General features: G+C 44.9%; 3 protein-coding genes and 1 long non-coding RNA gene across 7 annotated transcripts; 3 read left to right on the top strand and 1 right to left on the bottom strand.

Moving 5' to 3' along the window:
* Positions 1-1,693: 1,693 nt before the first annotated feature.
* LOC115404462 (uncharacterized) lies at positions 1,694-15,100 on the bottom strand. The gene is made up of 3 exons (XR_003933353.1): positions 15,007-15,100; positions 6,838-6,845; positions 1,694-1,705 (listed from the first exon to the last, which is right to left on the bottom strand). It is a non-coding gene; the product is annotated as an uncharacterized LOC115404462 (long non-coding RNA).
* Positions 15,101-17,417: 2,317 nt separating this feature from the next.
* LOC115404438 (peroxisome proliferator-activated receptor alpha-like) lies at positions 17,418-31,436 on the top strand. 4 transcript variants are annotated; one of them, XM_030113773.1, is made up of 8 exons: positions 17,418-17,587; positions 26,787-26,948; positions 27,020-27,177; positions 28,831-28,969; positions 29,522-29,721; positions 29,803-30,069; positions 30,140-30,383; positions 30,462-31,436. In XM_030113773.1, exons 1-8 carry the CDS (start codon positions 17,533-17,535, stop codon positions 30,704-30,706), a joined length of 1,470 nt encoding a protein of 489 aa, XP_029969633.1. In that variant the 5' UTR covers positions 17,418-17,532; the 3' UTR covers positions 30,707-31,436. The 4 variants fall into 4 exon arrangements, with proteins under 4 accessions (XP_029969633.1, XP_029969630.1, XP_029969631.1 ...); XM_030113770.1 differs by lacking the exon at positions 17,418-17,587 and adding an exon at positions 24,542-24,752 and having other exon boundaries at positions 26,744-26,948; positions 30,462-30,706; XM_030113771.1 differs by lacking the exon at positions 17,418-17,587 and adding an exon at positions 25,332-25,351 and having other exon boundaries at positions 26,744-26,948; positions 30,462-30,706.
* An 872-nt stretch (positions 31,437-32,308) lies between these two features.
* On the top strand, positions 32,309-34,906 carry LOC115404455 (cysteine-rich DPF motif domain-containing protein 1-like). Its single transcript, XM_030113794.1, is given in 4 exon segments — positions 32,309-32,463; positions 32,655-32,766; positions 33,190-33,219; positions 33,221-34,906. Coding segments are annotated over 4 exon segments (360 nt in total). The 5' UTR covers positions 32,309-32,350; the 3' UTR covers positions 33,326-34,906.
* Positions 34,907-36,047: 1,141 nt separating this feature from the next.
* On the top strand, positions 36,048-37,771 carry LOC115404450 (cyclin-dependent kinase inhibitor 1B-like). Its single transcript, XM_030113789.1, has 3 exons — positions 36,048-36,557; positions 36,930-37,085; positions 37,265-37,771. Exons 1-2 carry the CDS (start codon positions 36,185-36,187, stop codon positions 37,067-37,069), a joined length of 513 nt encoding a protein of 170 aa, XP_029969649.1. The 5' UTR covers positions 36,048-36,184; the 3' UTR covers positions 37,070-37,085; positions 37,265-37,771.
* Positions 37,772-70,830: the final 33,059 nt, after the last annotated feature.

Below are 70,830 nucleotides of genomic sequence, written 5' to 3' on the forward strand. Positions count from 1 at the left end.
ATTTCAACAAGCTTACTTACTGTGGATTAAAAAAAAATTTTGAACTAAGTAAATTTTTAAGCATCTCTTATTGTGAAACATGGACTTGAGGCAGTTTTCTAAAAACTACTGTCAATCATCTGAACATTGCAGCCTTGTTTTTTCTGATGAAATGCCTTGTGCAGATAACCACGGCTAACTCCGAATTTATTTGAAGCCATTAAGTGTAAAACAAAGCGCAGAAGTCAGAGGCCAGTGAGTCATGGTGTCATTTATGAAAGCAGATACAGTGTGTTTTAAGAGGTGTTAATTATGTGATGTGAGAGGACTGCAGCCAATTATGGAAGGGGAAAAAAAAAAAACAACCCTTTTTGTTAAGTGAGTTTGCAGACATTGACAGCGGATTGGACTGAGTAGGTGGACACTGTACGTTTGAGTGTTTGGTCCGCCTCCCACCACATCCTATCTTTGCAAAGAAACCCTTCATTTGATAATTCCAGTTGGAGGTCCGGTAGGCAGCCTCCCCTCAGTTCAGGTGTTGTCCAGATGTGCTCGGGAGACTCATCCCCAGGCTCCTGCTGATCTCTCCTCAGAGACACGAGACGGAACAAGAAAGCTCTTGAGTCCCTGCTGCCTTTCTTGAAAAGGTTTCTTCCTTCAGTACCACATGGAGATTTGTCAGAGTCTCAAATTTACTGTCAGACATTGAATTATCTCTGTCTCCGTCACTTAGAATGTCTTTGAAAGTAAAATCAGATGATCTGAATAAGATTTTCAACACAATAAATGTATATCACAGGCTCGATATTCACATGCACACCAGGCTCCAGCAGTAGTTATAGTGGAGGTTGTAAAGCCTCAAGTATAGTCCTCAGAGATGTTTCATTCCAAGCCTCCCACAGCGCTCTGGCTTCACTCATTTTTAGCAATGCTGTCTCGTTTACTTGTAAGGATATTTTGTTTTCGTAACCCAGTTAACCCAGTTGTGAGTTGACTCATGGAAATCTCGTATCTCAGTTTTGAAAAGCTGAGACAGTGATTATGGAAATCCTCCGTCGGATTGTCTGGCTCCTTTCCATTTCGGTGACTTGTAAACACCGCCGTCATACTTGAATTTTTGACATGCACGTGAAACCACTGAATAGACCTAACTATGTTTATTCTGTGCTTTCACTAATGAGGGTGTTTGTCTCCGCCGTATCAGGAATAATCAATTGATTAGCTGCAGTGTGATGTTGTTATTCGCATTATTTATTCTCTTCATTTCTAATGTGTTCCTCTGGATGTCGTCTCTCGCTCCTTCGTACTTCCTCTCCATCCTCATCACTTACTCCGTACCCAAACGACAGAATCAAAAAGCAGAATATGATATTAGTGGCAGCTACTCAGTGAGTATCACTGCAAAAAGCCAATGCTAATTAGACTGTGTGTGCATATCAGGCGTGACTGGTGTCATACTTGATAACGGCAAGAGTTCAGGTCCACTAGCATCTAATTACAAGTCATTGCATAAAATGTAATTATGGGGTAAAGTTCAGGGCAGTGCAACAGTGCTTGCGATTTACTAGAGGCCGAATTACACGAGAGGTGTAAGGTAACTTTATCTCAAGCGTGTCTGTGTTCATGAAGGAGAAGTAATGAGAGTGGATGATTGCTCTCCACCAGACAACCAGAATGAACTCTGCAATGGCCAAAAGGCTCCTTCTCTCTCTCGCCCTCTCTCTCTCTTCCCCTCTCAGACTGGGGGCAGTCCAGCCTCCACAGAGCGCTCAGCCTCTGCTGCATTGTGGCCCGGGGCCTCATTTGAATGGGCCTTTAGTATTTTGTGTGAACAAGTCAGCGCCATTTGCATTTGTTCCAGTCACAAAGGTTTAACAGGTCAATAGGGACTCCCTGGCAGAAAACTAACACGCTAGGCTAACTTTTTTTTTTTTTTTTCTCCCCCTCACTCCCTCCCTCACGTCTCCTCCATCGCTGTGGTTGTCAGGCACCCCAGCCGGCCTGTCCTGGTTGTATTTAACTTAAGCATGTGGTGCCTATATGTGCGTGTGTGTGTGTGTGTGTGAGCGCGAGTGTGTATGCATGTGTGTTTAATTGGTGATAGAAGGGTGAGAGAATAGAGACGAACACTCACCAGGCTGTAAGTGACAAAAACTTTAATTAACATGCAACTCATTTGAGTGACAGAGGGGGTTTGTTTTGTGCGTTTGAAAGAAGAAGAAGAAGAAAAAAAAAAGAACACAGACTTTCTTTCCACCACACACACTCAATCTATCGCGAAGTTTAGCATCCAGAGTGTTTACACTCTTAGTAAAAATTCTAACATGGTGTGGGGGCTAATTGCACCTCACCAGCCTCACTGCACACTTCACAAGTGTGATGGCAGCAGAAATGACCATTGTGCCATTTATAAAGGGAAAAAGTATCACTTTGTTCGACTGGCTTTCAGTTGTTTTCCTCTCCTCTCTGAGAACTTGACTCACGGCAGAAGAACTCCTTCTTTCTGTCTGTCGAAACAAACAAAACTTTGTGGGCTTGTCAGACTCCCAATGGAAAGTAATGGAGGCTGTTAGCTTAAATATGTTGAGCCTGTTAACATGTAATTTTTCAATTCAGTGACTTCCAGCTTAGAAATATCTTTAAAGCAGATGTCTGTTTCTAATGCTTGTTATTATTCATATAAAGCTCCCAGTGTGTCACATTAAAATATTTTCACATGTCTCAGTAAATTGCTTGCTAATTTGTACGGTGGTCCTTTTTACTAAACCATTAAACCCAGTATTGGTCCCAGTGTTGTAAAGCTGTTGTTCCTGAGCCAGTGGGCCTTTTTGAAGGGGAATATTTAGAGAGTGAAGAGAATCGTCTCATTAAAGATTTATTGTGATTTTTGGATGGATAGCTAAATTGACTTTTTTTATGGTGCTATTTTCAACTGAGCATAGCCTCTGTCGCTCATGTGGCTCACTTGAGGCTTTCGGCGTCCAAAATCAACAGAACAGTGAATGATCTTTTTCTACCGGCGACACGATTATTTGAAAAACCTAAAAAGAAACATAATCTTAAAGCAAGTAGCGGGCTTAGCTCTTTACATATTTGATAAAGTCTCGTTGAGTGACGATCAGTGTTTGATGCAGGTTTCAGTTGCAGTCTACAAACTTGCAGATTTCATGACTGAGTGAATCATAATGCCTTGCTCAAGGTCAAACATGGGTATCACTCCCATAGTGTGGCGTTTCTTTTGTAATTCAGCATTATCGATGCATGCTGCTACATCAGTATCACACTCCTTTCTGTTCAAAATGTGTTTACATCATAGGTACAATATGCAAAGCAACTGAATGCTCTGCTCATGTGTACAAAATTGGACTTTTCTTATCCGAAGTAGAGGGCAAATTAGTTGTTTTCTTGTCCCAGGCATTAATTAGTTTAATCACTGTATACAAGAACGTGCACTGGATAAGGAACTTCCCTCAGTGAGTTGATGCACAAAGCATAAATATTGCAGTGAATACCGACATGCACAGGCGCCGTGTATACAGTAGGATATAAAACTATGTACACATCAGGCACAACTGTACTCCTGATTAAAACACGCCCCAGTTGTATTTACACCAGACCTTTCCGAGTAGTCTGGGAGATTATTGTGCAGGGATGTTTGACAGACAGCAGAGGAGAGCAAAGTCAAATATTTCGTGGCAGACCCGAGCGGGAGCCGTGCTCTCAGTGCTCCTGTCATGCCGATCTCAGCCCGCATGAGTGCAGAGCTGTGCTCCGCCGCGCTGTATTCTGTTGCGATTGTTTGTGTTGAGCTGTGTGACCCACTATTTGGACCGCCGTCCCATTATCTCCCGAAACCCGCCGCAACCGGGTCCCAAGCAAAGAAAAGCAAAGTGAGAGCCCAGCGTCAGGTGCTACAAGCTTCGAGCTAGGCCTGCAGCCAGGCCCGGAGAGCCAGACCTGGCAGCTCCGAGGCTGCGACGTGTGAAACGCTGCACACAAAGGAACTCCCTCCATCTGTATGCACCCTACATAGGCAGGCTTTTGTTGCAGCCGACAGGCACATGACTGCTAGCATCTTAACCCCTGAGAGCCAGCGTCTCTTTCCCCCTCTCAGTCGACCGAACGCTGCAATAGACACCAGTGAGTCATTACTTTCTGCACAAAAACAACAATGGATTTACAGCATTGTCGAGCGTCGATATTTTATTGCACTTTTCATCCCTCAAGTCCTTTTTGAATTAGCATTGTATGTATGAAAGTCTGAATATGACTTAAGAACTAAATTTACATGGAGTTATGACCGATGGCCAGACAGGGTGATGTTCATGCAGAAAGTTTCCAGATTGAAAGTAAAGTTAGAAAATGTGTAAAGACAATCAGTCAAGGTCGATAATGAGGTCAAAGAGATGAAAACAAAACGAAACAAAATAGACATGAATTGTAGATTAAAATATGTACATGTATATTGTCTGTCTTTCTGCAGGAATTTACTGAATAAATGCAGATAACATTAGAAAGACAATTTTTACATTCAGTTTAATATTTCTTTTTTGTGTGTTTAGTGTAATGCCAGCTTCCCCTTATTTGTCCGAACATTTTGCATCAAGTTCTGGGAGCACTTCAGAAATTAGACTGCCGATTCCCACTGGGAGACCTCTCAGTAAAATCCAATTAAAGATAAATCACCAGCATCAAGACTCAGCGACAGCAGCAGTGAGGAGATCCTCCGACCTATTAGCATTCTTAATTTTTCAATTTGAACATGTTCTATGGTCGTCCTTGAGTTAGCGTTGAGCATCACACACACACACACACACACACACACACACACACTCATGCATACCCTTGTTCTCAGTCTGGGGAAGGTTTTCTCGTTAAACCTCAGTAAACCAGCTATAAAAATAATTAAACAAATTGTCTAAATTCAGGACCTGGTGAATACCTGCCGCTGGTCACACGTAGAAAGACTCGTGTGCCTCCCGTTACCTCGTGTAACCCAGACAGCTCCAGACGTGTGTGAGTGTGTGTGTGTGTGTGTGTGTGTCCATGTGTCCTTGTGCATGTGCGAGGCCTGCAGCATGTGTGTTCAAACTCGTGCTCAATATGAAATCCAACAAGCACTCTTTTCTCCGATGCGTTCCTGAACCGTTAGTCAGCTGAACTGGATGTGGGCGACTGAACATGCTGCCATTCAGTCAAGTGTCGGATTCTTTTTATTTTTTTATTTATTTTTTTTTTTTAAACTGAGGAGATGTGGAGCGAATCAGGGACAAGTCAGAGAGTTAAAATAAATCATGGCTGCACATCAGTCCCCCCCCCTCCCACTTAACCGCCGCCGCCGCCATCTTCCTCGTATTAAACGTGGGCGTAGCGTCCCGAAGGGGGCCCGGGTGTGTAGGGTTCCTATCTGGGCCAAGCTAGGCCACACAGGCCCCATCCGGGCTGCAGTGGTTCTGTGACGTGGCACTAAACCGGGGCCAACAGCAGGTCCGAGTGCTTAAGAGGTGGTTCGTCTCCCCGAGAAACACCAGAGACCTGCACGCAAGCCGGCGTCCGATAAAAGCTGCAAAAGTAATAATTTATTCATGCGACGGACCCCAAAATGTGAGCAGTGAGTATCCTTGAAGGATGAGGGGTGTTTGTGTGTGTCGAGGCGAGCGGGGAATTTCATGCGTCGAAGGGGAAAAGCAGCCGAAAAGTGTGACTTTTATTCATATATTTAATCGGCCAGACAGAAACGACACAAATGATTTAACCTTGAGGGCGCTCGACTTTGAATTTAGGGCGTTTTGTTTCTGTCTCGTTACATTCGCAGATGCTCAGAGTGAAAACATTTTAAACAGCCTTGAATGAGACTAATTTTGAAAAGGCTATATTAGTTCTGCTGTAAATTTACATCAAAGAAACTTGGAAAAAAGTTTTGGAGTTCTCTTTTTTTTAAGTTTTTCTTCTTCTTTTTTTTTTTTTTTTTTTTTTTGCCAGGGGTCAGAGTGACATTTCTTCTTTCCCGGAATAAAAATCTCTCATTACATCTCGAAGATGGGCGATGTATTTTGGTAGTTAAATTAGAAGCCAAACTTTCCTAATGAACCAGACAGTTGCAAAATGACCTAGAGAGGGGAGTTTCATGGTTAACTGAAAGTAGGACGATCATTCTCCCAAAGCACTGCCCTTACTTTAATGAAGAAGAGCTGCAGAAAGGACAAGCTGTGACGCTGTCAAAGTGCTGCTTGTTTAGGATTTACTGTCCGTTTGGCTGTTTTAGACGCTGCTTTAGGCCGCTCGTCTCGAGCCGAGTCGCGCTCTGATCGATTTCGTCTCTGCTCTTTTCCAACCTTTGCTCTCCTTGCTGCCGAGTAGGCTCCCTGCACACAGGCGCCGGGTTTTCAGAGGTGAGTGGCTTAATGATTGTCAAATAAATACATTTGAGTCAAAGTGCTCAGTCACTGACCCTGAAAAGTGTGAACTGTCTTCAGAAAACCCGTCACAACAGTTTTGTCTTTTTTCTTTTTAGTTGTTCTTGTTTCTGACCTTGTGTTGTTTCTTTTTGTTGCTTTACCCCTTTTAGCACTTCCATAAATTAAGTTTGTCAAATATCTTAATAACTTTAGAATAAAAAGCAGAATTTGCTATTTTTCCGACAAGACTTAAATAATTAAACACATGCTGTCAGATCCAAGTGTTTTTGATTGATGTGTCAGTGAAAAAGTGAATTTTCTGCAACATTCAAAGTGTAAAAAAGGTCTTAAATTCATCAATAGCCATTATTTAAACAGCTTATTCCCTCAGCTTCATTCATAAAGTTGTTTTTGTCTGGATAGCAATTTTACATTTGAGAAGTATTTCTGACACATTCACACACTGTCCTCTTTGATTTTTTATTGCTCAAGATAGAAACTTGTAGTTTATTTAAAAAAAAAAACAGCTGAAACTATACTTTAGGTTCTGTAGTCATTTTAGATATTTAGAAAATATATTTTAAATAATGTGTGTGTGTGTGTGTGTGTTTTTTTAAACGAGTTGTATGTGATAATCCGGTGTTCAAAAACCCTTCATCACCGTTGCAACTTTGGTATTTCACCCTCAAGTTAAAAAAAAAAAAAAAAAAAAAGAGAAGAGAGAGAGGAAGAGAATCTATTTTGAAAGTCGGTGCAGCAGGATACAGGAAATTCAAATTACAATTACATGGTGCTTAAAATATGTTTCTTTTTTGAAGGTGTAGTTTTGGTGGAGGAAAGGGGAAAAGCAATTTGTTTTTTCTCAGTAGGTAAAATATCTGGAAGTCAAGTCACAGTGATTTCCTTTAAAAAAAAATATAGATTTTAAATGAAACTACTTTTTTAATTTTCTTTTATTTATTATATGCATATCATTTAACAATATTCATTTGAGCAGATCATTATTTCACCGAACTGAATTCTGTTTGAAATGATTTCAGGATTCACTGAAGAGTATTTTTTTTTTCATACATATATGCATCGTTACTGAGGATGATGTGCATGTATATTTACTTTTTAGTTTTTATGCATCTTTTGCTTCTTCAATAAATATCACAGGGGTAAAAGAAGGATGAACTCCTACAGCACTTCATTTTTTCTCATCCTGGCAGGAAGTATCTGAAGATATGTGCACAACAATTGAAATACATCATTTGAAACAAAACGAATTAAAAAGATTCTCTACGATGTGAACTCATTTCAAATTATTCAACAATTTCCCACGTCTGTTCTTCATCCTTGAGAGTGAGCGCAGGGTTAACCTTTGTATCTTTGTATCTGTTGGAGCCAAAGAGACTGGAGGAATTTAGATGTTCAGCTCGCACACTGTAGCCTCACTGCGCCTCTCTGTTCCAGCATTTCAAACTTTTTTTTTTTTATTTATACGAGTGTGATCGAATGTTGCACGAGGCGCAGCGTTTTTATGGGGATTTGCCCCGTTTTAACCAGAGTGTGAGTGGCTGCATCACTCGGGCCACCATCTTGTCTCCTCCTGTCCTCCATTTTGTGATTTTGTCTCTTCGATGTTGCTCACCTGCCTTCATCGAAATTCCATCGACCCGTCTCTGGCTTCTGCTCTCGAGCCATATAAATAAATTTGACTGCATTTACTTCTTTTTTTTTTGGTTATATTTTATTTATCCGCATTGATCGCCCAGCTTCGTTTCATTTCTGATATCTAACTTGTTTGAAAAGTCTTTCTTTTTAACGACTCGCCGTCCTCAAAAGCTGAAGTGTCCTTCCTCCTGCTTAAAGTGTAAAAACAGAGAAAACAGTTCCTATTTGACAGGGTGTTTATCTCTTCAAACAATTTGTCCATACAATCAGCAGCACTCAAGTTCAAGGATCCATGCGGCATCAGCTTTTACAGCTCCGCAGCGCAAGTGACTGTGACCCGTGGCCCCATAATGGCCGCCTGGGGTCACGGAGGTTAATAGAGACTGATGTATGAGGCCCCCGAGTGACATCCCAAAGGGGATGGCCCCTTAATCCTTATTAGGCCTCTGTGTTAGTGATCCTTACCTTTCAAAGCAAACAGCACGCTCTCTTTGCCGTGGGGCCCCAGCCTGCCCCCGGCGTTACACTTCTGACCCCGGGGTCGTGGCCTTTGTTCACAACCCTTCAGAGGCTGACCTTAGGGGTCACGGCTGTAATGGAGAAGTTGTTGAGGCGCGTGCTGCCGAGGGGCCCCTCAGTAGACCACCTTGTAGAGGGATCCGGCCCCGCCGCACTGGTCACCGAAGAGCGGAGGAAGTGCGTGTGTGTGTGTGTGTGTGTGTGTGTGTGTGTGTGTGTGTGTGTGTGTGTGTGTGTGTGTGTGTGTGTGTGTGTGTGTGTGTGTGTGTGTGTGTGTGTGTGTGTGTGTGGTGGTCACAGTGGGAATGTACAGATAAAGCTGTAACTTCCGTGCTTTAAATACAACGTGGGTAAATCCTGTGTGAGAACTGAGCGTTCAGGAGAAGGTCTTCAGTTCCCAAAGAGACCCACATTCTGACATTTTAAACACAGTCGGTCTGGAGGAGCGCTCATTCATCTCTCTGTTCCCTTCACAGAATTTTATTCATCACCAAATCTAAACCACGCATATAGTACAGAAAAACCTCCCATAAATGTTTAGCATGGCTTTTTATTTATCGGTTGATTTTCTGATTTTTATTCAGATGAGACGCTCTTAATTGCACTGCAGCTCATATTGTAATATGTCCACTTTCTTTAGATACATTATATTATGTGTCGGTAAATGTCATGGCTGTGTGTGTGTGTGTGTGTGCTGTAAAGTCTTATCTTTGTGTGTTTGTGTGGTTTAGTCGATTGTGCGGATGAGATGATGAGATCATGGAGACAGTTAAAATACTAAAAGTCTGATAAGCGCGTTGTATGATTAACTTCAGTGTGAGTTATAACTCGTGTTGCCTGTCAGATATTCACAGATACGTTGTCACCATGAACTGTGCATCACTGGAAGATTTGCATGGATGTTTAATGTTAAAAGATCTTTCCGATTTCAAATCAAACAGATCTTCAAACTGATGTTCATGTCACACCAGAATCACATTTTTCACAATTACAATAAATACTGCGAAGACAAAAAACAGCCTGGTATTAACCTGTAGATGAAGAGGACCGATAGTATATATGGAAAATTGCGTTTATAGATATATGACGATGCCATAAATGAGGCTGTTCATATTGGAGTTTCTTCAATGGCAGCATTACGCAGGCCGCTCCTGCAGGGGCGAGGCCGCGCAGAGGGCTACAGTGTCAGAAGTTGGCAGCTGAGCCAAAACCAGAGCCGTATCCTCAGATGAACTCTCCACGACGTACGGTGCAACAGGCTCTGCCAAGTTTTTTGAATTCCTGCCACATGTTAGATGGTAAACAACTGACTTGCAGAAACAGTGTCTCTGCCGGCTGATGAGGAACAAGTGGACACTTCAATTTGTGGCTGAAACATGCATTTGTTTACGTGATTGTTTATTGTACAATCAGCCTGCACTTGTAGTGAAATTTGCACTTGCAGCGCTCGCAATTGGTTCAAAGACGTGGCGAGATGTGACGTCACAGGGTTCAGCCCGGTAACCGTTTGGTCCCCGACCCGTTTCTCTCATCAGGAAACCCGAGTAACTTTTTATCTCGATAAACTGCCTTGAAATCGTCGCTCGCCTCTCCTCTAACCTCGGTGGTAATCGCGTATTCTTCCTCCCGTGCCCCGTTTTTTTTTTTTGGGTTTTTTTTTTTTTTTTTTGTGCATCGTGTGTTTCTGATACGTGCATGGTGCAGCAGGAAGCACAACACAGAGAAACAGAGTTTTATTGTCGTCTGTGGAAAGCTGAGGAGAGTTCTGCGAGACAAGTGCACCCATTCGCTGTCTCTCCCTCTTTTCTCTCTTTCTCCAAGTCCGTCCTGTGAGGTAGAAACGCACACAGCAGTGTAACGCCTTTTCTTCCAGCCTCCTCGACTGAGAGCAGCGAGGCAGGAGACACTGCAGCTAACCAAGCGGCCATGTTCGTTTTGCTGCTCACTAGCTCGTACTTGCTGTTTTCCTTACCTACTTCTCCCCAGTTGAAGAACGTGTGTATGAAAAAGTAAAGATGAGGACGTTTGTCCACCTCTCATTTGCTCAGCTGCGTGTGAATCCTCTTCAGCCGATATGCGCAAGAAAAGACAGATGTAAAATCGAGTCTAGCTAGCTGCACTCCTCGATGAGAAATCCGACGTTTTGTTGGATAATTTCCCCTTTTCTCCCTCTCTTTTGTACGGCTGCTACTTTGGGGAGAGACGAGGGGGGAAAATTTGCCAGTGTTGAGTTCTGAGTTTCTTTTGGGAAAGAGAAGACTGAAGGGGAGGGGAATGGCGTCCAAAAGAGAGGAAGTTGTCTTTTTTTTTTTTTTCTTTGCCATGGGGGAATCTGTTGAAAACAGCGACGAGGCATTGCAACATTCTGGCCACAGAGAAAACAGAGAAAAGTTTTTGGGTAGGGAAGTTGGGTGGAAACCAGACGGGTGTGAATAACCTTCAGCGTGCTGATGCAGAGGTTAGTAGGTGTGCATGAGACAGCCAGAGAGACAGGGAGATAAAGAGAGACAGCAGGGGTGGTATCTGGCAGAGGAAAACATAAAAAAGATCCTTCTCATGCAGGCTTAAATTAACTCTCAGCGCAGGGCTGTTTATTACTGTAGGCTTTAACTGTGCTACTGACAGGACAAGAAAGGGTGCAAGACAGAAAAGGCTGGACACAGAACAGGAGGCGGAGGGGGAAGGAGGGTGCGGGACATGAGCGGAGTCATCGGCAGAGTCCATTTTATCGTTCGGTTCCTGCCCGAGATTCTCCTCTTATTCGCTCACCGGACCGCCGCTGCTGCAGCAGTTTTGCAGCAGGGTGAAGGTGGCCCAGTCATGGCACATAGCGCCTGCACTGCGGTAAATATTACACGATTTTACAGCATGGTTTACTGTTGCAATCATGGCGGGTCAGTCGCACCCAGGTGCTTATCTGGTTTTCATTGCGTGCCAAAGCGGACCGTTTAGCTGTTCGACTTCGCAACATGTCTGCCGTGAGGCAAAAGGAAGCTCCAATCCAAACAGTATTCATCACCAACCGTACCTGGCGTTCTTTTTTTTTTTTTTTTTTTTGGCCTGTAGTTAGAGGAGCGCCATTGCTTCCTCGCCACCTGGAAGTTTTGTGTTAGAGGACATGTGGGTCAAAGAAAAATGGCTGTTCTCAAACTCAAAGCAGCAGCAGCAGCTTCTGGAAAAAAAGGGCTACATTGTTAATCTTTTGCTCGAATCTCAGAATGAGGTGTTGCAAGTTGTCCCAGAATCCTGTAATCATTCGCGAATGTGTGTTTGCTACGACTCTCCTCTTCAGAAAAAGTGCCCCGTGCCCCCCCCACCTCAAACTCTCTACCGCCACCTTGGCTCCCTCCCCACCCTGCCCCGTGCATGCGCACGTTGCACCGGTGCCAGTGATGAAAACGCGTAGTGCACACGCACTCCCACACGTCGCTGTTTCATCATCAGCTGAGCTCGCTCTCCTCCACTCACGTCTCTTCTCCCCTCCCTCTCTCGCCCCCTCCCCTCTCGGCTCTCGCTTCTTTTTCTATCCATCGCTCGCCTCCTCCTCCTCTCTCCCTGGGTCCCGGCCACATGCGAGAGGGTAGACTAGGACGCTGCAGCTCTGAGAAAAAAAAAAAAAAAAAAAAAGAGGGGAAAAACGCTCTGCTGCTATTTCTACAGAGCAGGCCCTCCCCTTTAGCTAGTCTGTGCCAAAAGAGGGAGGGATTTTTTACTACTCCCAGTCTCAGGATTTTAACCCTCTGCCTGCTCTCACTTCTCTCTGCAAGATCTGTTCCTCTATATCATGCAACAAGTGGCTTTGCTTTGACTCGTGCTTCGTGATCACGGCACCATTTGCGAAGACGTTTTTGGAACTGGCGCTTCCCCGCGCGTCCGCTCACGTTTTCTTCGTCTGGGGTTGTCGGTAGAGATAAACTGGACCGGGTAGAACCTGTGGGGTTTTTTTATGCTGCAAAGGTCTTGCGGCTGTGTTGCTTGGTTGCTCGCCATGCCTGTTTTTTTTTTTTTTTTTTTTTTTTGATTTTTTCTCGGGGGTCCTCCCTTAAGCTTCGGACGGAGGCAGCAGTTGGTTGCATGCATATCTTTGGACCAGCTCCTGTAATTCGTGTTACATCTGCATGCTTCTTGTATGGAGTTGAGAATTTTTGTGCATTTTCCTGTACTCTTCTATACTTTGCCCTCCACCTTCCTTCACCCTTTCCATCTTTAAACCTGTCCCTCTATTGGGCTTTCTGCCCCACCCTCTCTTTCTCATGCCCCCCTCGCCTTCTCTCTCTCTCTCTCTCTCTCTCTCTCTCTCTCTCTCTCTCTCTCTCTCTCTCTCTCTCTCTCAGGCAGTCTCCAGTGAAAGGGGAGCAGGAGGGCGGAGCAACGATGGGGCTTTTTCTGGGACAGGTGCCAATTCTACACAAAAGACACAAAAATCCAAAAAAGAGTGTGATATGCTCCCGACGACAGGAAAAGAGTGTCGTGCTTCAGGAACTGATTTGTAGCCATTCCTTGTGTATACATGTGTGACTCTCCTCCTCTTGCAGGACTGTTTGCGAGTAGCAGCAGAGATCTTGAATTCTCTTCCTTCCCCCTCTCGCTCGTCTCTCTTGCTCCCGTGAAGGCATTTGAGTTTCGAGCGGGGAAAAGAAGGAGGGGCGGGTGGAGTTGGGAAGGGGCAGAGGGAGGCGGAGCTTTGCCTCCTATCCTCGCTGCCAAGTCTTCTGCATTATTCATATGCCCGGGCCGGTGCCGTGATATGACTGGCTGCCTGGCTTAGCATTCATCCGACATTCAGCAGCTCTGTTTGCTAACATTCCTCATTCAAAGCCTTGTTAACTGCCAGACGGGAGGAACACGCGACTCCATGGGAAACCCACATGGCCTCCCCATTGTGGCGGGCCCTGACAGTCTCAGACTCGGAGGTGGCAGACAGGGGAGAGCGGAGAGGTAGTGATCTGCAAATATTAAAAAGCAGCCAGCTGAGGTTAGAGCGGATACCCGAGGCTTAGAGGCAGGTTGGAGGCAAGGTAGCCAGATTGTCAGGGTAAATCCCAGACTGGGGGGCAGACGGACGCACAGCCAAGGCGCTGAGGCAGACAGGGAGGCTGGTACTTTCTGGGACTCTGAATGGGTCTCTCGTTGGCGTGCCCGCCTACTCCTTGCAGAGAGTGCAGAGCTGTGTGACTGAATCCGAGCTCCTTCTCTGCCCTTCCCCACAGAGAGGATATGTGGACGTACACTGTGCAGCGACCGACGGGTCCGGAACCGTGAGCGTCGGACATTTCTGGCTTCATCCCGGATAGCCGACCGCTCCGGCGTCTGCCAGCCGCTTCAAAGTCTTGCTGGGTAAGTCAGAGAGCGTGTGTGGGTGTCGAGGTAAGAGTACGTGTGCACGTATACTTTGCTTGTGAAGCATGCACGCATGCAGAGGGTATCTTTTTGACTAAACGAACGCGGGGCGCTACATCGTTGGACCCGATGCTCGTGCTCGTCTGTAAACGTGGTGTCTGGGTGTTGCTTCCTTCGGGGCTACAGACTATCTGGGGGGAGAAGGCTGAACTAGACACATTCAAAGCGGGGAGAAAAGGGCACGGGACTTTGAATTTTGACGAAACACATGTAAAGTCTTTTCCGCGATGCTCCTACCTGCAGTTTTGAATCCCAGTTAGACTTTTTTTTTTTTTTTTGTGAGTGTGATAAAGAAACGGTTTTGGAGGGAGGAAAGAGGGACTGGTGGTGTAATGCTGGGCTAAGGGCCAGACAAGGCCTGCTACACAAGGCCGAGCCCTACCACAACGCTCTCTCTCTCTCTCTCCCTCTCCCTCTCTCTCTCCCTCCCCTGTTTCTCTCAGTCCCTATGTGAGCATGCTTCTCCTTCCTCTCCTGTCCCGGTCATTCACCATCTATTTCGGTAATTAAAACCCAATTCTCCCGAACCTGCGCGGCGTTTGCTGTTCGTTAGAGAAGGTGCATGATTTGAAAATGTGTCGATGCTAACACGTGGCCCTATGTAGCTGTAATAAAGCTTTAACAGTCGATTTCTGTCTACTGTTTATCGTACCGTGTTCGGACAACTTTAAAATGCGCGTTTTGTTTTTTAAATCGTTCTTCGTGGGAAAAAATCAAGAAAAATAGCATACTTGAAACATTCCCTCGGTTTGAAAAGGCGATTCGGTTGCGACCAATATAAGCTACAACATAGCACTTCAGAGGTGAACATTATAGAGCGATATGCTCGTTATTTGAAATAAAAACTCTTAATACGTGCTGTTGTTAACATAGTTTCCACACATGCGTCATACCCGAAAAAGAATTACGACCTTTAATTTCGCCTTTTATTTATTGAATTTTTCACATAATTAAAAAACTCGCCACACCCTTCATCAGTGCCATCCGGCATCTTTTATTGATCACTCTTTTAAACAAGCTCAGACTGAAAATCTCACCCCCACCTCATGCTGACTGTCCGTGTGTGTGTCTATGTGTGTGTGTGTGTGGCTTTATGCTGAACACCTCAGCACATCAGAGTCGACCATGACCAAAAGGTAGGAGTGGAGGCAGCGTGAGTCATCTCAGATAGCTCTAGTCATCCCACCTACATCCTACGTTTGACAGGCCTATTCATCCGCCACTCTCCCACCACAGGGCCTGGCACCGGCTCCTCTATCACTGTCGCCCTGCAGGAAATCCTGACGTCGGTCCCCTGTGCTCACCGCGGCCACCGAGGACCCTCCGTCAGGCGAAATCAGGAGTTAAAACTCCGGCTATTTGGACACGTAACACGTCAGCGACGTTAACCAATCGGCTCACGAGAAACAAACACAGAGCACTCGAATGTAGGATGTGGTTTGTCTGTTGGTTGCTGCGTCCTCCTCATGTTGTCTGTGTGGCTGAAACTCTCTTACTGTACGTACAGTATGCCAGGAGGGCTGCAGTGTAGTTTTTATTCCAGAATTTAGGAAAACGGGGAGAAGCGGACGTTGGCGTATTCCAACTGATTATTTATTTGGCGCATCTATAAATGCTGATTTTTTTTTTTTTTTAATTTTGCTTACAATATTTATGTATTTTAGTTTTACATACACACTTCCTCTCTAGTCTGGATATCTATAAAAATAAAAGTTAAAGGAGACCAGTGTATTTTTTATCTGAATAATAAAAAATCTACGAAGGACGTTTTTTTTTCCCTGTAAAAATTCTAAAATACACACGGCTGTCTTTTTCTTTTTTCTTTTTTTAAACGCCACCGCATTCGTTTTTAATGGAGTACACAGATTCTGTGTTCTTCAGAACTGATTCCTTGAAGAGAAAATTGACAACGCACTGTGGATAGAGTTGTTTGTTAAAGGAAGAGCCTAAAAGTGAGGGAAACGTGAATGAAGAGCGTCGGACCTGGTCTTGCAGCAGACACACAGGACTCTCACACTCACGCGCAGCCAAACACACCCAGACACATTTGATGCTGGGTACCCCACAATGAACCCTGGCTCCTGAGATGAATGGGGTTCCCACGCCTCTCCCAAGGAGTGCAGGGCACAGCCTCCTCCTCTGAGCATTCACACACACACACACACACACACAGACACACAATGCACACACTACAGATGGCCACACAGTCTCACTCAAAGACACAGGTGCATTTGAGTATGATCCACACACACGGAACTGAGGACAATGCCTCGTTTTACCGAGTATACACACTCGCGCGCTTATTTATTTATTTTATTTTTTTAAATGTGCGCACCTTTGCTTCTGATGAACGTTGTGTTGTGTCGATCACTATTCAGGGCGGCTAAAACTGTGATTTTAAGTGTGAGGCTGAACCATCTTTGTTGCTGAAGGTTTGCCAGAAAAAGACTTGGAATTTGTTAAGGAGAAAACCAGGAGCGAAACGAGGAGAAATAGTTGTTGGGAAGTTTTATGTTTCGATTCCGTGTGTGTGCGTGTGCGTTTGTGTGTGTGTGTGTGTGTGTGTGTGCGTATCCGCTTGTGTGTATGAGAAAGGCAGAATGAATGAGGCGGAATTCGAGATCGTCATAAAGTTGTAGGAAAAATTTTTATCGAAGCATGTTTCATGGGAGAACATTGCATTTATTGCGTGTGTGTGTGTGTGTGTGTGTGTGTGTGTGTGTGTGTGTGTGTGTGTGTGTGTGTGTGTGTGTGTGTGTGTGTGTGTGTGTGTGAGAAAAGTAATTTTGTATCGCAACTTTATTCATAAAAAATAGTTAAATCAAAAAATAATTTTTTTTTTAAATTTATTTCTCCGTGGTCACATTTATTAGTACTTTTAAAAGTTATGAACATAATAACTTTTTAAGAGCTACATTTTTAATTTAGGCTTAAAATATACATAATATTTGTAGTGTGTAAATTTTTCTAATTACACTTGGGATTTATTTATTTTTAATTTAGCGTGTGTGTGTGTGTGTGTGTGTGTGTGTGTGTGTGTGTGTGTGTGTGTGTGTGTGTGTGTGAGACAGAAACAGAAAGGTGGGGGCTTCTGTGCTGTTACTAGGTCATATTTTCAAATTGAATGTAATTATTCGTCACTTAAATAAATTAATGAAGAAAAACTATTTACATTTAATGCCTATGCGCGCGCGCGTGTGTGTGTGTGTGTGTGTGTGTGTGTGTGTGTGTGTGGATGTATATATATATATATTATATATATATATATATATATATATATATAACTGTGTTTACGTAGATTTTAAAATGTTAATTTACAAAAATTCACAATATAATTTTAAATACAAAATTAATCAAAATCGGACTAATTATAGAAAATTAAAACAACAAGTAAATAAAAAGCCACAACACGTAATTTGTAATTCTAGTGACACACATCAAAGCTGAAAGTTCCAGTCGTCAGTTTCTGGAAAGGAAACTTTCCTGAGAGGTGAATTAAAGCTTCTTCAGCTCAGTAATATAGTTGTAGTGTGCAGTAATGTATTTATCCCGTCTATATTCAGCTGCACAATCCTGAGCCATGATCACTCCAACATATGTTACATCAGTCCTAATGATACACTCAAGTAACTGCCTGGCAGGTTTACGACCTGCGTGTGTGTGTGTGTGTGTGTGTGTGTGTGTGTGTGTATAATTATATTTATCTCTCTGCCTGTCTCTTTTCTTTTGCAGGCTCAAGATTTGGGAATAACTTCCTTTTTCCTGGTCTTTTATCCACGCTGAGGTCAGTGAAACTTTTTAACAATTTTTACATTTTAACCGAATCCACACATATGGAATTATTTCAATTTTTCACGTTATCGCTCACGTCGGCATGCATTCGCTCTTTTCACTTGGCAGCTGCGTTTTAATGGTAAAAGAAAGAGGAGCTGAGTGTTTGCTCTCCAGGTCACTCGGTTCCATCAGACGCAAAAACACACACTAGAAATTTTCCAAATTTTTCTGTTAGTATATCGAAAGCGCCAGCGTGGCAGAGAGTGACCCGTATTGTCAGAAAACAGCGTTGCTACGTGTATGCATGTGTATGTGTGTGTGCGTGTGTGTGTGTTGTCAGTCTGTGCCGCAGCTCCATGATAATCTCCTCAAAGGAAATTAGTCAGGAGAAAAAAGGTCGAGAAAAGCCGTGAGCCTAAAGGTCAAATGAAGATTAGAGGGAAACAGGACACGAGGGCACACCGGCTGGCACCCCGGAACTGCACAAAGGCCTCATTGTGACGGGAGTCCTGCTGCTGCTCTCACACACTGGAGTTCTGGGGCAGACCTGACACCTGTTGGCCGCTCCGCCTAACTGCATGCGGGAGTCGCTCTGACAGAGGCGCTGCACACATCCTCCTGACGCCGCTCCTCTTCGCCCCGATCCCGCCGTTCGGACGTCTCCTTCAGACGCACGCCAACGTCTCGGGTCGTTTTGGCCACGGCGTGGATCAGCAGACCGCAGCGCGAATGCAGTCACGGGTCCGATTCCGGGGGGTCACGAGTTTTTATCTCATGTTGCCGGTTTTATTCTCCGACGCCTCCAGTGACGCCACGAAATGAAATGGAAAGCTTTTGGTTCCTATTTGCTGATTTTTCAATTTTATTCCAATCCTGCACACGCACAGGGGTCCGATCACTTCAAAGAGCGCAGGGCCTAATCTGAACCATCCCGGCCCGTCTTTATTTGTTCTGCATGATTTTACACTTTATCCAAACCAGTGCACCAGTGTTGTTTTTCCATTAGTTTATAACATGATTTAGTTTTTAATGAACAGCATGCTGTTACTTTTTTTTGAATATGTTTATAAGATTACACTTTATGAACATATTTTAGAGATATTTTAAATACCACTGCAATCACGAATTGAAATTTACAAAAATATGACAGAATTATGTGATGATGTTGTTATTTGTCGTAATTGAACTTGTGGAGTTTTATTGCAGTGATCTGTCGGTGCTTTGCGATTTCTGAAAGGGCAACTTATTATTTTACTTTTAAATCAGTTTTTCAAAGTTCCAGGAATACATTGTCTCTGGTTATTCTCGATCTGGTGTGTCCAACATGTGTCCCGCGGGCCAAAAGTGGCCCACAAGAGGGTTTAATCCAGTGTGCACGATCACCTCGCAGAGTATGAGAAGAACACAGATGACAGTGGCTTGAATGAAGGCAGCGAACTGCTGTTCCTAATCTGTCTCATAGCCGAGAGATCAGCGATGCAGCAGCGTAAGCCGCCTCATTGCTCAAGGAGCATTAGCTTCAAAGTTCAGGTTTGGCTGAAAATACCCGCCGAAGGCTGCAGAAATCCCGAGGAGTGACTGCTTTCTGTCCACATTAGTCCGAAGAGAAACACTCGAGAGTCGCACTAAGACGACTTCATTAATCCCGATCAGTGGATCCCAGTTCAGATTAGCCACCAAGAAAATGAACCAAAAGAGATTTTTTTTTTTCTAATTCCAGGTTTTCATCATAGGTTTTATAAGAAGTGACTTAAAGTTTCAAAGTTTGTTTATGTATGGATTTTTTCCCCTTTGTTTTTGGTTCATTTTTGCACTAAAATTACAAAGAAAAAAATAATCTGAATTATGATCATTTACACTCTTGTGCTGTGATTTTACTGGTGTGAAGTCAAACTGCCTTCTGTGGCCTGTGAACTGAAACCAGCGTGACTCTCACAGCAGATAATCCATAAAATGAGCTGTCAGCAGTTTTTATTGGGAAGTGTGTGTGTGTGTGTGTGTGTGTGTGTGTGTGTGTGTGTGTGTGTGTGTGTGTGTGTGTGTGTGTGTGTGTGTGTGTGTGTGTGTGTGTGACTTTGGGAAAAGTCATTTTCAACTGCAACATTTAGGATGGAGGTCTTTTAATCATCCTGCTCTGCAAATAAAAAAAACAAAAAAAACAAAGAACCCTCATAAATCACCATTTATCTGAATGTTCTTGCACTGACCCCTTTAAGTAAAAGGCCCTCTCCTGTGTAAACCTGATACCTCACACACACACACACACATTGACCAGAGAAGCGAAGGAGCGAGCTGCACACACTCCGGTCCGCCATTTACCTCACAGGCTCGGACGTTAAGTAGCTCATATAGAGATTTGTGTGGCATTTATGGGATAACCGCCCCGCAGTAAAACAGCCGCAAACCGGAGTGTGTGAGAATGCGTGCGAGAAAGTTACGGCGGTGACTCACTTCCATAAGTCCGAGCACACCTCACACACTCGCGTCTCTGCTGGCGCTCCCCGGCTGGAGGGGGAAACCGCAGCAGAGCCGGAGCCTCTCCTGTCTCATTCGGGAAACTTCCTGCAACAACCGCAGCTTTTCACCTTGACCCTTCACACACACACACACACACACACACACACACACACACACACACACACACACACACTCCGCCGTTCATGTGTTCACAAGCAGGCATGCGAGCACCTGGCTGTCTGCAGTTGTTTACAGAGTGAACATCAGTTGAGTGTGTGTGTGTGTGTGTGCAGGTTGAAGTGCCCTGTCGCCGTGCTCTGCTCTGCTCTGCTGGTGTGTGTGACTCAGTGAAAGTCCGACCTTTGAGCGGCGGCTCAGCTCACTCTCACTACTTTAATTTCTCAGGAAACCTGAGAGGAGGCCGGCGGACGGAGCTCACGGGGCTGCAGGGACCGGGCGGCCCGGCAGGCTCCGGTGACCTGCAGGAAGTATTCTGACACTCTGATTTACAGCCATCAACCGAGAGGGAAGCGGCAAGCAGCAGATTCCCTTTAATGCAATTATACAATTGAATTTAATTTACTATGAAGTTGCAGTTATTAAGCAAGTGCTTTTGATTTAAGGTTGATTCAATGAGAAAACTTCTTGATTTTCCACTGAGATATTTGAAACAATTATAAAAAGTGTGAAAAACAGGAAAATTATTAAACAATAAAATAGAAATACTTTATTAATGCCTGGTAATTTCTCAACACTGCAATTTATATTAAATTGAACAAATAATCATAAAATATTGAATAAGTCAAAAAAGAGAAATATATTTAATTAATAAATACCAATAAATGCATGTTAAAGCTTGACAGTAGATAAATAAAATGCGTGCACAGAGAAGAGCAAACAAAAAAAAAGACTGTTTATGAAAACAGTTGTAAAGTTTGATGGACACAGAAAGGAAGGAAGATGTCCTGTGGCGCTCTGTGGGGCGCCTCAGTGGGAGGAATCAGCCAGTCAATCAATCTGTATTTCTATAGCGCCTTTCATTCAAACACAGTGTTTTACACAATATAAACAAATGCAGTAATCCCCTCTCAGCAAACACACACACCGACTAAAAATAAGAATAAAAGCATCAAACAGTAAGAAAGCGTTCCTGACAATTTAAAAAAATTGAATACATATAAATAAATATATGAAAATGTGTGTGTGTGTTTCCCATCCAGTTGTGACCAGTCATTCTTCTCTGACGTGTGTTTTTGAGTGTGTGTTCCCGCAGGTCAGCGGCTCGCCGTGCGGTGACGGAGGCGCCGGCAGCAGACAGACTGTCCTTTGGGGTGAGGTAGTAGGTTGTATAGTTTTAGGGTCATTCCCAAGCTGTCAGATGACTATACAACTTACTGTCTTTCCTGAAGCGACTGTGATGGCATCTCTTCCTCCCTCGCTGCCACACAAGGACATTTTTAAGTCTTCTATTTTTTATTTTAACTCCCAACAACCTGTAACACGTTGTGAACGTTTGTAAATTCAAGTGATTTTTGTGATTTTATTTTTCATTTCTTCTCTGCGGGACATTTTGTAAATCGTATGTAGTTTATTCTTTATCCCCCTTTTCACAAGGCTCTCTGAAGAATTTTAATGTTTCTTTTCCTCATCATTTGAACTTATTTTCACACAAGCCACTCTGCTCTCCTTCATTTTGACCTCGTGGCTGCATGGAGCCAGGCGCCCGCTCCCGGCCCACCTGGGCCACTCATGGTGTTCGTACAGGGTGAGGTAGTAGGTTGTGTGGTTTCAGGGTTGTGATTTTGCCCCCATCAGGAGCTAACTATACAACCTACTGCCTTCCCTGGAGGGCAGCAATACATCACAGGAGCACTTGAATCCTCCTCACCCCTCCACTCAGAAGAAACGTGGCCTTTTTTTAAAAGTTTTTCTAACTTAAGATTTCAAAGATTTCACCGAATGGGTGAGTGTCACTGAGCCAAAGGAATACATCTGACAGCAACCTAATCTTATTAAATTGCAACATCCTTGTTCAAGTTTTTCTAATGCAACACTGTGTTTTCATTCTGTATGTTTTTCATCTCTAATTAAATAAAGTTTGAAGAAATATTAACCCAGCAAACAATGATTGGAGTCTAATCTTTTGTAGCGACTGCAGTGAGATGCAGCAGCAAAGTCTCCGCTATTGAAATGAAATGTTAAAAATATTGTTTTATCCTGTAATCCCTCTGGAGGAGCTCATTACGTGCTGATATACTAATCTTAAAAGCCTCGGCAGCCGTGGAGCATGCAGACGTTTATCTTTCCTTCTTTGCAGAAAAACGTTTTAAGTGCCTTCATTATCTGTCTTTTGAGCTTAAAAACTAAGGTCATTCATTCCGGATTGTTCGACGTAAGTGGCGACTTACTAAATCAATTTAAAAGAAGTGGAAATACTCAGTGATGGAGCAGGAAACCAGGTGGTGAGGGAAAAGCAAATACACCATAAATAATCGCCCTCCCACTTATTTGTACAAGAGGACACTGAGCACCTTCTGAAGAGCTGCGCTATCTAGATTCTCTAAAGAAGAGAAGACAATACATCCCTCTAAAGTCCCAGGATGAAGACCTGTCATGACAGGAAATGCACGTGTTTGCAGTAGATGGCGCCAGATATAACAAGTTTGACAGTCCGGACAAAGGATGTACAGTTACTGCTGGATTTACTTCCCAAGCTGTACATTTAATGAGGGTTTACCGCAGAGCCGTACGGGAAGAGGAGAGGATTACACTGCAGACAAGCGTGTATTATAGCAGTATACCTTAAAAGACATGTATACATCTGAATGAGTTCAACTGGCAGCAGCTCACACGTGTTCCCTCAGTGTTCATCATGTTGCAAAGTGTACTTTTGCAACAGTAATGTGGCAAAAGTATATTCTACAATTCAATAAAGGTCACAGAGAAAAGGGAGCAAATTAGACCAGAGGACATTGGTTAGATGTGCGAATAAAAGAAAACCTTGCTGCTAAAAAAAAAAATAATAATAATGAAAAAGAAATCAGTACCTTAAAGGTGTAAATCACTGATAATAGAGCAGACAAACCCTGAAGAAACTCATCACACTCACCCTGAATGACCCATTTCTTCATTATCATCTAACCAAAGGAGGCAAATGTAATCTAAACAGTGGCTGAAAAAAAGCCAAAAATTATTCTCTAACTTAATGATTTAGCCTCAGTGCATCTTCTCTCAAATAAATTCAAATTTTACATTAATGTCGAACAGTTATGTGACCTGCATTATTTCCAAAGCGATTTTCTGTGATGGTTGAAGGCTACATTATTGAATTGAGATTATATATGTTATTATCTTTTACTGAATATTATGAATTCCACAAACAGGAAAACCTCAACCTAAATACAGTAAGTGTACATTGTCATGAAATTATAGGTTGTTTCTTCCTCTTCTTCTTCTTCTTCTTCTTCTTCTTCTTCTTCTTCTTCTTCTTCTTCTTCTTAACTGCACAACAGATAAACACATTCTTGGGAAAAGCACACAAGAGATATATAATAGACTGATGATACAAGAAACGTTTGCGTGAATGCCAAATAAAAATAAATCTACATGAAATAAAAATTAATGATAATAATGTCCTGGATCTAATAAGTATCAATGATGCAGTGATCATTTATTCATCAGGTGTAGTGTTTGCCACTTTGACATTTTAAAACTTGCTTTTAATATTTTACATAAATAATATATTATCTTGATCTTTAATTGCACGGAATGATTTAGATCAATTTTACAACATTTCTGAATGTTGTTTCTTTGACAAATATAGAGTGGTTGAGGAAATCTAGACTGAATTTTTACTGGTTTACATGGGAAATAATCAGATCGCATAATTTTTTCTACTTTTCAAGGATATATTTTTGTGTTTCAATTTATTATTTTTAAATTTATTTTGGGTTTTTTTCCCACTTATTTAAAGATTATAATTGAAGTATGTTATTCTATAATTCCTCTTCTTAAGTGTTTTTTTTTTTACTATTATTAATATTATTAAAATAAAAAAGGACTTGGTGACTTCATATTTGAATTTTAACCCGTAAATAATACATCCTCATGCATCCTCCACTGGCAGACAGGGGGCGCCAAACGGCTCCTCTCCTTTCATGGCCGCGCTGTTCTCCGCGTGCAGCCGGGGAGCTAATGGAGGATGGATCCTCCGCGGCTCCTCTCCCCCCGTCCTCTCCCACCTCCTCGCGCCGCATCCCGGCAGAGAGCGGCGGGCTGCTCGGCGGGCGCTGATTGGCTGAAACCATAGGTGTGTCCGGAGGTGTGTGCGCGTCACGTTGCGCGCTCGCGCTCCGTCGCTGCTTCCTGCGGAGGATGAAACTTTTGTGATGCGCGAGACGCAGCCCCGGAGAGAGAGAGAGCGAGAGAGGCGACGCTCCAGCGGCTCGGCGGAGACCACCGGGATCTGAACGACCTGATCACCTCCTCCTCCTCCTCCTCCTCCTCTTCCTCCTCCTCTTCCTCCCCTGTCAACCTGCTCTGGAAATGTCTCGGACAGCACCTTCTAAGGTAAATCACGAGCTGCGAGGCGAGAGTCACTGGTAAAACTTTAAGAGGCTTTGGATTCTTGGTGTGTTGGTTTAACGAGCTGGAGCTGAAGTCGTTTTATTTCTGTTCAAATAAGGAAAAAAAAAAAAGAAGAAGAAGAAGAAAAGACATGATCTGATGAACTTCCTGGCTTGTCAGTCTGGTTTGTGTGTTTTTCTGCTGCTGCAGCAACACGAGCAAGGAGACATTTAAAGAACTGGACGTGTTTGAACTGGAAGAAGTGGGGATTGATTGGAGAGATCAAAGGTCTGAGGCAGGCTGAGGCAGAAACAGCCTCGCTGAGGTCTTTATTCTGCTGAATTTATTAGATAACTGCTTCTGTCAGACCTGATCTTTTGATTTGTTGGACGGTGGGTTCTCAGCACACTGCTCCCGTTTCCTCTTCTACTGCGACCTAAAGATAGAGCAGACTGTCTGTGGCCGCGGTTCCTCTGGGACCGAAAACACAATGTGGCGCACCGGGGCTGGGCTGGACTCATCAGTGCGGTGGGAAATAAAGGCAATCACCTCGGGCAGGACTCAGCCGTCGACCTGCTTCTTCATGTTCCGGCCCTGAGAGAGTAAACAACTCTTAGAACTCATCAGTCTCGTGAATATGTACGCTTGCTGCCCGGTGGAAAGTTCCCCAGCCTTTCCTTTGATTGTGCAGATGTGATTAGAGGGTACAAGCTGTGAGCCGAAGCTGCTGTCAAACCAGTCCGTCAACTTGACTCAGAAATTAAGAAATTGGATTAGACTTTGTGTTAACCCACAGCGTTGGTTTGAAAAAGACATCCAGGCGATCAGTTTGTTATTCACCCCTTGCACAGTTTTGGCGTTCTGTCAGGGCCTGTCCGCTGAACTGCCGCAACACAAACACCAGATAAACAAGAATAAACAGGCCTGGATTAATCATCAGGTCTGGAGGTGACTGAGGGCATGTTCGATACACGGAGCCCGTCTGCGGCCAGGTCCGCCACCTGAAGCCGCTTTAACGCCTCCTCCTCCTCCTTCTTCTTCTTCTTCTTCTTCAAGGCATGGACTTTCTCCTGCCAAAAAAACACAGTTCTAATCCGCCAAGCAAATAAATCTACAGGAACATCTGCTGGGAGTCGGAGGGAGCCCTGCAGAACACCAGCATCGGCCGCGGCGCTGTGATGTGGTGCGACGGCTCGAACAGATGTTCCCTGCCCCACTGCGAGCAGCTGGGAGCTCCGCCGAGCCGCCTCCCACACAGCGCTGTTAAAAGATCCGCTTTTTAAGACGTTGCTCTGCTCTGAAAACCTGGCAGGTACGCCGTCCATCTCTGTCCAGGACGCTTCATTTGGTTTTCTTACCGAGAGGCGGCACTTATTTCACAACCATTTAGTCAGAGAGTACAGTCAGACCGCGACTTCTTCCTGTCTGCTAAACCCCAAACAAGAAAAACTGGTTTATTCACCGTTTGCAAAACTTTACAGTCGGCGAAAGGAAATTTTCGGGCCCCTTGCACAACATGATTACAGTCATAGTTTCTAGATACAGCTATAAATATCAGAACCAAGGACTGGAACTTAAATTCAACCAGGCGATTGTCAACAAAGAATATACAAATGAAGAATTTCAGTATATTGTAATGTTCTTTTGTCAAATCCTTAGTGTACAAAGAAATATTACATAATTTCACGTGTTCATCTATAAGCAGACCGAGGTTGAAAACTCCTGGTTCCCTCGCGGAGAGAAGCAGGAATTCCTCGGTCGATCCTCCAGAGCCTGGTGTTTTTGCACATCTGCTCCTGATTAAGCTGTTTTCGGACAGTTTCAACAGGAAGTGGGATCCGGCCTGTGCAGCGCCGCAAGATGCACGTAAACACCGAGCCGTGCACGTTGTGGCGCTTCTTGAAAAACAGTCTAAAACAGTTTAAATTTCACTGAACTATCACGGTTTTAATTCTGATAATAATTTTAAAAAAGCGCCTCCCGTCTCTCCGCAGCGTGGTGAGTGAGGGGGTCACACCATGGCGGCGGATCTCTACAGCCCCCCGTCCCCGCTGGGGGACTCCCTGCTGGGCAGCCCGCTGTGTGGAGACCTGATGGAGGACCTGCGGGACATCTCCCAGTCCATCGGGGACACGCTGGGGTTCGATTTCCCGGAGTACCAGAGCGCCGGCCCCGGCTGTAGGAGCTCCATCTCTCTGGGTACGAGTGAAGAGATGCATTCTGGTCATTTCTGAACATGGATACACACTCCTCGTTATGTCCCCCTCCAGACACCCTGACCCCGGCCTCCAGCCCGTCCTCCGGCGTGTGCGTGTCGTCGTCGGCGGGCTCGGAGGACGGCCTCGGCCCCCTCAGCCTGGAGTGCCGGGTGTGCTCGGACAGAGCCTCGGGGTTCCACTACGGCGTGCACGCATGCGAAGGCTGCAAGGTGAGAGCTGGAGGGAGGTGTTTCAACGCAGGGCTGCAACACACACGCACGCTTGAGTGCGACGGTGCATGCATTAACACCCGGACACATGCCGGGCACATGACACACACACAGAAGGCAGCGGAAAGTTGCAGGCATGCGGCAGTGTAATGTGAGGCGGGGTGGGGGGGGGGCTCGGTGGCCTTGGTTGACTCGTCACCTCTCCCCCGCTTGGCACCGATCCCAGTGCAGCCATGTCCACCGACGCACAGAGACCCACACAGGACAGAATCCCTTTTTTTTTGAGGAAATCAGCGATAACGGGAATTCGTGTGTTTTTGCTGAAGGATTCCGCGAGATTAAACATTAATAAATGACTTTCCCTCAGCAGGACTTCCCTGCGTCGATATCAGAGATTCCTGTGATTATAAAACCGAACGCCGCGTGTCTCAGACCCTTGTCCTCAGTCAGCAGGTCCATGTTTGCATGTTAAAGGCACTCAGGATAATCTCGGCATTGTTTTGGTGGTCACGTGAGTTTTGTCTTAGCGCCATGCCTCGCTAAGCTGAGTGAAGGTTGCTGCTGCTAACTTTTCTTCCTCGACCTTCTCGGTCGATTCTTACGGAGGCACAAGCTGACCTTGGACCGTTGGGCCCGGCACATTGTGAGAAGCGCACTCTTGACAGCATATAAATCTCCCCGCTCACAACATTGCATCATCATGGAAAATTCCTGCCGGCGGCTGGCATGCGAGCGGTCACGGTTTCTGTGGCGCGGAGCGTCTGCGGATCGTTTTCCACACCCTGCTTCAGTCAGCGGGCGAACGCCAGTGGTTACGGTGTGAAATACGTGCGTTCAGGGACGGCCTATAGGAGGGAAATCACATGATTGTGTCTCGCAAGGACATTGTTTCCCAATACAGATCTTTGCTCGCGTCATGAGTCTCATTACTCACAGCTCAGGCAATAAATCTTCATGCTGTCTGACTCGGTTTGTTCCCCCTGTACACAGACATGCGACGACATGCTCGCTGTAAACACACACACATCTGTTTTTCCTCCTTGAGCAGCTCCATTGTCTTATAATGGGTTTCTGATTACTGGATCATAAGCCGTCTCACTTCTCCTTTCCATCTTTTTTATGTATATTTGATTCAATTTTCCCCACAAAATCACATTTCGGCGTCACAAATAGCACCTGAGGTGATATATAACCTGTATTAAGAGTGAATCTGGATCGCTTTTCAAAGGAAATGCTGCTAAAACCTGGCGTAATATGACAGCTGATATGTTTCACCAGATGCGTAGCCAGAAAGTCTATATTCCCCTCTCGACGGTGAAGGCTGAGGAATGTCCTCGCTGCAATCCCAAGGATGTAGATACGTGCGAGCGAACGTACATCAGAGGATCATGTGTTGTTGCACATGTGGGACATCTGTTAGCTTATGCTGGCCTCCCGCCCCGGATCCCAGTGTGTGCTGGACGTCTCTTCCAATCAGCGCTCTTCCTCTGAGAGGTCACGTTTGCAGCACATCTTCAAGGGCTTGTCATTACATTGAGTCCACAAAGGTGTATAAAACACATGCGGATATAGATGTCTTTTTTTTATTTATTTTTTTTTTATTGATACATCAGAGCATCTTAACATGTGCCGACGCCTTTCTGTTTTGTTCAGGGTTTCTTCAGGCGGACCGTCAGGCTCAGTCTCGAGTACGAGAAGTGTGAACGCAACTGCAAGATCCAAAAGAAGAACCGGAACAAGTGCCAGTACTGCAGATTCCACAAGTGTCTGTCTGTTGGCATGTCCCACAACGGTAACGACACATTTCGTCGCGTTCAGTCGCAGATTAATGACAGACGGGGGAAAAAAAATGCTCAATGTCAGCAGAAAAGAGTCGGAATCGGTGGTGAAGTTTGGAGATTTTGACGAGTAATTGTTCATCCATTCACCTCCCTGGAAACACTGTAAATGTTCCATTATAGAAAATCTACTTTGTGAATAGACAACATTATTCCTTTTTTCGAATCCCTCTGTGATTTGGCTCTGTGCTTCAAACTGCCTGGGTTTTTCTTCTGGAGCGCTGCAGTCGGCCTGACGCTGAACAAACAGCGGCTCATGTAGCTCCACATCTGGCCTGTCGTCTGCGCCGGCTGCCGAGGGGTCACTGGGTTCGTAGCCGTGGCCTCCGACTGCAGGCAGAAACACGAGAGCAAGGCGATGCGGAAATAGAACAGAGGAGCGCCGGATTGTTTGCTTGTCCGGACACTGACGGCGGCGGCCTGACGCCTCTGTATGCGGTTTACCGGAGGGAGATTTAGTCGTCCGCTCACTCAGAAATGGCGGGCGTTTTTTTTTTTTGCACCAGCTATCCGGTTCGGTCGGATGCCCCAGGCGGAGAAGCTGAAGCTCAAGGAGGAGAGCAAGATGGTGGAGAAAGAGGAGGAGAGCCCTCTGAAGGCCGACCACAAGATCCTGGTCAAGCAGATCCACGAAGCCTACATGAAGAACTTCAACATGAACAAGGCCAAAGCGCGGCTGATCCTCACGGGGAAACACGGCAACCCGGTAACGGAATCAGACACGGTTTGAGAATAACCCTTCATATCTGTGTTACTACAAGCGGTTCCCTCCATGTCTTCCCTGCAGCCTTTCATCATCCACGACATGCAGACCTTCCAGCTGGCGGAGAAGACTTTGGCGGCCCACATGGTGAACGATGAGGAGGCGGAGGCTGAGAGCGGCCGTCGGGCCGGGCAGGTGATCCCTGCCGTGACGTGTGGGGAGCTCCAGCAGAGCGAGGCGGAAGCCAGGCTCTTCCACTGCTGCCAGAGCACCTCGGTGGAGACGGTGACCGAGCTGACGGAGTTCGCCAAGGCCGTGCCGGGTTTCCAGAGCCTGGATCTGAACGATCAGGTGGGTTTGAAGAGTCCCTCGCGCACGCAGCGTGTCCGGCCTTCTCACTGCCGTCATAATGCATCTTCAGGTGACGCTCTTGAAGTACGGGGTCTACGAGGCCCTGTTCACCCTCCTGGCCTCCTGCATGAACAAAGACGGCCTCCTGGTGGCGCGCGGCGCAGGCTTCATCACCCGCGAGTTCCTGAAGAGCCTCCGACGACCCTTCAGTGACATGATGGAGCCCAAGTTCCAGTTCGCAACGCGCTTCAACTCCCTGGAGCTGGACGACAGCGACCTGGCCCTGTTCGTGGCTGCTATCATCTGCTGTGGAGGTAACAGGAAAGCTGGATAACACACAGTCTGACGTTTTATCGAGTGTAGATCTTCATGTCTCGGTCTCTCTCCCTCAGACCGGCCCGGCCTGGTGAACGCTCTTCTGGTGGAGCAGCTGCAGGAGAGCATCGTTCAGGCCCTGCGGCTCCACCTGCTGGCCAACCATCCGGACGACACCTTCCTGTTTCCCAGGCTGCTGCAGAAACTCGCTGACCTCCGGGAGCTGGTCACTGAGCATGCGCAGCTGGTGCAGGAAATCAAGACCACGGAGGACACGTCGCTGCACCCCCTGCTGCAGGAAATATACAGGGACATGTACTGAAAAGTCAGACGTGCGTTGAAATATCAACTCTACACACAAAACTGGGTGCCTGCATCCAGCATTAACAGGATATTATGTAATATATTATTATTAATGATGTACTGTAAGTAGTGTACAGCAGACACATGCACGTGTTTAGAGGGCAGCTGTTACAGGGAATGTGAAAACTTGAGTGAGGGAGGGGGACAAAAAAAAAAAACCCACCTGCGGTTTAATGTGTACAGTTCACTCAATATTACTAACTCACAAGTGAACAGAAGCTAATCACAACATGCTGTGCCAATCTACATGGCTTTTAACCTGACTGTACATACTCAAGATGCCCTGATGTCGTGAATTCAGCGGGGCTTGCTGCTAATTGTGCTCAACAATACAGACTTTGAATGAGGCAAATGTAATTGTCACATGTTTTATCATTGCCTTACTACAAGCTCACAGATCAACATGTATAAGTCTCATTAAGTGCCATATTTTTCAGTCTGACCTCATAATTTTTCTCTGGTGACCACACCATTAAGTATTTCTTTTTCTTTTCTTTTTTTTAATACTGTGATCTCATGTATGGATTTTAATCACATTAGAATGACTCAGGTTTAACGGTTTCTTTCAGTGGAATTCTCAGTGTTACAGAGTACAAGGTGTTTTGTACATTTTCTGCCATCGAAAACAAGAACAAGCTGTATTGGCTTGGTCTGTATAGACTATTTTCACAATAAACACAATAATCTGGCGAAGTGGTTTCTGTTGTATTTTGTAAATATGACAAGAATTTGGTGACTGAGGAGGAACAGGCCATGTGACTCTGTCAACTGAGAGCCCGCACTTGAAAAATGGGGCCGAATGCCTGATTTTAGTGCCAAACCCATGTGTCAAACTAAAAGTACACAAGTGCACATTCCACAATAAAACAGTCTACTTTGTCATCTATATTGTGAAATCTTTTTATTCTTAAGTTTACTGTCATTTGCGTCATACTCTTCTTTCATTGCTAGGAGTAATAAGGCCTTATTGAAGAAAAAAAAAGGAACAGAGAAAAAAGTCTTTTCTTTCAGGAAAAAAATCTCTAAAAGATCAATACACAGAAATGGATGACTATTCACTTTGACTATTTAAATTTTCAGAATAGAAAATACAAGTCACTGATCGGAAAGAACAATAAGAGACAAGACTGAGGGAAAAGCTTGGAGAGAAAGAAAACAGTGCCTACTTAATTAATTTCTGGATTGGTTAAGATATCTAGACAAGTGAATAACCATAACAAAACAGAGATAGTAAACCTTACACCCATGTGGGAGTTATTACAGTGCCCCCAGGAACCCCTTCCTTGGTATGACCCTCCAATCTCCAACAACATTCACATATTTGGAAACATGCCTTTACGCATATATTTATTAATAGAAAATCTAAAAAATTGTATTATTAAAGGACAGCCATTCAGAAGTGCCTTTTGAACTGTAAACAAGCATAAAAACTACGAAGTCCCGCTGTAGTACTGAGATAATGAACATTCTACTTACACTGGCTGTGGCCTGTTGCAGTACTCCACCACACCGCCGGGTGGCGGTAGAGCACCGCGCAAACACACTACTGCTCCCCGAACGGGGCTAAACCAGGAACTGAAGTAGCTCTGTGCTGAGGAGGAAAATGGATCAAACAACGACTGAAATCCCTCCAAAAATATTTAGTTGCCAGCTGTGTGGTTTAAGTAGCCCTTTTGTTTACTACGGCCAGAAACCGCCCAACACCAGAGCTATTGTGTAAGTGAAACTGCTCATTCGACGGCTCTGGGAGCTAAAAGCTAACGCCGTTAGCCGCTGTTTGGCTGATCGCACTGTGAGGCTGGCGTGTAAAAAATAAGAAAATATAAAGTCTATGGTACATTTACACCCGCGCCCTGTCTGAGTCATCGGTCGTGCAGTGTTTATAACCCCGTGTCTGGTTCCTGTAGGTTGCTTGAGGAGTGTTTTGTGACCAAAGACCCCTTCAGCCCGGAGAGGGAGAAGTTCCTGGTTCTGGGATCGACGTGCAGTCTGTGCAGCCTGTGTGTCTGTGTCGCATCGGTAAGGCTCCTCAACACCGGCCGTGCGAAATACTACAAAAATGTGATCGTGTAATCCAACTTAACACACGCTGTTGGAGCTTAGATGCAACAAGTGTTGGTCTGTTTCTGTGAGACAAATCAGCCTCGAGGCTGTGTGATGTGACGCTCTCATTTAAAAGCTGCACTTTTTGACCCAGCGAAGGCATCTGTGATTTTCATCTTTTCCCTCTGACGACCCTGCCATCACGTGGCTTGTGTGCTGAGTGAGCGTCCTGACTGTGAAGCTATCAGAATCAATTAATCCAGTTCCCACAAATGGACAGTGAGAAGAAGGGGGGAAAAAAAGTCTTTGAATAAGCCTGGGAATTAATGTGACTTGTCCCACCAGGTGCTTCTGTGAAACTGGGGCACCGATGTTAACCTCTGCTGGGTCTTCTTTCAGGACTGCAGTCTCTTCTACACCAAGAGGTTCTTGGTGCATGCGGTGTGTGAACAAGCACTTGGACCAGTTCCCTCATCAGATTCAGGCTGAGCTTGCGAAGAAGAAGCAGCAGAGCTCCAAGGCCGCTGTCTCGTGACACAAGAGGTCCAGAAACACAAAGTACCTTCAACGTGTCTTGAAAACGTTCTCGAGAAACACTGAACAAAACTACCGAAGCAAAACATCAGTCACGACTGAGGTCATTGTAATTTTTGGGGGGAATTAGCATCACCCTCCATGGCATCGCCAGTTCCTGCTCGAGGCTGGCGAATCGGACTGCAGTGCCGCTGAGGAGTATTTATTTATGTGACCTTTGTTCCAACGAAGTACTGGAAAAGTTTCATATTTTTTATAATTCACTCACTCACTTCATTGCATTTTTTTGTCTCACCAGTGTTCATTATTTAGTTAAAGATGTACAGAGATAAAATTTGCACAAATATGTAATTATTTTTATACTGCTATATTTTCTTATTTTTATATGGGAAAGCATGAAGAAGCTCTGATTTTTTTATTTTATTTTTTTAACATTTTTTAAAACTCTTTTCTCACATACAGCCCAAACACAGTGACCGCAAATGTTAATTTATTCTCACCAACAAAGGAACACTTGAAAGCAGGACAGATGAGCGATCATAAACAGACACAGTGACAAACTACAGAAAAAGGCAAGAGAAAAAAAAAATATTTTATCCACGTTTGTTTCCTGTATCCTGGTTAAATTAAAAACGACACGCATCTGTAATACATCCGTTAGATCCACTATGAAGACAGACCTTTCTTACTCAGATGCTCACGTATATCATCCATGTATGACATAAAAAGCATAAAACATGTTGAGAAACTCTTTATTGTATGGTTTAGGCAAGGAATTACGAAGACAGAAGAAGTAAAGCTTCTCAGACGAGACCAGAGCGTTCATGAAGGATCACCCAGTGTTCTGCCACACTGGTTACAAGATCAGAGGCGTGGTGGATTTTGTGCAAGTTAGATTTACTGAAGTGGTCTCTGTACACCACTTGTGGCTCGATTAGATTAAGTAAAGCACATGAACATAAAGCTTCTTCACCCGTCTGCCTCCAAACCCTCCTTGTTTAGACTCATCTAACAGATTGTGTGATCACTCAATAAATCTCTCCCCCAGACTGGTAAAGTTTGTTTTAGTGATTGGCTCATACCTCTCATTTACAATCAGCAGATGTTCTCTGGTTACGGTTTCGCTGGCAGGATGTATCAAACCACCTGTTTTTTTGCAGAAATATTAGTAAAAACAATAATAAAGCGATTTCATCTTCAGGTTCGTGTTTATTTTGATGGATTAAAATTCTCAGGCTGCCTTAATCTTTCAAACCGTGATGAAAACTCCTCCCCTGAAAGCATTGGTTGTGACCTTAACAAAATGTTCTTTTGCCTCATTTCTCTCTTGCCCGCCTAATGAGTGCGATCCAGATCTGCTCTCCCTCCATGGATCACGCTGTACCGAGCTGGGCGCAGTCCGCAGCAGCATAAACACATTATGGATTAAGTGCGAGCCCGGCGATAACATCGATTACAGCAGATGGCCTCGCTGCATTTATCAGGAGATGTTTGAATCTTTTCAGGGGTTAATTGAAACAGCATGGCCTCAAAGCAAGGCCCAGTGGGTTTTTTTTTTTTCCCCACTGGCAAACGCAGCAGAGGAATGCAGATGACACTGGCTGTGGAGTTGAAGTTGGGACATTGTGAACTCCTGCGTATAAGTAGCGCCTACTGCTGCTATTTTTCATTCAGTCACTCGAGGATTTCTGAACAGCTCTGGGGCGCTCGCAGAATAAATTCAATAAGGTTTGGCATTAACATCAGATTTCTTTTATTTTTTTTCTCAGTTGCAGAATGAGAACCCCCTCAGGAGGTGGATTCTTGTGCATTTGGAAGCTGCACCTCTCCTCGCCGCCCCGGCGTTTAAATTCTAAGCACACATCAGCAATTACAACCAGCGGAGCACACAGGCCACCCCTGTGGCAGCGGTGGCAAAGTCTGACGGCGATAGGCGGCGTGCCAGCCGTGGGGGGAAGGCCTCTGACTGATGTCACCGGAGGCCGGCCTGACATCAGGGTGCACTCTCCAAGAAAAAAAAAAAAAAAAAACCCGGCTCTGCTGCAGCAGCAGCTCTGTCCTTCAGTGACCTTGAGACGGTCTCGGGTGTGTCTGACAGCAGATCAGATCACACAGACAGTCCGATGATTGATTCATGTGATGCTGATACTGAGCCTGCAGGGAGTCCACAGATACCCCCCCCCTGCTGTTTGCTAATCACGTGTCTCTAAATATTTGACTTGCTCTACTATCTCCTGCATCTGACAGTGCTGTGAGCAAACAGGTGCAGCTGCGTGACATGGAAGTTCATCCCGTTTTTTGCGTAAAAGTCGCCTGTCAGTGTCAAAGCAGCGCTCTTTAACTGCAGTGCCCCCCCTCCCCCCTCCTCCTCCTCCTCCTCCTCCGTTCCTTCAATCAAATAATTAGGTCATATTCATGCACGGTGTTATTCCAGCCCGGCTCTGTTGTTGTTACCCCTGTTCAACTTTAAGAGCGCTCTGTGGGCGGTCCCAGCGCGCAGACCAATGAATCGCCTCCTCTGTTTAAATAGTCCTTCATGTCAACTTTTCTTCACTCATACGCCATGTTGGCTGTTGTTACTTGACGTGTTTTCATCTGCCTTACTACGGACTTGACAGGAGTGGCTCTCTTATTAAACACCCCCACCCCCTCTTCTCGCTTCTTTGGAGACGCGTTATTCCCTTTAATTTTTTGCGCTTTTTTCTGTTTTTTTTTTTCTTTTTCCTTTTGCTCCATGCGGACTATGCATGCATCATTCCCGTGGCTTTGCATCTGAAAGGATTACAACTTGGACATAGTTTTTTTTTTTTTTTTTTTAAAGGGTCGTGGTTCGTGTTCGTGCGTCGCGCTTCGCTGTCATATGTGCAACAAAATGTCAGATGTTCGCCTCTCCAACGCGAGCCCGACCCTGGAGCGGGTGGATGCGCGTCAGGCGGACAGCTCCAGACCGTCGGTGCGCAGAAACCTTTTCGGTACACCTGACCCGGAGGAGATACGGAGGTACGTGGCCGCGACGCTGCAGGAGGACGTGCGGGGCTTTCGGGAGACGTACAACTTCGACCCGGTGGAGGAGAGACCGCTCAGTCCGCGGAATTACGAGTGGGAGGAGGACCGCGACCCGCCGGAGTTTTACCTCAGACCGCCTCACGGGAGCCAGCGGGACGCCGCCGGGGAGGAGGGGGATCGCCGGGGGGACAGACGAGCCTCGAGGAAGAGACGATCGGAGGGTTCAGGTGAGGCTGGAAGCCGGGGCTGTCACCTCGGGGTGTTCCTCTCTCTCTCTCTCTCCGAACGGGAGCTGCGCATCCGCGCCGCCGCCGGGACGGACGGAGGGAAACAGATGTGTCCCGAGTTCAACCGCAGCCTGACTTCCCTCTATCATCACTCCGTCTCTGCTGCCTGTTGATGGAAATCGCCACTTGAAAGCTCGATTCAGATTTTGAGGCTTTCTTTCTGCGCTATCAGTCGTGCAACACCTCAAAAAAAAAAAAAAAAAAAAAAAAACTGTTTGGCAGGTGGACGCGTAAAGAAAAGAAAAGAAATATGAGGAAGATTTTCTTTTTTTGCTCTGCGCTGTTTATTGACTTGCTTGCTTTCCCCGCCAGGCTCTTGCTCCGGGGACTGTCAGAGCAAAGTGTTGCACGCTGACGAAGACGACGATGAAGAAGGGCCGGACGGTGCAGGAAGTGCGGCTGCGGAGCGGAGCCCCGGCAGGCCGGCGCGCAGCGCGGAGGAGGCGCACTGAAAAAACACCGCGCCAGGTCAGAGAAGCCTCACCTCAGCAACACACACACACTCACACACTCAGCTGCCTCTCTGCACACACACACACACGATCAGCTCTGCAGAGTTCCAGCATTTTAGCACTGAGTTGTTCACCTTTTCTGAAGGATGCCATGAATAATAAGCAACTGCTTTGTTTCCTCTTTATGTCCCACAGAGCAGAGACCTGCTGCTGGTGGAATACTGTAGCCTTTTTCTCATCATCTGACAGAGTGGAGAGACTTTTTTGTTTTGTTTTTTTGTTTTCCTTTCCAAGCAGCCTTTTCTGACAGAAAAGGGGAAGAAGAGGAGGAAGAGGAGGGAGGAGGAGGAGGAGGAGGAGAGGCTGTTGAAGCACTGAATATGTACACTATCAAGTTTTGGCACTCACAATAATTAAATTGCCTCAAAAGCAGCAGACAATGTAGCAGTGTGCAAATGGATTTTTGCTCAAAACAATTTTTTTTTTGTCCTTTTTATTATCTACTACCTATGTTTCAAAATGTAGCACATACGAAAGCATATTATGCTTTTCATACCTGTTGTTTTTAAATGTGTTTATGATAAGTGTGTGAATCTGACTCGGGAAGTTGCAGTGCAATTTCCAACAGAGAAACGTTATTTTGTTATAGTGGTCATTTGTATCATTATTCAGGTAATTGATATACTTTTTTTTTTCTTTTTTTAAATGCAGATTTCAAAAGTCAGGGTTTATGTGAAAGCAAAAATGTCTTCACTTTTTCTGTGGCTTTATTCTCCCAGTGTTATGTTATATCCTGGTTTTTGAAGGCCCAGATGGCCACACTGTAAGTCGAAGGTCCATCTAACTGGGAATAGCCATGATAGATAAAGTTTACATGCATTTAATGTGTCCCTGTTTCCCATCTTCATGTTTGTTTCATGTTTTTTTTTTCCTTTTTTTTTTTTACGGGAGGGGGGGTTTGCCAAAGTTTGTGCCTTTTTTTTTTTTTTTTTTTTTTTTTTTTTTTCATTTTCTGGAGGGTGAGGGGTCAGGTTTGGGAGGGGAGGGTGGCTAAAAAAAAAAAAACTGCTGAGCAATATCCAACCAAATTTTTAATTTTTTTTTAATAACAGTATTTGCTAATTATCCTAAGAGTTTGTTTTTGAATTAGGTGAGATCATATTGTGAGTGGCCTCCAGGTCACATGTCCCGCCCTCTCGTGTGGTCGAGTGGTGGTCCAGGTTAACATAGATCAAATATGTTCAACTCACTGGACCTTTTGGTTTTTTTTTTATGCAAATATGTGAATCAAAGAGTTGCCTTTGTGGTGTGGATTTCATGTGGAACATGTAATTGCACTATTGTTCTTTTTATTTTTTATTTTTGGTCGTGAGGGCAGAGAAACAAAGTGACACCGCCTCACTTTGAAGTGTACCTGTGTGCATCTTTTTTTTCTTTCTTTTTGAAAAACACTGAAAAACATACTAACTTATTTATGTTGAGCGTCTTCGTGTGCGTGTGTGCGCGTATGTGTGTGTGTAATGTGCGTGCGTGTGTACAGCTTCCCAAAATGTTTTTTTTTTTTGGTGCATTTCTTTTTTTTGTAAATATATATTTTCATTATTATTTCTAAGATAAATCAATAAATTTGCAAAACTGAGCCTAATAATTGATGTTTACCTTGTGTGCATTTTTTTTTTTTTTTATTATTATTTTTCAAACTGCATTCAATATTTGGAAAAGTAAAGCTGGTGTAACAAATGGTGTTTGCTCCTTGCTTTGATTGCCAACAGCTCCACCCTGAACAAACACTGGCTTTACATTTAGCATGATCCGCCCTTTTAATCCTGCACAGTCATGACACGTCAGAATGTAGCATTGAGTTTTAGGGATATTTTTCAGTGCGCAGCTGGTTTCTGTGTTAGTTTTACAACCACTGTGCACCGTACGATTCTGCTTTTGAGCGAGATTCAGTCAGATGGAAGCAGAGAAAGTGCAGCCGTGCTGCAAACCCCCCCCGAGTGCCGACGCAGCACCAGAGTGCAGGCTGTGACTGTGCTGAATGCTTTCAGGCCAGCTCTGCTTCTGAAGTTGAAAACAACAAGGGTATGTCCTGAGGAAAAAGGGGGGTGGGGGGTGGAGGCGGGGAGAAGAACCGGAGACGGGCACGCGCCTCCTCCAATCAGGGCGGAGAGCAGAAAAGCAGGCCACTTAGGAGGCAGCCAGTCAGAGGGCGGTGGGAGGGCGCCCGGGACAGTACAGGCTGTTCTTTTCATGAGACACACACCACCCAATTAGTTTCATTGGCTGACTCTTTCCTGTTGATACCAGTGTGTAGGAGTCAGATGCAGAGTGAGAGAGGCACAGAGTTATTCCCGTAGCGGCTGCGAGTGTGTTGGAGTCATTTCCACTGAGATCATGTCGTCTTTTCAAAACTTATCTGATGGAATTGTAACAATTCTTTTTAGACAACATGTACTTGTTACTTTTGAGCACAAAATGTCAAATACCAGAACCGTAGTAAAAGGGGGACTATATTTAGAGGCAACAGTCATGCAAAAACATTGCAGAGAATTTTTTATTTTTTTTCCCCTTTTCATCACTTCCCATTTGAGGATGTTTATTTCCTGTTACAGCTTGTATATGAGTCTTAATTCGTCTGGAAATGTTTTAGTGAGTCAAAATTTAATTAAAAGCTTTCTATCTTTGCTTTGATCTTGACGTTAAGCTGCATGTTGATGTGTTTATGAGCGTTTATAGGACCATTTAAGGTCATATTTACAGCGAGGGCTCTCTGTGTTTGTGTATTTCCGTGTTTTTACAGGAGCTGAAAAGAGACAGAAAGAAAACTTGTTGCATTATATTGGGCATATAGTTACTCTGACATGTTTACTAGGGTGTTTAACTGAAATTTGAATATTTACTACACTGTTTTTTTTCCAGCTGAATTTCTTCTCTAAAATGTAAAGGAAATAAAACTATTGCAAGGAAAAGACACATCCCTGCCTCCACGGTCTGAAAGCCACAGGTTTGGCCTGATACGCGTTGAGTGCGGCATGATGCAAATATGATATCACCGCTTTCAAAGATTTGAGAGCGCTGTGCTGGGCACGACCTCAAAACCCCGGTCAATAGAGGGTGTGGTTGCCCTGTGTGTGTGTGTGTGTGTGTGTGTATGTGTGTGTGTTCCTGCACACACGAGTCTGCTACCCCGGCCTGACCTCTTTCATCACTGCGCTGAGCTGCAGAGAAAGAGACACCCACATGCACACGCACCGCCGTCACGGCTTTGTTGACGTACGCTAAACTGTACTTTTCAAGATACGCGAGCGGCGTAATCAGTCCTCTTTGCACGCCGGTTCAAATCTGAGCATATCCTGGACTTGCACCCCCACCCACCCCCCCCCCCCCCCCCCCCCCCACCCCCCCCCCCGCGGCCCCTGAGTCAGGAAAACACTTCCATATTCCCGGCGTTAAATTAGCAGGCCCCTAATTACCGCTGCAGATAACGAGAGGAGAAATGGGTCATAAAAAGCTGACGTCTTGGAGCTGACGCTGTAAAGAAGATATTCAAAGTATGAGCTCATACACTGGCAAAGTCCAGAGGGAGGTGTGTGTGTGTGTGTGTGTGTGTGTGTGTGAGAGAGAGAGATTTTCTATTAACCAATGTCTTATTTTATTCAGGAAATACAACTTCCACATGTGTTTCAGGTTATTAATTTGTCAGATTTCTTTCCCCAAACTTCATTAAAATCTTTTACAAGGGCTGAGCTGTTTTACATTTCCCCCTCCGCTCTGCCTCCTGGTCATGCGCTCTTGGCGGCGGCGCAAGCGGGAGAGATAAAGCGGAGATAGCTAACGCGGGAAGAAGGAAGAGACGGGGAAGATAGAGGTGGAAGGAGAAGGAAAGAGGCGGTGGAGGAGAGAGTTAAAGCGAGAGGAAAAGGGGAAGGCCGGCTCGCTGGCTGCGTCTCGCTGCAGCCCGGCCAAATCACATCTAGTGCAGGATGTAAACAAACTAATCTGCCAATGTGGAGTCTTTACACATTTGGGTTTTGCTCTGGGCTGTGTGACTCATGCAGCCCGGCTCCGTGACCTCAGCCGCTGCCCGGCCCGCTCCGGTGCTGGAGTGTTTAGTTGGTCTTGCAGCAGGGGTCACTCAGACTATGCAGGCCTGCTGCGCTGCCTCCTAACACACACAAATACTTACTCTTCAGTAAAGCGAATGCAGACGACCGTGCGCGTTGAGAACAAATCAAACATTTGCGTTTTTTTTTTTTTGTGCAGACCGTCAGAATTCACTTTATCAGCACAAAATGTTTTAGCCTTCTCGGTTTCATTGCACTATATATACAGAGCGCGCCAAACAAAACCAAAGCTGTTTTTAATATAAAAGTCAGTCAAAAATAATTGCGACCGTTATCTGATTTCATGCTGCATGAGTAGTTTTCCACACTGCCGGGCACAGTGGGTGAGGAGCTGGAGGTGCTGTGGATATAAATACTAATTTGACTGAGTGATTGCAGTCAGCATTAATTTTTACCCACAAGCATGAATTGTCATATTCTTATATCTCCTTTTTTCCTGAGGTGTGGACTGCACAAGCTGTTTTAGACCTCAAGGCCAGCCGCCAGAGACATCGTCATGGCTCAATCATGCAGTTTTGAGTTCTCTCATCTGACCCTGAGGGTTCAGTGACGCGTGCCCGAAACAGGAAGAGCAGAAGAGCAACGCAGTCGAAATGAGGCAATAATCAGCTTTTGAAGTGACTCGTGCTGCGGCTGACGACCCGAGGCCATGTCTTTCTAACAGTGTGAGCAGCTCGGGATTGCATGCGGCGCTCAGGAGGCTGTATGTGTGTTTCCATATGTTCGGGGCAAGATCAACCTGAGTGCTGCACCCTCTGAAAATCAGACTCAGAATGCAGTAGTGAGGGAGAATTTCCCTTTAATCACTGCAGGTTCATATAATTGCATGTGTGTATGCAAACATTGCATGCAACCGTGCACTTAGCGTAATCTGAGCGTGCACGTGACCGGCTGGCTCCAGTGCATGCCGCTGACTTTTTGACCTGTGTAAGAAATATCTGGGTACTGATGCAGATCGGTAGCTTGTTACTGAGGTATTGTGGTTGAGTAGATTCCGTATAAACGTCCTCCCTCTGCAACACGTTGCGAAAAAGTAAATAACGCAGACAAGAAAACAGGCGGAGATAATATCTGAACGGTCGACCTCAAAGCGGCGTTTGGCTTCTTTCTTAGCGATGAGTAATGTTTGACCGGTGGACAGACGTGTGACAACAGGAAGTATCGGCGCTCACAGGTCAGGCTGAGGTCAAAACCGACTCTTCTAATGTGTCTGATTGGTGCTATGACTGGGCGAGTTGGGGTCACGACCCGTTGGGAGAGGGGGGGATGTTGTCGGCTCAGTGGCTACACGACGGCTGCGGGGAGATTGTTTAATTCTGCTTCAGGTCAGAGACAGAGATTAAGGGGAGCGCTCGGAGAGAGGTGACATGTGGAGAGCATGCATGTCTCATTTTACCAAAATCATTCAGCTCCAGGCGTTTAGGTCGGAGTCATTACTGCAGCTTCAGAGTCGGAGTTTCAAACTACACGTGCTTCGTATTACTCCTTGTTTTCCAAAGCATGCCATTAGCTTTTAAATTGATTAGTGAATGTTTCTGTTAGCTTTTCCGTTTAGAAAGGTCACTTGAGACACCATTAAGTCTTTCAGTTACATCCGTCACTTGGTAATGTCTCCATGAGCAGAGTTATCTGTGAGCCGTTAGAGTTTAAAACTCAGTGAATTCAATTATAATTTAATAGACAGAGAGTCTTTATGAACATTTAAGTGGGTTTCAGTGTCTTGTGTAAAGAAAAGATTGAGATCACCTGTGTGCTGATCACAGAGCTCGGCCTGATTGGTCAGCCTTTGTGGAGTAAAAACCAGAGAAGGAAGTAGAGCAGATGAAAGGTGTTGGGCATGGACGAGACTGGACCACAAGGATAAACCCTTTTCCACAGGAGAGCGAGCGAAACGCGGAGTCTGAACAAAGGCCTTTTTCCACAATGCCAACCAGGAGATGGGAGCAGATGAACCAGTCGATGAGGAACCTGACGTGAACGCCGTGAGTATGACGGGACGCTCACCTTGCTGATTATAGGTTTGTGAAAGAAATGAGAGACTTTATGTGTCATTGTAGGAATACAGACGAAGTATACTACAAGCATACATGCTGGCATGGATGTTTATTTGCAGAGTCTTTTGAAGCTGTTAAAATAGTGGCTTTATTTTAAAACAAGGTCCTGGATAAAATTCAGAAAAATAAGCCCATTATATACGTATGGGGGATTTCCCACAGTGTTGAAAGTCACTTCAAGGTAGTAAATTTTATCGTGACTCAAATAAATTTCGTGAAACTCGTGGTGGTGTGACAGGAAAGTCAGCGCACGAGGATATTTATCAGGATTTATGCTTAAGGGGGCTTGAAAAACACTGTGGAAATCTGTGGAGTAGAAATATTCAGTCTGTCAGGATCAAACCAAAAACCTGACGTCACTCTTCGCGGAGCCAAGCTACTTGAGGCAATCTGAACACTCCTTACTTGCAAAATTGTGAAAAGTAATCGTAATCACATGATGCCACGAGCACCGGGAGTGTATCGACCATGCTTCATTAATAACTGCGATAGCCTGCTTTGGATAAAGTGTTCGTCTGTAACGAGAAGCATGTGCGGCCTTTTCTGCGCTGAATGATCCTCCTCACAAGTAACTTTCTCCAGTTGCACACAAATTCAGACCTCGCCGCCGTCCTCCGCAGGGCCAGATCCCGCAGCCGTGACCTCAGACGTAACCTTTACCGCAATCAGTTTTCCCTGGAACACGCTGCTGCGGCTGGATGAAAGCTGCAGATGCTGCAGTTTTCATAATCGCCTGAGCCCGCCGCGCGTTGGCGAGTGTTGAGCACAGCGTACCAGCCGTGAAGTTCAGCATGTGACTGTCGCCATAACCTCGTGGAGAGGTGATAATAGAGGCGGGATATTAGAGCGTCTGTGCCGAGAGTCACGGCTGCGTGGCGAAGGAGAGACGCTGTGGCTACCCCGTCATCCGAGCGTCTATTTTCACCTCCCAGCCTGTTTACTCATCTCACTCCTACACGCCAGTGAAAGCTGAAAAAGGTCCTCGGGTGACCACCCCCCCCTCCCCTGCTTTCTTTCTTTTTTGTCGGCGCACAAATGCAAGTTTGTTTTTCAACGAGGGCAACACAGGTGAAAGGCGGCTGACCTTTTCGAGAGAATACAACCTCGCCCCGAGGCTGACACCCATGTGATCAGACGCCAGATAGGAAGTCATGACCTCAGGAGACTGACGCATCTAATGAATCCCTTGAGAAAGGAGGAAGTGAGCAGAAGGGAAACTCATTCTGCCTCTTCTCTGCACCTTCAGTCGAGGTGCTTCTCTCTTCCTCCTATTATTTTAACAGTCAAACGATGCTTTTCTGCAGCTCTTTCTAGAAGAATGCGGTTGACGGGGCAACATTTTGATTTGAATTAAACTGCGACTAACAAAGGCTCCCAGGCCGGAGTGACATCGGATTATTTCCCGCTTGATACGCAGCTCACGATGACCCAGCAAGATCTACTGCCACTTAACTCAGTTAAAGATAAAGGAAGTCTAATGGGATGTGTTGAGCCCAAATACACTGTCCCAGAAGACTCAATGATAACCCCCATTCATTTTTAATAAACACACACATGCACTGAGCCTGTGACTGCACTGCAGCTTGTTAATCAGTAAATCTGCAGTGTCTGTGCTGCAATTCAGCGTAATGTGGAGTATCTTTATCTGCACACAGGCACGTCCACAAGATTATATTAGAGCCATGACAACAGGCCTCATCCACAACAAAATAGAAATGATAAGGTGATTGACACAATGAATAGGCATATCTGAGAAGTTTCCCCATTCACACACACACACACACACACACACACACACACATACAGGCCACATTCAGGCCTGGGAGCTGCCCAGTCCAGCCACAACCACAGTCAGGAGTTCAGTTTAATGCAAGGCGAGCGCATCCTTCTCGCTGCCACTGGCCGCATTTATCCTGGCTGCCTCCATTTACCCGGAGAAATGATTTACAGATGTTTTAAAACCCCACATCTGCAGCATCAGCTCCACGCTGCTGATTTGCGTAAGCGTGCCGCTGCGAGAGAAGTCGAGCGTTTGTTGCTGCAAGGAAGGCTTGGGAGTGGAAAATGCCGCCTAATCACTTGAATCTGAAGCGACCACAGCAGAAGGTGCCTGATGGGAGGCAGAGGTGTGTTTTTCTAAAGCTTTGCATCGCATGATGTGAGCAGGTTTGCCTAAAAAACACTTTTCGAGGAATTGTATTTGAGCATTGCATCTAGACAGTTGTTGGACAAATGAGGTGATGCTTATTTTTATTCAAAATTTGGTTGGTTTGAGAGGAAATGATAAAAAAGACGTGCATGTTGTGGTTTGTTTTTTTGTTTTTTTTTAAGAAATCTTCTTTGGGGTGTTGGGGTCACTGTGGCTTCCTACGCATTTTAACTGTTCAAGAAGTTCCCTTATATGTTTCATACTCAGACTCGGATTGATGCAAGCAGCACAGGCTGAAGGGGACATCAGACACCTTCAGCCTGCATCGATCAGACGAAAAGAGGGCAAGAAAACCTGCACCCACGCCTGCAGTGGTGAACCGTGTTTGTGTGTGTGTGTGTGTGTGTGTGTGTGTGTGTGTGTGCGCGTGGGGATATGTGTGTACATGTGTGAGGAGCCGAGAACAGAAAACAAGTCTGTCTCTGGTGAAACCACAAAACCAAATGTCACATCCAGCCGAACGCAGTTAAAAGAAAATCGCTGAGTACTTGTGTCGCAGCAATGGCTTTTAATTTCAACAAAAGAAAAATCCACATTTCGAGTCCGACCTGAGATATCCCTTTACAAATCACCATGCTTAACACCACCTGTCCGTCTCTTCTCTGGACATTAACCATCTGTTCACTATAAATGCGCACAACACACACACACACGCGATGGCAAATTAACTCACACCGAAATCAGCAAAACACACCTGCGCGTACCTGGGCTGAGTCCAAAGCCGTGGTCCCTTTTTATGATTGGTGATGATGCATTTAGCTTCCGATAAGCCGTAATGGGGCTGTATAGGTGGATGATTAACTGATTAAGCTGCAGGGTCATCATGTAAATGAAAATGCTTTAAGTGCACTGGGACAAAGTGCAGCGTACAATAACCAACCGACAGCCTGGAAGGAAAACTGTAGTCTGTGGTGGTTTTGTCAAGGTGCCATGTTCACAGTTCAAACTATAAATGGCAGGAAATATCAGCTCTTTGTCTCAGAGGAACATTTTTTTTGCATGACACTTGTCGCACTCTGCTAATGTCCTTGGGCTCTTGATTCATTTCTTGCAATGGTTACTTGTCCTGAATTTTATTACACATCTGCTTATCTTTCTGCTTTCAGCAGCCGAGTTTAGTCTCCCTCTGCAGAAGCGAGATTGTTCCAGTAGCTTTCATTTTCTGTGACTGATCCTCATGCAGTAAATAATTTTGGTCTTCATAGTCCCCTTTTTAAGTGATTTCGGAGTCAACTTTCTAATTCCTTTTTTTTTACTTCGCGATTATTTGAAATTGCGGTTTCCACAGATTCAACATGCTTTTGCATTGTCCCCTCTCAACACTTTCTTTAATATTGCTGTTTTTCTTTATTTTTCCCTTATGAGCTCTAATCTAACGGAGGAGAGTCTCTTTCTCTGTGACTGTAAAACCAGCAAAAGATGAACCTCCTTATTGTTACAGGACGCTGATGTTTTAATTATATGGATTTCTGGATGGGATGTGTGTTCACAGGCCTACATAAGCATGTCTAAACACTGGTGTGGTTTTACAGCCTTTTAAATGTAATTTCCTCATCCCGCTGTTTCATAAACGGAGCAGGTTTTATCTGTCTTCAGTGTGCCCAAGGTTTACGCCGCCGCGCCGGTGACGGTCATAGCTGCAGATGTTACGTTTTTTTGTTTCAATATCATTAATGCAATATCTCCAGGAGGCCTTGGGGGATTGTTTATTTCAAATTTAGCAAGAAATGTTGATGTGCACTCAAGGGTGAAGTGATTAGATATTAGGTGAAAAGTCTCTGGCTTCAGATTTTAGATGCGAGCTGACTTGTTTTCCCTCCCCGAAACTGGATCTGAAATTACTTTTCATGTGGACACTTCAGCATTTATCTCCGTGGTGAATTGAGTCCAAGAAATGCCCGTCCTTAATAGAAGGGTACCTGCATCAGGTCAAGTCGCACCGCAATTACTAACCAAAAAAAAACAAAAACCAAGCACGTTTGACTCTCATTCAGGGTTAACAGTACGGGATGTGCTTTCAAACATACAGTACATATAGTATGGGTCTTATTCTACATACATGCATACCTGAAAATGATGTACAGTTGATAAATGAAGCATGGGGAAAACAGACAAACGGCAAGTTGCTAGTTGGAGAAACTACGTAGCTTAAAGTGAGGGCTAAGTTTGTATTTGCACTGGAGGCTCATCTGGTGTTTACATGCATTAGAGGTTGGTTGACAAGCTTGAGGGTTGGAGCAGAATGTGACTGGTGGCTGTTGTTAATTTTCCAACCTGTCTGTCACACAGTCCATTTCTGCAACTGAGCGCATTCTGAGCTTCCTCCACGGCTCCAAAGAGGCCCATAAAACGGGCCATAATTGTTATGTAGATGAGCGATGGGGTTATGTCCCCGGGTGTATAAATATATCTTTATATGAGGGCTTGTAGGTAATGAACAGTCATTATGATAGGGGCCGTCTTAGATTGCTCGCTGAGTCACATCCCCAAGGCTCCCTGCTGCAGCATAAACACACACACACACACACACACTCAGAATGCGGGCTGCTTTTTTTTTTTCTCTCTCTCTAGCCTGCAAAACAGGGAAAAGAAGGAGCGAAGAGAGAGCAGAGCGTGAGGACACTGAAATAAACGGAGAAATCCTGCCACCCAACTGCAGGAATGTCTTGGCCTTCACATCTTCTGCCATCATCAGCACAGAGCGGGAGGGAGGACTGGTGCGTTTGGCAGCGACACCCGCTAAATCAAACACAAGAGCTCCAGCGACTGGAAACCACTGCGAGGAAACCATGAATTTGATTTTTTGACGTTATCTGCGGCAGCGCTCCCTATCTTGTCTTGCACTGCTGGGGTTCTGCGAGCGCCGGGCCGTAATCTCGCATTCAAACACTTTTCTGGCATTATCACGGTAAACCAGCAGGGCAGACGTGAACACTGGTTGGAGCCAATGAGGCATCAAGCAAACTGAGAAAAATTCAGCTTCGGAAGTGGAGTTTTTCCAAAAATGGAAAAAAAAAAAGAAGCTTTTCCTAAATTTGTCATTTCTTAGACAAATTAAAATGAGAAACTAGGCTTTGTGTGCAAAACCACAGCTGTACCATTTGCAGCAGTCGCAGCCTGTATATTAAGACTATCATCTTTAAAAGAAAAAAAGCATGAAGAAACCTGTCACTCAACCAAAAGCCTGAGAGTTGTGTAGGCGCATCTCGTTCGCAGCGTGGCGAGGAGTGGCTCGTCCTCCCACACTTTCAAAACCTCTGCTTTAAAGAACAGAACGAGCCCACCACAGACCGACAGAGGGAAGGTAGTTTATGACATTTCAGGAACTTCTGAAGGCCAGAACGGCGCTCTGAGCCAAAGAGAAGATTGAATGATACACAGACATTAAAAGCGTGCCTTAAACAAAACTTCAGATGAAAGCCAATGTTTGTATAATTTAATAGAGGATGTTGGTGACTGTTGGACAAGACAATGATATAAAGTGTTGTTTATTAGCTTGCAGTGTTTCCTGTGTTCTCAAGTGACAAAAACCCCAATGATGCATGTCTAAAGATGCAATGTTTCAGATTGAAGTCATTTTTGTGGAGCAGCAGAGATATTTAAAGCTGACCAACAAGCCCGTCACCTTTACTCTCCTAAAAACCACCTGCAGTAATGGTGTCGAAACTCCAAGGAAATGCCCTCATTGTCTTTAAATAATCCCAATAAAGAACACTTTGTCCACCTGCGATGCTGTAAAACATATGTTTAGTTGCACGCTGGTCATTTTGTTGATGTGCTTCCCTTCGTTTAAGTCATGTGGACGAGCTATAAAGCGCTCAGAGGATCAAGTTCACTTGAGGATGTCTCGCTCCACTGGGCAAATTTTATCAGTTCCAACTGAAGGCGACCTATATCGTCGGCATAAAGCGGTGTAAATGATTAACAGACTAGCAGTGTCTGTCAAATGAAACATGGGACTCTGACGTGCAGCATCCATGATGCAAGGAGGCATTGGGAGTGTGCTTCAAGAGGAACGGTATGTTACATTCACCACCTTTTTCTGTAACTTCAGTAAACTCAAAGAAGGTCATTCCTGCTGGTCCAGAAGGAAGGAGTGGTTTTATCACCTACCCGCCTCCGGCTGGGGCCGCTGGTCAACTTCAAAGTGTCACAAGGTCACTGGTCAAACTGTTTGTCTTCCTCTTTTACAAAAGAGCAGTCAGTGGACCATGCAGAAGGAAAGAGGAGGGGATCTTATCTGGGCGATGTATGCTTTGCTAAAGAGGAAAGTCAACTTAAACTGGATGGCTTGTATCATTTTTTTAACCTTGTTCTGGCTCCGTGTTCCAAAACCACAACTGCTCTGCGATGCTCCTGAACGTAATCCAGTTCACGGCAATATTTCGTGGATGTGTAGTTATAGTAAAGTCAAAGAAAACAGGGTTGGGAAATGATACTGCGAGAGTGGTGAGAGTTAACCAGACGGCCAAGTTCAGATGCTCAGAAGCTCCAGATCTGCGGGGAACTGCGGCAGACTGGTTCCCTCTTTTGGTTTGTCACTACAAGCAGCCTTGACATATTTTATATACACAGTTATTTTAGCTTCTGCTACTTCGATTGATCTATAAATTCACCACAAGCATTGCCCCCTCAAACCTCGTGCTCTGTGTTTGTAATATACCGATTGTAGTTTATATTCAGTCCGTTCCAGCTTTGGACGCTCAGTTGATAAAAGGTCAATAGATTCATTCATTCAGGGTCAAACCAGGGAAATGGAAAACAACAGATGGAACCCACCGTGCACAGAACAAACACTGAATAAAGATGGAAATTAGCCTCAAATGCACCACTTTATATTGAGGGAGGAACGAACCAGAGATGAGCGGTAAATTTCACACAGAATCAATATTTTAACAATTAAAACAAGAAAAGCTACATGTCAGTAAAATGTCCACACAAAAACACGTCATCCGTCTTTCAATCAGTCATAGAAGGCTCTAAAACTGATTTACCACATGTTGATGACTGGAAGACGAAGTGAAACTCGTGTTTGACTGATGAGCTTCAGATAACGTCTCAACCTCAAAACTGACACCCGAAAACTTTTCTGAAGCTGCAGCCTGCACCGAGCCGTAAGTCATCCCCCCCTGGTAGGAAATCGCGGAGAGAGAGAGAGCGTCGGGCCTCGGATTCATTCCTTGTCAAAACAGGACATACTACAGCAGCCATTAAATTGAAAGGAATGTTGGGAGCGCGTCTCGTAATTTCTCCCCCTGTCTCTTTTGGCCCCCGTGTCTCTCGTTTGCTTTTGGAAAACGCCAAATGAAAGACAGGCTCGGGTTCGCGTGCTCCGGGTCTCGCCGCCGCTGAACCTCGAGGGCGAACGGCGTGCGTGTGCGAGTGCAGGGAATATTTGGTGATGATGAGGGGCATATGGAGGGACGAAGAGCATATTTCACAGGCCGGAGGATCAAAGCCTGGTGACACAGTTGTTTTCCTTCGCTTGCTTTGTGTGTCTTTCTACCTTTCCTTGGGTTTTTCTTTCTTTTCTTTTTTTTTTTTTTTTGGGCCACTAATAAAGTACACTAATCTAATTAGGACCTGCTTAAAGAGACAGAGTGGAGCCTCATGTGGAGAGAGGAGCAGAAAATGAGCTTTTTCTCTTGTTTTTTTGGACTGTGGTTTGGAAAATCTCCAGCTCCTCGGGTGCAGCAGGGAACTTTTTTTTTTTTTTTTTTTTTTAATACCATCAATGCTTCACTTCTCACCTCTTGTCTTTTGCCGTTTCGGGTTCACTTCTCAGAGGACCAGATTTTATCTCCCACAGCTGCCTGAGGCCGGAGATCACTCCAGGTCTCCAGAAAGAGCGCCGCAGAAGTCATTTCAGGTGATCGCATGGCAAGAAAACGTTGGATGCGAGGTTGGGAAGGGTGAAAGACAGGAACCAATTACACTCCGATACGGAAATTAAAACCTATTAATGAAGACGGCGGTGTCTGAAGTCTTGAGCCATATCGAAAAGTTTTCATATAATGAGGTGTTTGATTTCCTTGCTTACTTATGTTTACTTCTCCTCCCAGATTATAGAAACTCTTCTCTTTTCATGGAGGTTTTCTGTATCGACAGGTCATTATTGGCTTTGAGACGGTCGTAGACTCCGGTGATCGCGCAGCCTGGAGTCGACCATGGCGACACGTGTCGTCTCCCTGCCGCCGCGGCCTGTGCAGCACCGGCTGTGTTCTGTTTGGGCTGCGGTGCAACGCCGCGCGTGACTTTACTGTGACAAGGGTGCGGCCGCGCACGGCTTCACCACTTGTACAATAAATCCACTTTCCAAGAGACGGTTAAATCACATAAACAATTATTTCTGCTGCTTTTTATGGTCAAAAGTAAACTTTTTTTCCACCTAAATTAATACTTATTCCTTAAATAATCACACTTTTTTTTTTTTTATAGTACAGAATATTGATCCAGTCAATCACAGCGTTGTGTAACTGTGTGTGTTCACCCAGGAAGGCAGCTCTTGAGTTCACTAACTCTATTGTTTAGTAATTTACAACAAGACAGTAAATTCATACCCGCATGCAGCGCGGTGCAGAAGCTACACGCACAAGCCACTGATGAGACAGAAATGTGTCGATAACATTAAAACAAAGACCTCAAAACACTGACGAAAGAGACATCTCACACCGCACCTTGCAAAAATAAATTAATAATGAAAAAAAACCAACTTTTTTTTCTACCAGCGCTGTCAGACAAACCGGTCCAACCAGCAGCTCAACAGGAGCCAAACTATTTCCCTCCAAAACGGCGGGGCGGAGACACAGGTGCGGGGCTGCTGGCGCGCTGCCCGCTCTGTGCGCTGAGCAGGCCGGGGACATTTTCCAAACGGACAGAGGCGCTGTACTTTTCCGAGCAGACCGTGGAGCCCGTCCGGGAGGCCGAGCTGCTGCTGCAATCTGTGCCGGTGTTTTTCCCCCACATTCCTCGCCGAGACCGAGATTCAGAACTTTCATTATCCTGACGTGATGAGATCCACATCTAACAAATGTGTGTAGTTGAATTGTTTATAGGTGTGTGTGTGTGTGTGTGTGTGTGTGTGTGTGTACCTTTATGTGGAGGTGTGTGTAGGCGATGCGTGTGACAATACTGTAACTCCAAATAGGCGCGCCCGCCGTGTGACTCAGGTGAAACATTTACGGCGTTATCCATAAATCTGTCAGGCGGGGAGCGATTACGTTTGCATTATAGGCAGTAAACACCTCTCCTCGCCGGGCTAATCCGGGAACACGTCACACGAACGATTTAGTTTATTGATTTAGTTGATCTGCAATGAGTCCACACCCTGATAACAGCATATCATAGGAAGAAATTGATACACCAAACATAATCTTCTGTTAATTTATATGGATTAAAAACTCTCCTCTCACGGTGGGGAATATTTCCAGGAAGTCAGGGGTCTTTCTGCGTTTACCCTGTGATGGACTCATAAATTCAGATTAACTCTGATCAGAGGATAGATGGATTGATTTGACTGCTTGCCTCCATCAGCACAGCACTAATGAAGATGTGTTTTTTTTTATAACAATCAATCTTGTATCTCTCAGTATTAATTAAAAAAAAAAAAAAAAGTAGCATATTCAACCGAAGAGAGAAAATAAACTACGTGTAATGTGAAAGGAATGTTCGCCCACATAAAAACCAGATTTATTGTCCTTCGACTGATTGTTTTAGTTCCCTGCTCTTGTCTCTGTGGGTCAACATCACGGACCGTTCAGCCAGGAACGGGTCAGAAGAAAACAACACTGAACAAAGAAAATCTGTTTGGATTGGTTGGGAACGAGACGCATGAGTGTAAATTGTTGTTAAACTGATGTTTTCAACTGGCTGTGTAAATAGACAAGCGTCAGATAGATAATGCAGTACCTTCACCCCAATTCATTCTTTTAGGGTCTGTAAACAAATCTCTGCGAGGCAAGAGTTACGGATCTTATATGTTGTTTTTGAATTTAGTACACTTGTAATCCGAGTAGTCATCACATATGAGAAAGTTTTACGTAAATACCAGAATCAAATGTGAAAGAATTTCCTATATCTAGCTGAGATTGGTCTGCAAAACTTCCAATGCGTGGCCAGTAAAGCCTTTTCTCTGGTGTTGTCTGTTCAGACGGGACCCCAGCATGCGCTCCACCACGCTGTTGCACAATGTTGCAGTGTTTTGCTGGCAGACGACTCTGTTTTTCCCTATTTTGACAGCATGTGATGCACGGCGTGGATCTGTCAAATGACAAAGCGTGTGCAATGTTTTGTGCAAACGTGTACTTCTGCTTTAATATGTTGGTTTGAAAAACTCTGCATGGATCCTTTTTCTCTTTCAAAACATCCATAGACAACGCAGAGTGGATTTTGCACCGCATGTTGTGAATACATGGTTATTTACTATAAGAGCGTTAGCTTGATTGTTCCTGGCTCGCCATAAAAAACTCCTCCTCCTCCTCCTCCTCCTCCTCCTCCTCCTCCTCCTCCTCCTCCTCCTCCTCCTCCTCCTCCTCCTCCTCCTCCTCCTCCTCCTCCTCCTCCATGTGCACGAGAGCAGGCCACTGTGATACACGGTTCCTGATAAGATTACTCCCCGGCACTCTCTCCGTCTGTCCTCCCTCGCTTTTTCTTCCATTCCCGGGCCTGTACCTCACCTACAACTGCCTCCGCCCCCCACGCATGCACGCCACCCACCCCTGTGCTCCAGCCCTCTCTCCACCTGTCCTGCCTTGTCATCACATCTCACAATACTTCACTTTATCTCTTTGTTTCTGTTCTTGCTCTCTCGTCACACCTCCTTTATCTGGGCCCCGTCTGGTTCATACGGGGTTAATGCGTCATCGTGAACCGACTGGCCCCATGTGAGGAACGGACGGAACAAAGACATCCAGTGTAGAATGATGGCGTCTCTCCGTATTTAACATAACCTCGCCAAGACTGTAATAGAAAACAACTGGAGGGTCTTTTACCTCAACGCGACCTGGAATCAGAAGGCACTTTCCCAATAAAAAAAAGAGAAATGTATTCACCTGTATGTTGACACCTCGAATGAATTTAGAAAATTAACCTTGTAATCTTAGCGTTGTAATATTTCTCTGCTTCAACACGCCTCGGGTCTTTTTTTTGGGCAGCATGAGGAAACCTCAGTGTTGGAAAACTTCTAAAATAAGACCAAGGAAAGGAGGGGGGGGGAGAGAAGTTTGTCTTTCTTCATGTTTGTTGACGTGTTTTCGGGTCGCCATGGAAACGCCGGGTGTTGGTGTTTGTAGCCGCACGTGTCCGGAGGAGAACACTGTAAGGGCCGTTGGTAAACAGAGAAAGAAAGGAAGAGGTGAAGGAAATTCGCTGTGTGGATAAACGTTGTGAAGCAAGAGTTCGCTGTCCGGCGATTTCATTTTAGAAATTTATAAAAGTTGCGAACTCCAGAATGAAGGATGGTCAAATACACAACGAGAAATCTGAAGTTAAGACCTGACGCTGATAAGGATTGTGCTGATCAAAACGAGCCAGAAGAATGTACAGCATCTTCATGATCAGCGGGTCGTTACACTCTTTGCACACACATCTTTGCCAAATTGTCAAAGTAAGTGACTAAAAGTGTGTGAATGGGGGGCAGGGATTCAAACTCCAGCGTAACTTGAAGCGCTCCTGACTCTGGAGCAAGTCGGCCGACAAATTTATCCCTCATTAATGATAATAATACCCTGTTTGGGCTATTTTCAGCCAGCGGTGGTTGCCATCAGATACATTTTTAGCCTGTTTTAATGCTCTGTGCTTTTTTTTTTCCAGCTCTTCGTTTCTGAGGGAAAATAGACGCTGGTGGAGAGACCTCAGACCGCAGCATGGAACTACGTCAGGCCCATTAAAACGCCAGAAGTTCACTAAGTATAGGGAGCACTCCTCAGGTCGCATGCTGTGTGTGTTTGTTGAGTGTAGAGAAGGCCCAGAGGATTGAATCTGATGAACCAGTCTTCATTTTAGGCTTCATCCGCTGGCATGCATTTTACAATAGTGCCTGAAATGCATTGAAATTCACTGTAATGACAGTTTCTATACCAAACTTTTTGGACAAGATGTCAGGAGCAGGAACCGACTCAGTCACTGTACGAATTATATTAATGAAAAGTAGATAAGTGACGACTTAATGAAAAAAAGAGGTTTTCCGGTGCATCTCAAGTCCAGCCCTACGACGCTCGTCTCTCATGGGTTGTTTGTAGCTAGATAAGGTCAAGCCACATCAAAACCAAAATTCACACACACACACACACACACACTCTCAGCTTCACTTGCAGCTTCACTGCAGAGAGACTGAAAGGAAAAGTAACGCCGCCACGTGACGCCTGCATTGAGACAGACAACAAACTGTGGCCTGGACTGTTTTCTGTGCCAGAGCAGTCAGCTGATGCATCACGCCCTCTGACAGGCTTCTGGGCGGGTCACACGTTCTGAAAAAAAAACAAAAAAACAAGCTGTTGTGAACAGGTCTCGCTGGGCCGTCCTACTCGACCGGTTCGGTTTTTCACCCGTGCCGTTTGTTTTATGATCACTTCAACTCGTAATACCGGAGTTCAAAACTCTGAAACCCGTCCTGCTGCGGCGGTTGAATCGACTCGCTTCGTCAGCCGAAGAAGCTCAGCAGCTGGTGTACCGTAGTGTGTGTGCGCGGCACTCATAAACATTGTGAAAGAATGGTCAAAGATCAGAGGTGGATTCTTCGGCGCACTGCTGAAAATAGAACTAAGCAGCTTTTATAGAGGATCCCTGATTATGTATTGAAAAGGTGCTGCCAAAGCACTCTCCGCTACAGTCATCAAGGAGATCCCCTGACATGATTACTGAATTAGTGTTGGATTTTTTTTTTTTTTTCAATGGTACGGGGCGGTGACAATATTAAACCTATTATGAGTGTAAATCTCTAAGGCAGGAGGGCGGGTCCTGAGCACAAGGCGAAATTACTACAGACCAGCAGTCACATGCAAGGAGAAGGCATGGATATCGTAGCATAACGTGCAGAAGTAGTTTAGGGGAATTTTACTGTCCTTCAGAGGCAGAGATGAGCAAATCTGATCACGAAGCAGCAAAAACGATCACCTAATGCGTTTACGATGAAAATGATTACAGGTGATTTAAAGTGACAATTTGTGCAGTTGTTCTGGTTTAGAAGCAGGTCGAGGGGTTTAACTAGACGGTAAAGTTTTTTAAAAAAAATTTGTCACATTCCAGGCATAACTGCTTGAGCTGGCTTCCAGAAAGGTGCGACTGTTACTCTCTTATTTCTTTTAAGCCCTGCCCTTTTGTCAGCTGTTGCAATAGACACTCCTCAGTCCACGCCTCCGGTGTGCGTCAGTTTCTCTTCTGAAGAATGACTCCAACAGCCTCAAACGTACAAGATATGAGTTGCAGTTTTCCTGCGAATTTCATAGTTGAAATCATTATTTTGGCGTCGGCGAGATTCTCTTCCAGTTATAAGCGCAAGAGATCACCCTGCAGTGGTGGGTTTTATTTAGTTTTACAAGCAAACGTCGCAATAAATTACAGCCAAAAATGTTTTTGTCTGCTGTAATTTGTAAGTTTACGCTGATTTACAGCACAAGCAGGTGTGAGGACTACAAGCTTCGGTGGTAACGACGGTTTAAATGCAATTAGGGTGTGAAAATGAGTTATTTGCATAAGCCACTGCCACAATACTGAGCTGCATTGTACTGCGTGGTGCGGTTTAAAGAGCTGCAGGTCGGTCCAGTCGCTCTAGATCGGGCGGTACGATAAAAGCATGTCGGCAGCGTGTTGAGCATTATTATCATAATTACTACTGTGAATTTATGACAGTTGGAACTGAAATGGGCGCTGCCCCTACACCACTTTCGTAATCGTCTTGTGACGAGTACAGTAGAGACTCTGTGACTAAATCGGTAGTTCATCACCGAAAACTGCTCACGAGTCCGATAGATTAAGCTTACATATACCATAGTTTTAAAAAAATGGTTGAAAGGAGTTAAATTAAGTAGTTTTATTAAACACATACATCGTTTGTGATTTAGATCTTGTATGAAAACCATGGAGTTGATCGATTTCATGTCTTTTCATCGGACAAGTTATTAATTTCTGAAATCTGTTTATTAGTCATTTCAACATTTATTGTTTAAATTTTATTCATTCATTTGATCCATTTGCCCCTCCAAGCACCATTTAGTTGGAAATATCAAACAATCACTTCCACCGAGGGGCAATTTAGAGATTTTGGACTGTGGGAGGAAACTGTGGAGCACCTGGAAGAAAACCATACTCCCACAGGGAGAACATGCAATCTCCAAACCGGAGAGAGCACTAACCACTGCGCTACCATGCAGCCTTAGCTCATAGTGAGACGACAAATATGAAGCGTATGATCCGAGGCCAAATTAACTTCAACGCGAAGAATGTCAAGTATCATCCTGGACTCCGACAGCTGTAATTGCAACATGACCCGGGGCGAGAAAACTCCTTAGTTACTACTCTTTGTTTGCGCTCGGCTAAAAATAAAAAGTGCTCGGAGAGCAACACATCGTATATATGCCTTATATGGTCCGGGCTATTGGGGCCTTTATGGTTGCATATAAAAATAAACAAGCGTGCTGTCATCACAGACGCTGTTATATTCGAAAGCCAGGCAATTAAAAATGTGCTGATAGTAGCAGGGCAGCAGCCGAGCGCCGAGACGGTGCCAGAGCTCCATATGTGCGAGGGAAGAATGAACTCGCAGCTGAGGTCGCAGCAAAGAACAGAACATGTGTGTGTGTGTGTGTGTGTTGGTGGCTGGCATTGTGTGTTCTGTGTTTTGAGTGTATTTGCTTTATGTGTCAGCGTGCGCTGCAAATGCTTTAAGCCGTTCGCTCACTTGGTGTGTGTGAAACTGTTGACAGCGCTGTAAAAAAAAAAAAAAAAAAAAAAAAAACAAAGACGAAAAAAGAGCGAAGGCGACTGCTATTATGCTAAAGATTGTGGAAGAAGTTCAAGGGCTGCACCTTGACGGCTTAATGGGGCGTGAGCCTCGTCGCGTTGAGGTTTCTCTGTTGAGATGCATGCCGCCGCGCACACGCACACATTCACACACGCAGGCTTGTTTGCGATATGGCGTGTGAGCGGGCTTATGCATTAAATCACTCATCGGCGTTTGACAGGCTGCACACACACACACACACGCATACACACACGCAGGCTCAGAGCCTCACGCTAACTCCACCAATACCCAGCAGTCTTTCCCTGGGGCGAGAGCTCACACTCCACACACGGCCTGCAGTGCTGCATGCCCCATTCCACTGCTTTTGCAAATGAAGAGACAGTTCATGTTGCAAAATACACAAACATGCCGTAATCTATGTTTATACTCAATTCAAAGCTGAGCTGCGAAAGTTGAGAAAAGTGCAACACCTTCATTTTCACCAGCGTTGCTTTGCGCCGCCGGGGAGGTCTGGAGATAAACAGAGGTGTTTATTTACTCATAAGTTTAAAATACATCACTGCTTGTGATCGTTTCTTGTCCATGTTTCTTCAAGACATTGATGTAATTTAAAAGCGTAAGAAACTCCATGACATTCATTAATAAAGATGAGTTGCTTGGATTTTGGCAGGTAAAGGTTACTGCTTGTCTGACGCTATTTTCAATACCTTGCATTGCATTTCTTTCTTGTATTTTCTTCAGAGTTTGAACAGCCAGTAGTGTCAATTTTGCTCACTGGCAGCAACAAATAACCACAAAACAACATTTGAAGTATTATCTCAACAGTTCATCTTCGGTCAATAAAGCTTAGAGGCATGAAGTGACTCATTTGTTTCCAATATTTACAAATCAGATAACTTATTACACTGAATTTATGTCCAGATCAAAACCTTTTCTACTGTTCAGGATATCTTTGTATTAACACTGGGAAGAAAATGAGCTGTGAGATAAGGTAAAGTTTCCCTTTTCAACCTCCACAAGGCCGTTTAAGTTCATGTTTGAACAACTTTGCTTAAATTAGGTTGAAATAGACTGTAATGTAGTAGAAACCAATTGACTGGAGAGCTGAAGATCACCTGCATGATCGCTTCACAAGCTTCAGTCAGAGAGAACAGGGAGATTTCCTGCAGTCTGACCGGTGAATCGGACTGATCCGGTCTGCATTCATTATCGTCAATGTGGTTTTTTTATGTTGTATGATTCATTTCTTGCCTCAAGCCGTTGAAATTTGAAATGTGTCATGTCTGGTTTCGGTTTAACTAAAAATCTCTTCAATGGGGAATCTACAGAGAAATCTAAGGATTCATGAACTGAATTCTTGCATATTTTTGTACTCAAAGTTGGCTGGACGCTTTTGCCTCACATTTTTCAGAGACGGGCGATTATCACTAGAATACACAGACGATCACTTCAGACTTTCAAAGTGGGAGATCTCCAAGGGAATTATCGCGGCAATCAAACATTCTTACGAAATGCGACATTCATGCACAGCTGCGAATAAGCACGTATCAAGCCGAGTCATAAGAGTAGTGTCTGTAGCCCGCAGCGTTCAGCGTCAGCTGAAGCCTTCCTGTGTTTGAGAGGCGTGAAACAGTCTCGGTGTGTCTGAGGCCTTTGGTCTGAGCGAGCAGATCAATGATGTCACCGAAACTTGGCCAGATCTCACACACACACACACACACGTTCACACACACCCCTTGTTTGATATTAAGAAGGAAGTAGTGGGTAGTTAGCCTAAGCAGCGATAGCCACAAAAGCTAAACAGAGAACAAGAGCCACACCAAGGAAATCTTCTGGATTTTTGCTTGCAAAGTTATGACACTGAAAGCACACATAATCACACAGGACTGTCTTCACAGGCGAAACGTGGATCAAGATGTTGCTCAAGATTTTCTCAATTGATTTTAGCTGCTGTCATCGTGAAGTTGCAGTCGTGTGTGGATTCAGGATGCGGTGCCCGATGGCTTTGCTCTTGTTTGACTATTGCATTAGAAGAGTAAATAAACTTGGACGAGAGGAGACGTGGGTCTGTCCTGTTGCCGCATCGTTGACAGCGCTGGCGAAAGCAGCTTTCAGCCAGGGGAAAATAAGTTTCTTGATATCTACACATGGCATCCTTTACCTCAGCATTCCTGATTCAGATGAACAGTCATTTTGCTGCAAGGTCGTAGTGCTAACCACGACTCTCACAATAAGTCATACACCAAAATATATTGTGCACAGTAAAAGTAAGCCTATTTTAATTAAGTCTAAACTGCCGTTGGAGTTAGTTAATGTACTTCTCCACAGGTGTATTTAACGTTAAGCCTGTTTTAAATTCTCAGTAAGGCGCCAGAAGGCTCTTTAAATAGCTTTCGGCAAGTGCAATCTGTATCCGGCGTATTTCATCTTTGAGCCGGGCTTTTGAAAAAGCAGTCACTTCTCACTTCCATAGAAGGAGAGGAGAACGGCCCAGAGGAAGCGAGCGATGGGTCTTTGCCGAATGCATTTACCTGTTTTCATCTGGAGCTTTCCAAATGAGTAGCTGGGAAAGCGATCCTGCCCGCCAGCTGGTGCTCACTGTCTGTGGCTTCCAATGTGATGAGAAGAGGAAAAAAAAAAAAAAAAAAAAAAAGGAACAGAAGCAGAAAAATATCAGTGACATATTGAGGTGGTTACTTTTAATGCTGCTGTAATTTTCTGCATTTCTATCTGAGTCACCGCTACTTCGTCAGTCTTCATCTCGCTCTTATTACCTGCTTTTTGCTTTTGCTGCATTTTCTAACAACATTCTTGGCGTTTTGTTAATGGAGTTTTGACATGCAACAGGAAGGGAAGTCGGGGAATCGTTAAGTTTTTCTAATCAAAACCGAAGTGTTTTAGCAGCCTAAAAAAGGTCCTTCGCTTAATGCCTGTAATCGAAGTTCTGTCTGGTAAATAACTTTAATCACCCGCATCCGATGAAATCCTTTCTTCTTAGCTTCACCTTTCATCACTTGCGCTATTTCTGTACGCCTGCTTTTACCTAACCGGTTCCGCTAACGCATTTATCCTCCACTCGCTCTCTGTCGTGCCTCAACCGTCGTCTTTTTTTTTTTTTTTTTTTATGTGCTCTGGGAGAAGGCCGCACGTCTCCTTGTCTGTTTCTTTACCATGTCTGAACCGCAGGCAGCACACTTCCACCCGTCCATTAATGCCCCTGGATCGGGAGCAGGTGGTTAATATAATTCCATTTTAAAGCTTTTCCAACGCTGGCTGCACGCTCTGTTCTGGCGAGGGCGAAGATTGCGTGCGCAGTCATCTACGGTACTTATGGGATTAAATGTATGCACTTATGCGGGCCTGGCGACGGGGAGCGGGCGTGTCACGTACCCTTCAGAACACATCACACCTGCATGGCATCAGTCTCTGGTTGCCAAGCAAGTACGACTGGAGTCGTGTTTAACAAAACATCAGCAGGTAGTGGAATTGCTTACATCTGCTATTCTGTGAGACGAAGCCCTGATAAGCAGATTGGACGGTATCGTGACGAAATCTCTGCAGGAACCACACGTCTTCCTCCTGAAACAACAAAGCAGGTAGACTGCCAAGAAGACGTGGCCTTTTGAGAGTACCAGCGTCAGATCAGAGAGCTGTTGTTGTGGTTGTGCGGGGGTTGAAGCCACTGGTTTTGAATGCAAACTGCACCACAACCATCAAAGGTCACCATACAAGTAAAGCTGTGTTGCTGGGTAGGGCAATTCAGTGTATAGGGTATTTTCATCTCGTCAGATAAATCCTGGAGTCACATGAACTTACCTGGAAACAGTGTATCTGTGTATCACATCAAACTGCTCCACCGCAGCGTCACCATCCTGGCGAAGCTGCCGGAATGAAATTCAGCGTAACACAATCCAAGCTGAATCATTTTTTACTGCAGCCAGAAAGGCAACAGGGATTTCTGAAGTTTCAGCCCTCTTTGTCAATATGAGACACTTAATACTTCAGGCCTTCACGATTAAGTAGAAGTAGCACAGCCGCATCTGAAAGCAACACTAACATAGTGGAGTTTTTTAACAGCATATTTATACGGGAGGGGATCTGATTGGTATAGGGCAGCAGTCATCTGGCCCTGTGTTATCAGGAGACATTGCAATATATACCCGTGTATCATCTGCATAATGGATAATAATGATGATACTTCATAAATTTGTGTATTTGTGTGTGAAGAATTACTGTGTACCTGTTTTTAAAAAGTACAGTTAAAAATATTTCAAACTTCAAGGTTAAAATGTCACCTACTGCTGCAATGAACTAATTAAAAAGGAATGTACCTAAAAAAAAAAAGAAAAGTGGGGCTGAGTATCTTTTGTGTCCTTGCTCTAAATGCCTTCCATGTCTGGCTGACTGGGTGTGTCTCAAAACATGAGTGGGTGGGGCCACTTTGTTCCAAAATACAGGCTGTACCAGCACATTTTTTAAAAGCACCACCTGGAAAACTAATGGCTGAGATCAAGATCCTGGCAGCGATTAACAAACTTGTAAACTCGGTGCATATATTACATCCCTTTATGTGGCGAAGTAAAAATCAGAGTTAATGGTCCTCTAAGATCCTGAGGATACAGCGGCTGGCTTATTGCACTTTCTACTGCGTGTGTAGTTTCAGAGGCCAAATGAAAGGAAGAAAGGGGAGGAAAAAACAATGATGGAGTTAGATAAGCTCCAGAGTAAATCAGTAATTAAGTGTTTAAGACCTCGCACTCCGCAACAATCACTTTAAAGCCCCACAGTCGTCACCAAACCAACTGAATCCAAGAAAATCAGTGGAAACTGCTGCTCCCAGTTCTTGATATCTGGATTTGTCCAGGAGTGGTAATGAGCTGTATGTGATCTATACATCACAAGCTAAATGTGGAAAAGTCATCAGACCTATGGGTCACCTGTGGGTGAAGAAAATCCGCCTTGCTTTCCTTCCCCCGTGCGAGTCTGCGTTGGTGTATGGAAACCTTCAGAGACTGATGTCATGCCAATTATAGTACGAGGAAGCTGACGGAATAAACCAATAGAGTTTCGCCGCTTTATTAAAATAAAGCTCGACTGTGGAAATCACAATCGAAGAGGCTTCTTATGCTTTTCTGCTTTATTCAGCCTACACTATGTGGATTATTTACACATTTTGGCCTCTTGGATGGGATGTTGCCAAATGAAGGCCACAGCAGATCAGCATGGCGGAGTGATAGTGATGGAAAAGTGAAGGCGGCCAGTGAGAGAGGGCCTGTGCTTTCGTTGGAGGCCGACCAAGTCTCGGAGTGGTGAAAACAGGGGCAGGGGAGCTGCTGCTAAGACAGTTGGGACAACATCCACAAAGAACATGTACACCGCTGCTGATTTATTACAGCAATGTGCATCTTGGCAGGCTGCAGTTTTCAATAAAAAATGTGTTCTCTGCTCCTTAAGATGGTCACAGGATTGCACTAGGAACTTTTTGATGGGTATCTTGTGGAAAAATCATAGTTTTTACACATCTGAATGGTTCAACTTTACATTCAAACTATTTCCTTTTTCCTTTTTAAGAGTGATACCAACTGCACTTTTTTTGTTTTCGCTACATCTTCTTTTAATTGATTTATTACACCCTGTCTATTGTCCTCAAGGCAGTTCTGGCCCGTCAGCTGATTTAGCTCATGTGGGCCTTCCAGCCTTCGTAAAAGCTTCGCCACAAGTTCGATACGGTGGCTCCTCTTCCACCAAGCATCACTTTGTTTGGTGTTTCTCACATTTAATTGTCTGGAGTTTTTATTTTCCTTAAAAATGGTCTCTAACTCGGAGCTGATTTACAACATATCTTCAATTTTACAGCAAAAATACTTGACCGGATGTATTTAAAAGTGTATTTGTAAACATTATTGGGCTGAGATAATGATCCATTTCTGAAAATTCTATAAAAATCTTTAAATGGATACAATAAAAATAAAATACTTCCCCTGATGTCACTGTTAGTGATCTCCCTCTGCTTTCCAAAAAGTAGAACAGCTGCTTTACCTCGGAAAAGTGCGCTAATGCATCCGAAGAACCAGATTTTTTCCCCCCCTTAAAAAGTGAAAAAGGCCAATCAGTGCAGTCATTTGAAGTCCCAGGTTGGGTGATGTTATACGCCGCATAGAATGATGTGTGCAGTTTATGAGCCAAAGCAATGACTAACAGCTGATGAGTGGAAATATCTATAGCATGAATGCAGAGTCCAGGACTGTGTGTTTCCTCAGACCCTCCTCCTCCTCCTCCCTTCTCTCCTTTCTCGTCTCCTCCCTTCCTGCTTTCCCGCCAACTGAAACTCTCCACTTCATCTCTGAGGCGTGCTCCTTCTTTTTCTCTCTTTTGTCTCATTTTTCCTTCTCTCTCCCTCTGCTCTGACAAATAAACAGGTCTCACGTGAGCTCCTCTCCCACTCGGTCCTCTCGGCGGAGAGGACACCGCCCTGTCTGGCCTCTGTGGCGACCCGAGCCCCGCCGTGATTGGCCGGGGCCCGGCCGCGCGGCGGCGGCGGCGGCGGCGGCGGCAGAAAGAAGGCGCGAGTGGCAGGCAGGGGATAGCGTGTCTGAGAGGAAAACACAGGGCGTCCCGCCAGCTGTTGTCCCCGAGGGCCGAGGACTGCGAGATGGAGGAAACAGAGCCGGTGGCGGACTCCACTGCAACACACGTCGAGGCCGCCAAAGACTTTTAATCGCATTAATTGATGCAGTTCTTAAGCAGATATCCTGAATCGAAGCGATTGGTTTGAGTGATGAGAAGAAAACGATCTGAATCTCCTGTTAGTTTTAACAGAGATCTGGAAATCGGGACGGTTTTCAAAGCAACACGAAACAGCAGGGACTCTATTTTGGCCTCGTGTTGACAACTCGGCTCATTATTCGGGAATCGCAGCTGCGTCTGATCAAAAAACACTGCAAAATTATTACGTGTAGCTCAAATAAAGAAGGATGGCACTCACAAACTGAGATTTAATTTGCAAATATAGATTTACATTAAGGCCTCTTTTCACAAATTGCCAGTTTTTATGTGTTTTGTTCCTTTTATGTTCAGTTAACCGTCAGCTTTAAGCGTCTGAGTGAGCAACTGGCAGGCTGACAGGCTGGAGTGCTCCCTCACAGCTGACTGACTGAGTCTATAATTACCAGTCTAATTGGCCTGCTAAACGGCTAATTGTCGGCTTGACTGACGGGTGATGGCGTCCGTAACTGCATGGCTCCTTCATGATGTGACTTGTTTCTTTCTGCAGTGGTGATTGTGTTGAGGAATTTACAAAACACTCTAAATTGCATAGTTTGTAAGACAAACTTCACACAATGTTTCTGAGGTTGAAACACAGGTTGACCTGTTCGCTATGTTCTCACAAGAACACTACAAATCACAGTTTTCGTTTTTAACAATAAGTCCTATTTTAATTGGTTAGTTTCATGTTCCATGTATTCTTGTTCTGTTTCGATTTTATTAGATCAATTTTTCATTTGCAAAAATAGTAATCTGCCACTAAAGGGAGGCCGTGTGCCACCGGTGGTCTAAAGGTTCCCACAAATGAGTTCAACACGCTGCCGAGTGTGTGAAGTCTTTGGGTTTAGATTTCTTTGAGTGAGTTTTAACATCGTTGCGTGAGATACATTTATCCCGTCTGCTGCTGAAGAAGCTTTGATCATTATACGGGGGAGTTATATTTTATCCCTCCCTGGGTGGGTAAACCCCCCCACTCCCGCCTCAGGGAGTCGCGTCCTGCTTGTGATTAAACACATGTTGCACCTCATGAGTTGCGTTGAGTCACCGGTGGAAAACCTACACAAAGGAAGAGGAACAGAAGAACGTGAGCCAGACGACATAAAGCAGCAAGACGGAGAAAACTCCGAGGGTTTTAGAGACAGTCGGTGTCTCTCTGCCACACCCTAAATCCCTTCCTCCTTCTTCCCCCCTTTGACTTTATAATTGGCATCAAGATTTATGTGCCTGAACATGCCAGGATAGAGCCGCTCCGACTCCTTTTCTCTGAAGGTTGTGGTGTAATTGCGCTTTATAATGACACATTTAATAAACGTAGGTGTGTTGGAGCGGGGACACACTGGAAGTTTATCAGGAGGCTACCCTCCAAGGACAGGAGTGTCCGCCTCTGACCGACAAAAGACAGACCGTTAACTGCTTTTTGTTGAAAGTAACAGAACTCTTGAACCTTTTTTTTTTTTTTTTTTTTTTTGGAAATGATCCCCCACACTGTTTTCCTTTCGTCACTCAGGTGTAAGAAGTACCTTTGATTTAGTCCCAGCCCGCCGCTGCCAAGGTGCTGATTGAGCGTTTCAGTCTCATCTCCCGAAATGTTACAGTTGAAGCATGTAAGCCATTGAATTAGCAGCGATTTAGGAATGGGATTACATTTCTGTGTGTGCGTGTGTGTGTGTGTGTGTGTGTGTGCGAGTGGGGAGGAAGAGGGGGGGGTGGTTTGTTGAAAAAAACACAATCTGACTCATTTCAAAATAATAATCACGAGGGAAGGAGAAGTTTTGGGAACAGCATTGTTCTGGTACCAAGTGCTGAGTTACATAATTACTCATACGGAGGGAAAATATTATGGGATGTTTTATACAGATTTAGTTGTATTGTGAACAATCAAATTAGCATATTGGCGACATTGGAGAGCCATATTGATGCTGAACTGTATGTTAAAGTGACCCAAATGTCAAATATTGCCAAACTGTTATCTTAACATACAAACACTTTAAGGTCAAGACCATCAGGTTTACTCAATATGTGTCATAATTCTCGGCGTTATCTTAATGACCCAATGTTTCCTGCCTATATTCAGAGTTTAAAGAGCTCTTACAAAGGCTCCGATCCTCGGACGAGCTGTTTGTCTGTCACCAGGAAATGATGCGATAAACAAAGTCCAAAGCCTGGACATTCCTGCAGCAGGAATGTGAAAAACCTTCACTGTCAGCCTTTTTTTTTTTTTTTCGTTTTTTTTATCCGAGCCCCCTCTGGGGTTATCGGGCAGCTGTAGCGACGCTGCGGAGTCTTTACGGCATACCGAAAAAACTCGTCTGTCTGTCAGTGGAGTGTTTCTCTCTGAAGCCTGCCGGGGGTCAAACGGCTGCCAGGGTCAGGTGTGATGAACACGACGGAGCACTGTCTCAGACAATAGGAGGATCTGGAGTGAAAACGCTTTATCTCCCGAGTGGAGCAGCGCCGAAGACAGATGAAAGTGAGAGCTGCCGACCCGGCCCACGTATCCAGCCGCTGTGAGGCTTCCAAATGTCATTTTCAGACAACAGGCTGATGCATTGATCTCCAGCCGTGCACGCATTCGTAACTGTCATCAAGAACTGATTTTCAGCAAATTGCACAACACTGCTTTTGAAAATAACACACTGTTACGTAATGTTACATAGTCAAATTAATTTATGAGCATAATCATAATCAGTGTGCAACTGAAGAGGCTAATTTTTTTCCCCTCTGTTCTTAGAATACTTCTGATGTATTTAAATCATTACTGTTGAAGGGCATTGCTTTGATAAGTGCTGCTTCTGCTTTCAATAATCGGTAAAAACCAAGGGACGAAGCCGACTTACTCACAAGCCTCACTGATGTCCTCCTCCCTCTTCTTCTTCTCCTTCAACTTCTTCTTCTTCTCTTTGTTCTAATTTTAAAGCCTGACACTGACAAATAAATAACCTCTCCTCTGGGTCTCCAATGAGTCAGCGAAGCCTTTCATCACACGGCGAAGTGTCAGCAGGTTCAGACGCCTGTAATCCGATCGGCGCTTGAAGAGAGCGCCGCAGCGGCCTTTGACCCCTGGCCGGGCTCTGCATCCTCTCATCTCTCGTGAGACGTGATGCAAAGCTACAGAGTTTAACCGCTGCCAGGCCCGGCGGACATCTGAGCGCGGTCGCCGCTGTCCCCGGCGCGCAAGTCACAAATGATGCCTCTGACTGATGTTCCACTTTGTTTTGGCTGCTTTCTTCTTCTTCTTCTTCTTCTTTTTTTTTTTCCGCTATCTATCCTTCTTCTCTGCATTTCTTTCATGGTAAAAGCAACATGTTTATGATTAAGCTGTTGGCCACAAACCTTTCCTGCCGCTTTCTTTCCCTTTCACAATAACCCAATTTTTTCCCCTCCCTGTCTTGGTTGCCTGTGTTACAAGACCACAGTGAGGTTTTGGTAAACTCATCAACACAATAACTAGCATATTGCATAAAGGAATACAAAAAAAAAAAAAATAAATAAAATGTTGAACTCAGCAAAAAACAGAAAAAAAAAGCTACTCCTCCAAATGACATTAGTTATTAATAAGAAATCTGCTGGAAGGAAAAGCATTGCCAGATTTTGGCAAACTCCTGAATGACTTTCCTACAATAAAACAGCCGGAAGATGTTAATAAAAATACAAAATCGAAAACATTTCTTTCTGACTTTGATATAGAGCTCATAATCAGAATATACGGACTCCACAACTATCGGTATTTCCGCGCCATTTATTCTGTTTGTTCTACTCCTACTGAACTTCTCCACCCTGTATGCGTTTTTAAAAACTTTACACAGTGCATTTTCTCATCCAAGCAGTCTTGATGCACTTTTTATTATCAGTCACACAGTAAATTACACGTGTTTGCACAGCAGTGAGCTCTGGACTTGAGGTCGAGATGGAGGATAAACCATCAACTCTTGGATTCTAAGGCGACAAATCTGTTTTCGTGTGAGAAATCTGTAACATTAACGGCTTAAAGGCCTCCTCAGAGCGGCGATGTGAAGCAGAGGATGTCTTTTTCCTCACTGTGGACGGTAGCGGCACAGCTCTGGGAAGACCTTGGAAAACACGCCAGAAAAAATTACAGTATTGCTTTACTGGAAAAAAAAAAAAAGGATTCTGGTCTCAGCTCATTGATGAGTTTCCAAACTTGCGACCGGCGGGAGCATGCCGGAGCTGCAGCGCCGCTGATGTTTGTCCACACGTGTCACGCATCATTTCCCGCCATTTCAGAAACACTAATGCGCATGAAATTCATGTAAACCGATTTTACGAAAACGATAGCCGATAGCGCGAGCGCACGCGCGCTCGGACAGTGGAGGCGCCCACTCCAAGACAGTTATTGGCGAGCTGAGACTCACAGCACAGCTGTGACAGATTTATGCAGCCCACAACCTCTGCCTATGCCAGCCGACTGATAAGCAACTGTCGCCGAGTCAAACCGAAACCTCGGCCATGTGAATTTGGTCTCGCGGCTATCTGCGTCCCGCTAATTAATTTCGGCAGACCAGGCATTTCTGGGAAAAGCCGACGGGCGGACGTCACCGAGATATTGAGTGTAAAAGCTTCTATCTGTACGTCGACGATAACCCCCGTTTTGGGAAACAATCGCCGGCGTGTTTTGTGTGTGTGTGTGTGTGTGTGTGTGTCTTGAGTGGGCTGCGTTTAAACAGCGGGGGGGTGTGATACAGTTGAGAGGCAGACTGTTGATAACCGCTGTCTGGTGCAGCAAACCGCACAGGCCTGTGAAACCACTGCTGAGGTCTGAATAATGAGGAACCATAACTGTCATGTTCAGATGCCCAACACAAAGAAATGCATGTCACCCAAAAAAAAAAAAGAAAAAAAAACAACCTGATTTATTGGTTTGGTTTGATGGAGACTTTGACAACATGCAGATTTAGACCATGAAGGGAAGCAAAGGTGGAAAAAGCACTGAGAATTATACTAAATTACAGGAAAAATAAATCCTCAGGAGTGCAAAGTAACTATCTAAAGTCTGTTTCTTTTAACTGTTAGATGTATTATTGTATTTTCAGTTGTACACACTCGTAAAAGCAAGGATTTTTGTCAATTAAATAAAAAACATATCGGAGTGTAATAAAAGCAATCCATAATTTAAAAAAAATACATGCTGCAAATTGTACTCAAGCATGACTACATCATTGCTTTTAATAAAATAACACACACACACCAGCGCACGTCACTTGCATGCCAGCGCAGTGCAGCACATGACTCACATGCTCTGGCCTATTATTAAAAGTGGGTACGTGATGGACATGTGGTGAAAGAAACGGCAAGAGCGCCGAGGAAGAGGAGAAAGAAGGCGAGGGCTGCCGAGGTCAGCGGGTTCGCCGGCGCTCCGCTCGCTGGTCATACCACAGACTCACTCCTGACTCCTCCGCCTCCCCCCTCCCCCCTCGCCTTCCCTCTTCCCAACAGACATGCGGCCTTACCACACACACCAACGGTCTGAGTCAGAGAACGGGCCCCCCTTATGAAATCCAGGTTTGCCACATCGCGCTCCGCTCATGCGAGATGAAAAGAGACGTAAGTCGGCGCTGTCTTTTCAACGCTGCGCCCCGGCCCCGCCGCCATTATTCCTCCCCCCGGCGTGACGAGAGGCGGGCAGGTGA

The sequence above is a fragment of the Salarias fasciatus genome, chromosome 17 (assembly GCF_902148845.1).
Source record: "Salarias fasciatus chromosome 17, fSalaFa1.1, whole genome shotgun sequence".
Taxonomy (NCBI): domain Eukaryota; kingdom Metazoa; phylum Chordata; class Actinopteri; order Blenniiformes; family Blenniidae; genus Salarias; species Salarias fasciatus.

Excerpts from the sequence above, each read along its gene's own strand:
- LOC115404438 (XM_030113773.1), top strand. The coding sequence starts at position 17,533 with ATGATCACTCCAACATATGTTACATCAGTCCTAATGATACACTCAAGT. Across the intron at positions 27,178-28,830 it reads ACGCATGCGAAGGCTGCAAG|GGTTTCTTCAGGCGGACCGT; the intron begins GTGAGAGCTGGA and ends TGTTTTGTTCAG. Across the intron at positions 30,384-30,461 it reads TGCTATCATCTGCTGTGGAG|ACCGGCCCGGCCTGGTGAAC; the intron begins GTAACAGGAAAG and ends TCTCTCCCTCAG.
- LOC115404450 (XM_030113789.1), top strand. The coding sequence starts at position 36,185 with ATGTGCAACAAAATGTCAGATGTTCGCCTCTCCAACGCGAGCCCGACC. Across the intron at positions 36,558-36,929 it reads GAGACGATCGGAGGGTTCAG|GCTCTTGCTCCGGGGACTGT; the intron begins GTGAGGCTGGAA and ends TTTCCCCGCCAG.